Raw genomic sequence first — 72,089 nt, 5'->3', positions numbered from 1 at the left:
GATCCTGCTTTAAAGAAACTAATCCTCCATGAAGCCCATGATAGCCCTGCTCTGCAGGACACCCAGGTTATGCAAAAACATTAAATGCGGTAAGAAGGAGCTTTCATTGGGCAGGCTTGAAAAATGATGTGCTTCGGTACTTGAAACAATGTCTCTCATGCCAAAGGATCAAGGCTGAAAGGGTCAAGATGCCTGGAAAGCTTCAACCCTTAGATATTCCCCAAATGAAGTGGGAGTGCATTAGTATGGATTTTCTCACAAGTCTCCCCACTGTTCAAGGAGGATATGACTCCATTCTAGTAGTAGTGGACTTACTTACCAAAGTAGCTCACCTTATACCAGCAAAAAAGACCTTCAAAGCTTCTGATGTTGCTCGAATATTCATCAAGGAAGTCCTCAAACTTCATGGTCTCCCAAAAAGGATAGTAAGTGATCGGGATTCTGACTTCACCTCAAAATTCTGGCAGTCTCTATTTCAAGCTCTGGGGACTCAACTTTGCTTTAGCACAGCTTATCATCCAGAGACCGATGGCCAGACTGAAAGAGTCAATCAAGTAATTGAAGACATTCTCAGAGCATAATGTGGAAGGGAACCCAGAAGGTGGATTCAATACCTTCCTCTGGTAGAATTCGCCTACAATGCGTCTTATCATCAAAGCATAGGAATGTCACCATTCAAGGTACTCTATGGGCAAGAATGCCTGTCTCCTCTAAATTTCTCTAATCCCACCATAAGAGTTGAGGCATCCAGGAAAATGCTCGAAGAAATGGAGGAACAAACCAAAGCTATCCAAAGGGATATTAAAGCTGCCCAAGATCGACAAAAGCATTATGCTGACAACAAGAGGTCTGAAAGGATCTTCAAGGAAGGAGACAAAGTTCTTCTACGGGTGCAACCCAAACGAAGTTCTCTATCACTTGGGAAATATAAGAAGCTCAGCCCTAGGTATTGTGGTCCTTATACAGTTATCAAGTGTCTAGGTAAAAGTGCCTATAAACTCCAACTCCCAGCCCATATCAAAGTCCATAATGTATTTCATGTAAGTTTATTAAAACCATATGTCCCCAGTCTCGATCATATTCTTGATGATGAACAAGTTGTAATCCCTACTCAAGGAGTCCTTGAATTACAGCCCAGTAGCATCATAGATTCTAGGGAAAGACAACTCCAAAATAGAACTCTTGTAGAACATCTAGTTCAGTGGAAAGATTACCCTGAAGAGGATGCAACTTGGGAAGATGAAGCTACACTCTTAAAGGATTATCCCCAATTCATGACGAGATGAGGACATCTCGATTTCTTTAAGGGGGGAAGGATGTAACGCACCCATCTTCACTAATAAAGAAATGTCCATGTAATTATGAGTTTTTATGGTATAAATATCAATGATTTTATTATTTGAGTCATTTTTACTTAGAATCTTCAAATTCTGAGCCCAAATTTGGAATTTGCGCGCGATTTTACCCTAATATAGGATTTTACAGCATCCAAAACGGACACCGGATCAAGCCTATACGCTAATTTCAATCATTTTAGTTAAAAAACGGCGACCTTTAAACCTTAATAAATGCACGACCGCACGTCCGATTGACGAACGGTCTGAACCCCTGCGACTAGGAGAACCTCCCGGGCAAAAAAAAATTTCGCCCCTCGGGGCGGTCCGGCACGCAAATCGAGACGGGCGCCCCAAATTTGGGTACCTCGCCCCAAAATTTGGTCCGTACACACTTACTAGGGCGCTCGTACAATGGCCGCCCAAGAACCAAAGGATGGCCGCCCACTGTATGGTCCACGCGTACCCTTAGGTGGACCAGATAAGGTACATGCGTACCACTCCTTTCCCAGACAACCGACACCGTACCTTTCCCGTAGACCCATGCAGGCCATTGATCCATAGCCTTTGAAGGTACACCATCCTTTCGTCCTTGCTTTGCGCAGCGCCCGCACCCTCACCCCTCAGCTATATAAACCACCGGAGTGCTCCTCAGTCAACACGCACTTCTGTGTAGCGTATGCCCTGTTGTGCCGCCGTCCGTACCGCCGTAGCGTACTTGCTGCAAGTACAACCACCCCTCTCACACCCCCTCATTTGGCTCTTTTCAGATAAGCCAATTTTTCTCCATCCTCCTTTTCCCATGGGCCAGTGTCCTTAACTCTTCTCCCCCCCGTGTGAATAGACTTACAGAGAGGCTTGCAGCAACCCCTTCCAGCCCTCTCCACGTTTTTGCCTTTGCCCTTAAGGACATCTCACAATTCCCCCCCCCATTTGCGTAGACTTTAGTAAGGGTTTTTTGACTCAAGCGAGGATTCGTGCGCCATATTCTTTTGCTCATACGGTGAGCAAACGAGCTCGGAATTCAGATCCGACTGAAGCGTTTCGATCGCAGCAGCGAGCTCTACAAGGCGACGCCTAGGATGGCCTCATCCCAAAGACGGCAAAATATTGCCTCAAGAGGTGCACGTAACAACGAGATGGAGGGAGATGCGGCTCCAGTCCTCCCTTTTCAAGTCCCTCAAGGAAACGGTGGCCAGGTTAGCTTGGTTAATTTTCAAAAGAAAAGATTTTTCCTTAAATTAGTATTAATGAATGGTGTCTTTTTCTTTTAAAATGAGGACATAAAAATTATATGAAATTACGAATTATGTGATGTTGTTTTCGGTAAATTGCATTGAAATTGCTATCTTCATGAATTGTGAATGCTAATACTTAGAAAATTGCATTGAAGTTGTTATCTTTGGAATTCAAGATTTTTTTTGGCTTCAACGCTAACTCCGTTCCGTGCTTGTGTAGCCGGGCGGCGTCATTAGCAAAGCCCGGGAATGGCCCAAGGTATCCCTCATACCTTTGGGAGAATAAGGATCGCCGATTGAGGCGAGAGATTATGAGGCTGCCTAGTTCTGAGGACCCAGGCTAGTGCGGTGAATTAGCCCACCCTAGTGTGCAGACATCCCTCTGAGGGGCGGGAGGATCGAGCGATGGAGCCTGAGAGGGCGACAGGCCGCCAGCGGTCGACGATGAGGTGTATGGTCCCGTAGGGTTTGGCCCAGCATGTAGAGGCTGGAAGGCCGAATTCTAGATCATCGGAAGAATAAGAATAAGAGAGCCGGATTGGCTTGTATGGAAATGGACTCATGTATAAACTTTTTATATAATTGCATCTTGTCTTTGGTATGATTGTATTGTGTAAGAAGGCTGTTTTAACGAACCTTGTGAAGAAGGGCCCTAATTAAGGAATATGTTTATTTATGTCAAACAGTGTGGTAGTATTAATTAGAAAACAAATTGATGGGTGAGTAGGGTGGAAAGTGGGAGGATGGAATGCCCTGACGGCACCATCCTACGGATGGGTGGACCCGATTAGTCGGGTAGCTTTCCAACAGATTAAGTGAAAGCCCTACGTTAGATAGTTAGGTTCTTGGGCAACTCTATTCTAGAAGACTAGGTCAGCGGCTGTGCCTTGCATAAGATGAGGAAAAAAGCGTTGTCTCTAGAAATCAAGTCTAGTAGTTGCCCAATTTTTGATCAATTGCCCTATGGGTGATTTGATGTTTAGAAAATCACGCTCCCCCTGCGGGATAGAGCTAGGTCATACCTATGAATCGTATCCTTGAATCTCTACAGGGTCAAGGTGTCGATGAATAGGAAATTTTTCCCAAGATAAGACTTAGCAGACTATCTTAAGTGTTTCTCCCATTTTTAGAGGGAGGAACCTTACAACGGCTGTGCCTCTCAATGAGGAAAAAAGCGTTGGTCTCTATGATCCAAGTGCAAGTCTTTTCCTTGATCTAACCATGGGACTTCGGGTTCGGTCAGATTAGTTCAGTTAAGGCTCTTGACTACATTAGAGTAAAAATATCCGTGGAGGAATGGAAGTTTTTTCTGGGTTTGGTTTTGGAAGAACCAAGGGATTAGTCTCTTGTCCAGATATCCGTGGGCAAGGCCCCGAGTGAGGGACCCTGCCCCATGCAAGAAGTGCTACTCCCGCTGCTAGCACCCCCGAATTCGTTGCGCGGAGGGGGCAGGGATCTTTCAACTGGTTTCAAAGCAAATTCGCTAAAGTGGATCAAACGAGAAACCAGGAATGTCAAAAATTTATGTAGTGGTAAAAAGTTGTAATTGTGTGATGAAATTCATACAAATTGATATTCAGAATGAAGATTTATAAATAGGTAATTGGGTCTTCAAATGGAAGTACCGCAATTGTATGGAATCCTTGACTTGCTTGTGTTGGAAGTCAACAAGCTCTAGCTCCACCCTGCGTGTGTCGTCTTTATGTTGTGTGATCATGACCGACACCAGCTAGGTACAGCTGGACATGTGTGATCATGACCGACACCAGCTAGGTACAGCTGGACATGTGTGTTGTACTAAATAAGTCGGTAGACTTGACCTGACCACAGTTAGATATTGGTTAGTGTAAAGCCTAAGTGTAAGTCTCTTTTCTACTAGTTAGTGTGATGAATAATGAGAAGTAGAAGATGAGCCTGTAGTCTCTTGGTTCTGCTCCATTCTCTGTCTGTCTCTCCCTCAAGACAACTCTGAAGACTGAAGAACAAAAGCATCGTTGAAGTGCAGGCTGACTGTCATTGTGTCTTGGAAGGTATGTATTGAATCATAGAGCTTGCCATTGCTCAAGCCTTATTTGTGGCTTGTCTGGGAGGATACTAAGGCTTCATTGAGCACATTAGAGTGCTTGGTTGTCATCATTTGGAGCAACACGTGCTGCTGTGACACCCTGTTTACCTCCGTGGACTGCGCCTAGATTTTGCTGAAGCTCCATTGATGGAAAGGACAACACATTACTAGGTGACCAAATGCTTGGCTATACCTTGTGGAAAGTGTTTGATGTACGCATTGCCCATAATTGGAGCACCTAATAGGGTTTGTGTGGCCCCATCCATGCTTGTTACGACCACCATTGTGACGTTTGATTGTCATGGTTGCTTCAGCAAACTTGAGATCTATCTGCAAACCTGTGTGCAGGAGTTTTGACACTTGTACTTGCTATCCATGCACTGATTTGTGCCCGTATGGTTATGTTTGGACTGCTACATGTACTAGCAGATGTCTATGAAGGTTTGGGACATGTATGACATGTATACGACTCAGTTTTGGTACTGAATAAGCTGCTGATCATCACTGAGAGTTTATAGTTTACAGACTGCATGTATGTACTCTGACAGTAAGGTTGCACGAGATAAAGCTGAAGTAACTACATAGCATATGTATTGACCATTGTACCTACAGGTGGGACTACTTATTTATGGATTGTTTTGAGCTACTGAAGGGCTGAAATACCATGGTTTTGACAATGAACTTGTTGCAGAAAAACTATCATAAACAGTTAAGGACTGCACTTGGTCAGTCATACTTGTTGGCTTGCAAGAAGGCAAGCATTTGATAGACATAGTCTACTGAACCATGGCTAATGCCCAGGGCACCAACAATATTACCCAGATCGTTGGAGAGAAGTTGGATAACTAGAATTTTGCCTTGTGGAAATTTAGAATGAAAAACTTTTTGGTTGGCAGAGGATATTGGGACCTATGTACAGGTGATGAAGCTGAACCTGAATTGCCTGAACGACCGACACATGATCAGAAAAGATCTTATAAGCAGTGGACAGAGAGAGCATGCAAAGTGCTACACTGGTTTTCTTTATGTATATCTGATGCTATGGCAATACAGATCACTGGATGTGAGTCTTGGGACATACTCATGAAGAGCTATGGAAATGTAACACATGCAAGGAAGATTCAGCTAAAACAGCAGTTCAACAACATGTCTAGAAGTGGCGGAAGCATCCAGGTTTATACGACAGAGGTTAAGACCATAGCAGACCAGCTTGCCACCATTGGATCACAGATATCTAAAGATGATATGATTGCTATCACACTGAATGGAATTGGCAGGAATACAAAGCATTCGATACATCTATTTCTGTTAGAGCTGAACCCCTTGACTAGGATGAGCTAGTTGCTTTGCTATTGCATGAGGAGGTAAAGCTTGGATTGAATACAGGTTCTAGTGTGTCTCAGAGTAGAGACACTGTTTTGTACTCTAGCCAGCGTGGCAGAGGCGGCAGAGGCCGTGGTTCGTTTCGAGGTCATGGTGATACTCAAAACACCTATGGATAGCAACAACAGAGTAATTGGCATGGCACAGATACACAAGGCCAGCGTGGATTTGGTGGCTTTAGAGGCAAGGGGAGATCACCCCGTGGGCAGAGGTGGTGGATCATGGCAGTTGAATGATCAATCCAATAGGGATAAGGACTGTCATTAGTGTAGCAAATATGGGCACATTGAAAAGGATTGTTACAAGAAGTAGAGAGATATGAAGGCAAAGGGCAAACAGCATGGGCACTATGCATCTTCTAGCGGTGCTCATGATGAGTAGGTTGACAAATTGTTTGCCATGCAGCATGTGTCCAAGAATGCACCTAGACAGAATAGAGATGAGAGATGCTACATTGACTCTAGGGCTTCTAATCACATGACACCCCACGGAGAGTGGTTCGATGAGTTGGTTGCAGGTTCACATGGTTATGTGTGTACTGGGGATGACACCCAGCATGATATTCAGCACACAGGAGTTGTTTCGTTGATGATGCCTAATAGCAAGAAGAAAAGCCTGCATGATGTACTGCATGTACCGTCAATAACCAAGAATCTTTTGTCTGTGGGATAGATAGCAGAACAAAATTTGCAGGTGAGATTCAATAAAGATGGATGCTTTATTGAAGAATACAGTAATGGCTGCAAATTAATTGCTAGAGGCAGAAGGGATGGCAGGATGTTCACCTTGGATGCATCCATTCCTGAACTTAAGGCAGCCATGTTTGCACATAATGAGGGTGCTATTCGGGATGTTGAGATTTGGCACAAGAGGATTGGCCATAGAATTGGTGGCCACTCTTGTTGCAAACAAGAGTAGATCCCTCAAACCATCAAAAGCCAAAGGAAAGCTCCCAGAAATTCATGTAAGTTAGAAATCTTACTTTTTCTTATTCCTTTTAATGGTTTTTTTATTTTTGTTTTGTTTTAAAATATAAAATGATGCTATGCCTTGCTGCTGCTGGAAAGGCTTTCCCCCTCTCTTCTTCTTAAATTTAGCCTTTCTTTATCCTAGATAAGTAATCTAATTGTTGAAATTAAACTTTTCATATTATTTCTCCTTTGTTGAAAGTGGAATTTGATTAGTTTAGAATTCTTTAAACCATTTGGGGATAATTTTTAAGTAACTTAAGGGTAGAAAAAATTAAAAAGTGGTCAGCCATACAAAGGAGGTTATGGTAAAATTTTCTTAAATTTTGTGAAATAAGTTATATCTTTTATTATTCAAAAAGAGTAATCCCCACCGCTTGTGTATTCTAAAAGTGTTATTTTTATTCTATGCATAGAAAAATGCATATTAGAAATATTTTTATTATAAAAGTGTTATTTTCATTAGAATTAATTTCTATGCATAGAAAGATGCATATTGGGAATATTTTGATTATAAAAGTGTTACTTTCATCAAAATTGATTTTTATGCATAAGTAGATGCATAAAAGATTTTTTTAAATTATAAAAGTGTTACTTTCATTAAAATTGAATTTATGCACAAAAGAAAATTTTTAATTAATAAAAGCGTTACTTTCATCAAATTTTTATTTTATGCATAGAAAGATGCATAAAGAAATTTATTTTTATTTCAAAAGAGTTATTCTCATCAATTTTGATTTTATGCATAGAAAGATGCATAAAGAATTTTTTTTTCAAAAGAGTTATTCTCATCAATTTTGATTTCATGCATAGAAAGATGCATAAAGAAATTTATTTTTATTTCAAAAGAGTTATTCTCATCAATTTTGATTTTATGCATAGAAAAATGCATAAAGAAATTTATTTTTATTTCAAAAGTGTTATTCTCCTTAAAATTGAATTTATGCATAAATAGATGCATAAACGAATTTTTATAAAAGTGTTATTTCCCACTGAAGTTGTTCTTATGCATAAATAGATGTGTAAAGAATCTTTATATCAATAATGAGAATGAGAGGTAGATAGATGTGATGATATGTGATATGAATCAAATAGATGAGAATGAATAGAGAATGGATGTGATGAGAATAGAAGTAATGAGAATGAGAGGTAGATAGGTGTGATAAAATGTGATATGAATCAGATAGATGAGATTAAATAGAGAATGGATGTGATGGGAATAGAAGTGATGAGAATGAGAGGTAAATAGGTGTGATGAGATGGGAGGCGAATCAGATAAATGTGAATGAATGATAAGGGATGTGAATGAATGATAAGGGACGTGAATGAATGTGTTAGCATGTGAATCAAGATGTAAATGAATGAGATGTGATGTGAAATGAATGTGAATAGATGCAATGTAAACTGGATAGATGTTAATGTATGTGAAGTGATGAGATATATGGGTAGATGCAAGTGGATGACATCTGATAAGGATAAATGAGAAAATAAGTGATGAGTTAGAAAAATATGTTAATGTATGTGAAGTGATGAGATATATGGGTAGATGCAAGTGGATGACATCTGATGAGGATAAATGAGGAAATAAGTGATGAGTTAGAAAAAGATGTGGTTAGAAGAGAATGGGAATACTTATGAAATGAATGTGGATTGATGTGTGGATAATACATGGATTGATGTAGATGGATGTATGGATGATGTGGATTAATGTGGATTGCTGTGGATGATGTGGATTGATGTAGATGGATGTATGGATGATGTGGATTGATGTGGATTGATGTAGATGGATGTAGATGGATGTATGGATGGTGTGGAATAATGTGGATTGATGTGTGGATAATGTGGATTGATGTAGATGGATGTATGGATGATGTGCATTGATGTGGATTGATGTGTGGATAATGTGGATTGATGTAGATGGATGTATGGATGATGTGGATTGATGTGGATAATGTGGATTGATGTAGATGGATGTATGGATGATGTGGATTAATGTGTGGATAATGTGGATTGATGTAGATGGATGTATGGATGATGTGGATTGATGTGTGGATAATGTGGATTGATATAGATGGATGTATGGATGATGTGGATTGGTGTGTGGATAATGTGGATTAGTGTAGATGGATGTATGAATGATGTGGATTAATGTGTGGATAATGTGGATTGGTGTAGATGGATGTATGGATGATGTGAATTGATGTGGATTGATGTGGATGGATGCATGGATGATGTGGATGGATGTATGGATGATGTGGACTGATGCATGGATGATGCAGTTGAATGTGATTTGATGTGGGAATGATGTGATGTGATAGGGATCGATGAAGAAAATAAAATTGTGGGAAGATGAGAAAAGATGGGGACTAATGTGAAAGGATGTGGAGTAATGAGAAAAGATGAAAATATTGTTGGAACTGTATTTGTATGTGAAATCTGTTTTTAAATGACTGTTTTATGTCAAGAATGTTGGGGAGCATTTTGACCGTCTTGTGAATGAGGTCGTGGAGACCTATCTGTTAAAGTTGCAAAACTGCTGTGAGACGCAGAGTCATCGGAGGACGTCTCGCGTAGCAAGGTCGGCCCAGGTCTTGACCAGCCTCGGTTTGATTTAAATGGTGAGCTTCCGGTATAGTGGATGAGGGACCTATGAGTGAGCTTCCGGTATAGTGGATGAGGGACCAAGGAAGCGACCTATGAGTGAAGCGCTAGGTGACCTGCGAAGGATCCTAGAGGGTGTTGACCATACGGTGCTCGGGCTCTGGGTCACCGAAGATACCCACAAGTACGTCAGGGAAGATATTGGAACAAGGAGTAAGAGTTGTTTTTTGAATTCGGGCATGGATCTGGTTGATTGACCTTGCAGGTCCTCAACGGATGAGTCCATGGCTCTTTTATATGGATCTGTTGGTTGTTCTTGCTGATCTTCAACAACGGAGATTCTATCTGGATATTTTTATGTGATTATATTGCTGGGTACTATGAGCTAGGAACTATTGAAAAGGCCCTTGAGTGAACAAGTGGTGAGCGTTCTGGTTGTTGCCAAAATGATGCCCTAAGTACACCGATGAAGGAATGAATTGGACATTAGGATTCAACTGGAGGATTATGATCAGTAACACTATGGTTTCATTAAATGATTGTTTTAAAGATTGTTGAATCTGTGAAAAAGGCAAGTTCATATTGGGCGTGTAAGTGGTGTGACTAGTTTTATGTTTGCATGAATATCTGGCTAGGGGGCTTGGGAACTCTTTTCCCTATAGTGGTTGGGCGGTTGGCTAACCCATGGGACTGGATGGGGTCAGGCTGGACTGATGGATCCGTAAAACGAGACTCAATTTCTGTATAGTACGATAGACGAGATAAATCCTGGATAAAAATTGTTCTATGGAAAAGAATTAACGGTTGTGCCTCTCAATGAGGGAAAAAGCGTTGGTCTCTATGATCCAAGTACAGTCTTTTCCTTGATCTAACTATGGGACTTACGGGTTCGGTCAGATCACTTCAGTTAGTTCAAGCTTTTTGACTACGCTAGAGAAAAGTTATCCTGGAGGAATCGCCTGTGCTTTCTGGGCAAGGGAAGAAGAACCGATGGATTAGTATCTTGTCTGGATATCCGTGGGCGAGGCCCCGAGTGTGGGACCCTGCCTCGTGCAAGAAGTGCTACTTCCGCTGCTAGTACCCCCAAATTCGTTGCGCAGTGGGGTCACGGATGTTATCAATTTGTAGAGGATAATAGAAAATAAGCTTATGTTAGAGTAATACCGGCATAGTTTAGTTCAGAGATGAGAATACAAAAGAATGAGGGTCTATTTATAGGTGAGGGAGGCCACTAACTGAGTCCAACTGAGTTCTAGAATTTTCTAGCTTCAGTTTGGCTGAATTTGGATAAGTTTTGGACTAGTTTGGCTCCCTTTTTGATTTGGTTTGGTCTAGGAGAGAGGAGAGATAAAAATATCCTATTATTTTTTAGTTTAAAACTCATCCACACATGTGAAATAGGTGCCTCCTTGAAGGGCCCCCTTCTCCTTACCAGTGTCAAAAAATGAATGATTACTCTAAAATATCTCATTTTTTAATTAATACTTTATAGTTTTTAACTAATAAATCTAGTACTTAGTCAACTCTTCATCTTATTTGGGCATTTACTCATTTTTGGGTATTTTCTTTTATTCTTTGGATTTATCTTATCCCAACACTTGGATTAATCTTATTGGTCCATAGGAACCTTAATCCAAAATTTCAAAAAAATCTTAACCCTTAGGCTTAGGTCTTTTAAATCATTTTTAATTAATTCCAATTGCAATTACACCTTGGAAAATCTATTTTGATTTTCTATTTCAGGGAAACATTTTTTTGATATTTGTAGAATTTATTTTTCCAAAAATATCCCAATATGGATTTACCACTCTCTAGAAATTTTTATCTTACTAGGTCAAACAAGGAAAAATAATATTTTCTTGTATTCAAAAACATCGAATGATTACAAGGGATTGAAGTAGAGGCTTATTTGTTATTTAGGTTGAGGAATCTTACATCCTCTCCCACTTGAAAAATGCAAGATGTCCTTATCTCGCAAAGTGGGGGTAATCCTTCGCCAACTCTTCTTTCTCCCAGGTGGCGTCTTCTAGAGGGAAGAACTTCCACTTTACAAAGAATTCTATGAGGACTCTGCTCCTGAGAATCTTCTCCCGAACGTCAAGGATTTCCTCAGGTTGGAGTACCATCTGGCCTTGAGTCAAAGAGATCAATTGTTCATCATCATCAAGCATGTGACTCGGGATAGGTACATACTTCTTAAGCAAACTGACATGGAATACATCATGTACCTTGAGATGGGGAGGCAGAAGAAGTTTATAGGCTAGATCGCCCACTTTCTTTAAGACAGCATACGGCCCACACTATCTGGGAGAGAGCTTCTTGTACTTCCCTAAGGATAAGGAACTTCTTTTTGGTCGTACTCGAATGACCATATCTGACTCTTCAAACTTTCTCTCTGACCTCTTTTTATCTACATAATGCTTTTGTCTATCTTGGGCTGCCTTTATATCTTTACGGATTGATTGCATCTGCTAGTCCATGTCATCAAGCATTTGTCTGGACATTTTTGACTCTGATCAATGGGTCAGACCAAGTCAACGATGTAAGGCAATCTTGTCCATACACAGCTTTGAAAGGACTCATCCCAATGCTCTGATGATAAGAAGCATTGTAAGCAAATTCGACCAGATGCAGATGACTTAACCACTTCTTGGGTTCCCTGCCCCAGCATGACCGAAGGATATCTTTTATTACCTGATTCACCCTTTCCGTCTGGCCATCAGTTTCGGGGTGATAGGCTGTGTTGAGATCCAAGAAAGTTCCTACTGCTTCAAAAAATGCAGTCTAGAATTTCGATGTGAATTTGGGATCTCTGTCACTTACTATCCTCCTGGGTAAACCATGCAATCTGAAGATCTCCTTAAGGAAAACTCTGGCAACATCCATTGCAGAGTATGTTTCTTTCACTGGAATCAGATGGGCAACTTTGGTAAGCCTGTCAACTACCACAAAAACGGAGTTGTAACCTGATTGCACTGAAGGTAATCCAGTGTGACAAAGTCCATACTGATGCATTCCCACTTCATCTGTGGAATGTCTAGAGGTTGCAGTTTCCCTGGCATCTTGACTCTCTCTGCCTTGACTCTTTGTTGGCACATCAAGCATCACATCAAGCATTTTCGCACATGATCAAGTACATCCTTTTTGAGTCCTAGCCAGAAGGAGCTTTTCTTCACAAACAGATAGGTTTTTATAAACCCTGGATGTCCAGCTATCAAGCTATCATGGGCTTCTCTCAGAATTCTTTCCTTTATTTCCACATCATTGGGGATACAAAGCCGATACATGCATCCTTCATCCAGTTTGTATCCAAGAACTCGACTCATTTCTTGAGGAGTCTTGCTTTCCTACATCAGAAGGGTAGCAATAGGGGCAAAGAATTTGTCTTGCAAGATTTTCTCCTTTGCTTCATTGATCAATGGATTTGACACCACTGTTATTGCAAGCAAAGAGGCTTTTCTACTGAGCGCATCTGCAACCACATTTTCTTTCCCTGGCCGATACTTTAATTCAAATTCAAATTCTTGTAGGGTTTGCATCCATCTCTTTGACGCATATTGAGATCCCTTTGGTGGGTGAAGATCCACTTCAAACTTTGATGATCTGTCATCAAGGTGAACCTTTGTCCCAAAAGATAATGTCTCCACAACTTCAGAGCATACACTACTGAGAGTGACTCCAAGTCATGGACGGCATAATTCCTCTCATGTGTTCTCAATTTTCTAGATTCATAGGCCACTGCATGACCTTCCTGCATCAGAGCACCTCCTAAGGCACAAACCCACTGGCATTAGTAACTACCTTAAAGGGTTTGGTAAAATCTAGCAATTTAAGGACAGGGTTTGGTAAAATCTAGCAATTTAAGGACAGGGTTGGTTACTAAGGCTGTCTTTAGCTTGTCAAAGGCATTAGTAACTACCTTAAAGGGTTTGGTAAAATCTAGCAATTTAAGGACAGGGTTGGTTACTAAGGCTGTCTTTAGCTTGTCAAAGGCACTCTGACACATTGCAGTCCATTGAAAAAGTATACTCTTCTTGAGAAGGTTAGTTAAGGGGGATGCTATCTACGCATACCTAGGTATAAAGATCCTATACCATTCGGTTAACCCTAGGAATCCTCTGACTTCCTTTACTAACTTGGGTTGTGGCCATTCTACGACTGCTTGGATCTTTGCGGGGTCAGGAGAAATCCCATCCTTTGACACTATGAATCCCAAGTATTCCACCTGGTCAACAGAGAAAGAACATTTGCTCTTCTTTGCAAAGAGTTGGTGTTTCCTTAGGATTTCCAAGACCTTGCGCACATGATCTTCATGGTCTGTAGCATTCTTTGAGTATACCAAGATATCATCAAAGAAAACAAGAACAAAATCATCCAAGTATTCTCTAAGAATATCTTGCATAAGACGATTGAATGTCGCCGGGGCATTGGTCAATCCAAACGGCATGACTGTGAACTCATAATGAGTATTGAATGCTGTCTTTGGGATGTCCTGCTCCTTGATTCTGATCTGGTAGTACCCGGATTTGAGATCTATCTTTGTGAACATTTGGGTCTCACTTAACCGATCCAGAAGTTCATCAATCCTAGGAATAGGATACTTATTCTTAATTGTTAATTGATTCAATCCTCTGTAGTCAATACACAGTCTTAACGTTCCATCTTTCTTCTTTTGAAAGAGAACGGGCGCACCCCAAGGTGTGACAGTGGGTCTAACGAATCCCTGCTCTAACAGTTGTCTTAACTGTTCCTTAAGTTCTATGGCTTCAGGGACTGGAATTTTGTATGCACGGCTGAGCTATTGGTTGAGAATTCGATCTCATGATCTACTTCACGAGATGCCTCGAGGCATCTCAGTCAGCTCTTCAGGAAACACATCTGCATACTCACTTAGCCACTCTGGTTCTTTAGCCTTGCATTTTATAACACCATATTGGGGAATATAGGAATTTTCCACAAGTTTGGGACATGTGGTCAAAAGTTTGGATTAACCATAACTTGAACACCACTAATCCAAAATGAGCGCTTTATCGCTCTTTAGATTCCATTTTTCAAGCGCTTTCCAACGATAGGTCATATGATAGGGTTTTGAGAAACTTACAAACATGTTATCCATGTCCCCTTTTTTAAGTATTCAAAAATGGGAATTGGGAAATTCCCAAATTCACTAATATGGTGTTTTATGTCTACTGGATTCATTTTAACGACATACACAGCTTGCCTCTTTCTGAGCCCTTTTAATAATTTGGAAGCCTTGACTAATTGTAGCATTGGGGATCCGAAAATTCCAATTCCTTGAACTTTATTCCCGTGAAGGTCAAGGAAAGAGATGGTTCCTTTGTAACAATGAATGTCAGCCTGATTCTTTTGGAGCCAATCTATTCCAAGGATTCCATCATATATTCCCAGGGGTAGGACTCTGAACTGGCACTCTGTTACGTTTCCATCTAGGCTAAATTGAATAAAGTCAGTCTCAAGGTGAGTGAAAAGAATCTTCCCACTGGCTAATTCCACTTGCATAGGTTTCCCTGATTTTTTATTTAGGACTAATTTATGCAAATATCCTGGGGAAATAAAAGAATGAGTACTGCCTGAATCAATCAAAAGCTTGAATTGCTTACCTTGGTACTCTGCTGGAGTCTGGAGGACTGAGAATTGATGGTTATTCCCTTGATGCTCTATTGCTGCGCATAGATCTGTCCTTTCTCTTCCTCTACTTCCTCACCTATGGTGACTGCTCTGGCTGCTACAGTCTGAGGCAGAACTCTCTTTGGTTATTCCAGTTCTGGGAGGGAGTTTGGAGACTGCTTTGCATGGAGGTTGCAGGCTGTGAGCTCGCACTCTTCTTGGGTTACCCTAATTCTGAAGGAGTCGGTCTCTGAACTCTGGGACCCTGGCTTCCTTGGCCCACCGAAGGAGATGTGCAATCCTTGAGCTGGTGCCCAAATCCCTCGCATCCGAAGCATTTGTTCTCGCTTCGAAGATCTTCCCTTTGCATTCTGGAGAGAGCCGGAGTTCCTAAGAATGTACTTCGGGGGAAAGGTCTTCCTTCATTTCTGAAGCTTCCCGTCTCCACATTCTGGTTAGGACCTTGGTGTCTCTTTGGAGGCGCAAAGTTGGAAGAACTTCCCGGTGTCTGAAATCTTTTAAAGGATGAGGGAACTAGCTTTGGCGGGACTTTCACAATGAAGGCTTTGGCAAAGTCCTTCGCCATTCTCACAGCTTTTGCCATGGACACTGGCTTGGCATTCTTGACCAGTGTGTCCAAGGGTTCGTTCATTCCCCGAATGAACCTGGCCATGAGTTGCTCTTCATCTAGAGGTGGTGAATATTTGAGTAGAAGTGCGAAGGCCTAGTGATATTCCTAGATGGTTTTGCTCCCCTGCTTTAGCTCTCAGAATTCGTTCATTTTGGTTTCCAAAAACCCAGGGGGACAAAATATCTTCCTCAAATAGGTTTTAAGGTCATTCCAGGACTGAGTATTCCTGTCCAGACGGTTGGTGTCACAATGGTTCCTCCATGCCACCCTGGTTGTTTCCACTATTTTTAGCCTGGCAAGTGCCATTTTGCTTTGCTCATTGTAGCATGTTTCTCCACAGCCTCGCCCAGGTTCTCCCCTTCTTCTTTGAAGGGTCCTGGTTGAGTTCTATGAAGACCTTTGCGAACATCGGGGTCAATCTCATTTATCTTTAGAGAGGGGGTCTGACGGCCACAGTTTCCTTGTCTCATGATTCTGCCAAAAATGATATATTATTAAATTTTTATTTTGATATCAACCACGAGATCCTAAGACTTAAGGGATTCGAAAAACAATTTTTTTAAAACAAGATAAATGATCTTATTGGAGATCTATGACATATGTCCGGTATAACAGATTTTTTTATTAGTTCGTCCATAAACAATCACTTATACGACAGGAGATTTTTCTCTAGAAAACATTTCTTTATTTATAGAAAAGCTTCAATATGTACATAGAGCAGCTCGGCTCCAGAAATCAAAATCTCCTCGGGAGACGCATAAGACGGCGGTACTGGTGGGCCATAGACATGCCCTGATACAACTGTTCTCTTACTGCCAAGGGAGCTACTACCTTCTCCTTAGGAATAAAGCAACTAAAGAGTCTATAGATTTGGCATGAAAGTCTGAAATTCTGAGGCGTTGAATGATATAGAATGACATCATGTACCACTTTCAGCTTCATCAGAATCATGGTGGCTAATGTGAGAGGTTCTACCTCAGCATTGCACGCTGGTCGCGCAAGAGGCATGGAAATACTGCCCTGCAAACCACTTATGCTGTCGTCTCTCCGCTAGGTCAGGAAAATATAAATCCTTGAAATGGCGTGCGAGTCTAACTCGGCTTGTTCGAGTTGCAGAGCGGAAGAGATGAGATGCTCACATGCGAACGCAGTCATGTCTTGTGAGACTGGGTGAGGTCGGGAACACTAGATAAGTATGGAACTTCCATCTCAAAATAATAATTTCTTTGATTAAAAATTCTTTATTAATGAGACTTGCAGAATGAAAATACATTATGAAACATGCTTTTTCTGAGTTTTTTTTTTCCAATTTCTAATAAGAATTTTTTATCCTTATTAGCTTTCAACAAAGCTCTGATACCAGCTGTGAGGTCCCTGCCCCCTCTGCAGTGCACCTACCGGCGGGCGAAAGCAGCGTCAGCCTCTCGTGTGGGGCGGGGATCCACACTCGGGGCCTCGCCCCCGCAGATGTTCGGGATGAGAGGCGGTCTCTCCAAGACTCCCCTCGCCTGCGGATGTCCGGGAGAGACGGCCCGGAAGACTCCCCTCGCCCGGAAGGCGCACGGGCGATTCCGCCATGGGAAAAATCTTCTAACGACGGGGAATTACTCTAAAAGTCCTAACTAAGTAAACTGATTTGACCAAACCTAAAGTCACATAGTTAGATCAAGAAGAGACTTGCACTTGGTCCATGGAATCACCACTTTTTTCCTCATTGATGAGGCACATCCACTGATCCCCTCCCACAGAACAAGGTCTTCTTAGGATTTAAACTAATTAACATAACTAATCGTATCTAGTTGTTTCTTAGGAATCCTTCGATCCACCAGCCTACCCCATCCGGCCCATGGGCTACGGCCCATGGGCTAGCCAACCACCCGACCACTATATTGGTGGGGTTCCTTTATAAATATTTGGTTGTGTTTTTGCCTGGGTACCGAGGAAAAGAGTTCTCAGGCCCCCTAGCCGGCGATTCATGCAAAAATTAAGGTAGGCATACCACATACACACCCAATATGAAATTACCATTTATAACATATTCGATTGGCTTTAAAACAATCCTTCAATAGAAATCAGAATATTTTTTATCATCATTTTCCAAAATTCCAAGTCCATTGTATTACAATAATATCCTCTAGACTCTTCGTTTGTTGAAGACCAGCTGGCCAACCAACGAGATCCAGTATCAAAATTTGGTCTGAAAAATCTTTCCTTTTTATCCATCCGATATCTTCCTCCATGTACGCATGGGTGTCCTAGTAACTACGAGCCCGTGCATCGCCTGGTCAGAACTCTCTAGGATCCTCCTTTTTCTTATTTTTTCCTATATGCTCAAGCAGTCAAACATGCACATGATGAGTGAATGATACTTTGCTTACCTCTTACCCCTTTGTGCAATCATTGGATACCTTTTGTTTTATTGCCATGAGAACCAAGGGGTCACCTTGCACTTTTGGGCATTTGTTGGTAGTGCAGCCGTTTTAGTTCCATGTGGGAGTTTTTTATTGTGCCTCCCATCCAATTGAACAATGTTGTAGAGGGGTAGGATGTAAGATTCCTCCCTCTAGCTTTTGAGGTGTAAAGGAGTAAGAACCTCCCCTTCTGTTCTTGAAATTATTCCCCTCTCTAGAATAAAAGAAAGATCTTGTTTTACCCTGTTTTGACCTGGAGAGAGAAAATGTCTAGAGAGAGGTAATCCAAAATTGAGATATTTTTGGATATAAAAATCCTCCTAGTGTCTAAAATGGTTTCCCTTGAAACAAAATTTCAAAAAGAATTTTCCAATGTGCATTTGGAATTAATTGAAAATGTGTATAAAGGACCTTAGCTTAAGGGTCAAGATTTTCAAAAAAAATTGGATTATGGTCCAATAATTAAGGTTCCAATGGACCAATTGGATTACTCCAAGTGTGGGGATGAGATAAATCCAAAGAATAAAAAGAAATATCCAAAAATGAGTAAATTCTCACATAAGATGAAGAGTTGACTGAGTACAAGGTTTATCAGTTAAAAACTATGAGATATTACTAAAAAAATAAGATATTTTGGTATAATGATACATTTTTGACACCTTGGTAAGGAGGGGGGATACTTCAAGGAGGAGCCTGTTTCACAAATGTGGATGAGTTTTAAATTCATAAAAATTGTGATATTTTTATCTCTCCTCTCTCCTGGATCAAAACAAATAAAAAAGGGAGCCAAACTGATCCAAATCTTGTTCAAACTGAAGCTGAAAAATTCTAGAACTTAGTTGGACTCAGTTAGTGGCCTCCCTCACCTATAAATAGACCCTCAATCTTTTGTATTCTCATCTGTGAACTATACCATACCAGTATTATATTAAAATAATATTATTTTCTATTATCCTTTAAAAATCCTCTATATTTTGGAGATATTGGAGCTTCTCTCTCTCTCTCTCTCTCTCTCTCTCTCTCTCTCACTCTCTCTCTCTCTCTCTCTCTCTTCAACCTTCCTTGGAGCTTTCCTCTCAACACACTAACCAATTGATTGGTTGGGGGCTTCTTCTAAGATAGAGAAGCAAGCAAAAATAAGATGTAAAGTGTATTTTTATGGTTTTTCTCTACTATTCTCAATGTTTTCACTTAACCCCTCTCAAGCTTAAGAAGTTTCTAAATTAAATGTCTATAATGCAAATCAAGCTTTTCTTAAGAGTTGTAATGAATAATTAAGAAAAGTTTATATTTATGCTTAATTAGGATGCTTTTTATGTTTATCTCTCTCTCCCCAAAAGAATGGTCATTCCTATGACCAATTCTCTATTCAAATGATGCTTCTCATTGATAAATTCTCAATTCACAAATCAAACTCTAGGCTTGTGAAGCTAGAGGTTGTTTTTTATACTTTTATACTTCTAAAATTATGATAATCTTATGATTTAAATCCATAAATTGGATTTAAGTTTAAAAGATAGTTATACTATCATAATTGTATTACTAAGTTTATTCTTTTCAAAAATATTTAACATTATCAGTAATAGCAGAGCGGATCTATGGCAAAATTTTTAAGAAATTGATACATAATTCATTCTTATGGATAACATGAAAAGAGGACTTCCTACCATATTCTACGATTAGTCATCCTATGTTAAAAGATGAATTTCATCACATTCAATGGAAAACTAAATTTTAAGATTTATGCATAATTACATAATTAAGAAAAGAGAAAATTATGGTAATTTTATTTAAATGATAAAAGAGGAATTCCCATGGCATTTGGAATTCAATCATTTAAATGGAAAAAGTGAAATTCTTAGCATATTGAAATTAATGGATATTTTATTTTAGATAAATTTATTTTATGCATGAGACATATTTAAATGATAAAAGAGGAATTCCCATGACATTTGGAATTCAATCATTTAAATAGTAAAAGTGAAATTCTTGGCATATTGAATTAATGGATATTTTTATTAAAGAAAAGAAATGATAAAAGAGAAATTCTCATGACATTTGAATGTAATCATTTAAACACAAAAAGAGGAATTCCCATGATAATTGAGATCCAAGAAATTAAATGGAAAAAAGAGGAATTTTTAGCATAATTTAAATTATGAGTATTTATCAAAAGTAGAATTTTGAGCATTATTGGGAAATATAGGTAGAATTGATTTTTGTAAATCCCATGAATTCTTTTATTCAAAGGAAGAATATTGAATATAATTCATTTGAGAAATTGAGAAAGAATATGGAAATAGATGTCGAGAAAAAGAACCTCTATCTACGCCAAGCAATTGGCAGAAATTTAGAAAAAGTCCCAATATCGGTATCGAAGTAGGAAAAAGCTACTAAATGGGAATAAGATGTGAATGGGATGCGATAGGATGTGAATGGATGTAAATGGGATGCGACCGATAGGATGTGATAAGATGTGAATGGGATGTGATAGGATGTGGTGTGATGTAAATGAATGTGGATGAGATGTGAAGTAAATGGATGTGGATATGTATGTGAAAGATTGTGATGTAAATGAATGTGGATGTGAATGATGAGATGAGAATAAGATGTGAGGTTATGTGAAAGGATGAGATGTAAAGTAAATGGATGTGGATGTGTATGTGAAAGAATGTGATGTAAAGTAAATGGATGTGTATGTGAAAGAATGTGATGTAAATGAATGTGGATGTGAATGATGAGATGAGAATGAGATGTGAGGTTATGTGAAAGGATGAGATGTAAAGTAAATAGATATGGATGTGTATGTGAAAGAATGTGATGTAAATGAATGTGGATGTGAATGATGAGATGAGAATGAGATGTGAGGTTATGTGAAAGGATGTGATGTGATGTAAATGGATGTGGATGTGGATGTGATAGGATGTGATATGATGTAAATGGATGTGAATGGATGTGGATGTGAATGTGATAGGATGTGATGTGATATAAATAGATGTGGATGTGAATGTGATAGGATGTGATGTGATGTAAATGGATGTGAATGTGGATGTGATGTGATGTAAATGGATGTGGATGTGGATTTGATGTGATGTGATGTAAATGGATGTGGATGTGGATGTGGATGCGATAAGATATGATGTAATGTAAATGGATGTGAATGCGGATGTGGAATGAGATGTGACGTGATGTAAAGGGGATGTGGATCTGAATGGATGTGATGTGGATGTGATGTGATGTAAAGGGATGTAGGTGTGATGTGATGTAAAGGGATGCGGATGTGAATGTGACGAGATGTGAAGTGATAGGTGTGAATGTGAATGAATGGATGGATGTGAATAGTCGTGCATGATGTGGATGAATGAAATGGGATGTGTATGAATGAGATATGATGTGGATAGATGTGGATGTGATGTAATGTGGATAGAATGTATGTGATGGGATGGTGATGAGAATGAATGTGATGAATGTGAATGGTGATGGATGTGAATGGATATGACATGATGTGAATCAGGATAGATGTGAATGGATGAGATGTGATGTGAATCCGAATGGATGTGAATGAATGAGATGTGAATCAGGATAGATGTGAATGGATGAGATGTGATGTGAATCCGAATGGATGTGAATGAATGAGATGTGATGTGAAATGGATGTGATGTGAATCGGGATAGATGTGAATGAATGAGATGTGATGTGAAATGGATGTGATGTGAATCGGGATAGATGTGAATGGATGAGATGTGAATCGGGATAGATGTGATATGAATCGGGATAGATGTGAATGGATGTGATGTGAATCGGGATAGATGTGATGTGATGAGATGTGATGTGAAATGGATGTGATGTGAATCGGGATAGATGTGAATGGATGAGATGTGATGTGAAATGGATGTGATGTGATGTGGATCAAGGTAGATATGAATGGATGAGATGTGAATGAATGTAATGTGATGAGATGTGGACATGGGTAGATGCGAATGGATGAGATGTGATAAGGATAAATGTGGATAGATGTGATGAGATGGAATATGATGTGATGACATGGAATATGATGTGATTGGATGAGAATGGATGAAGGACGATGGGATAGATGATGTGATGAGATGGAATATGATGTGATTGGATGAGATGGAATATGATGTGATTGGAATGAGAATGGATGAAGGACGATGGGATAGATGTGATGAGATGGAATATGATGTGATTGGATGAAGGACGATGGGAATACATATGATTGGACGTGGATTAAGAAATGTAGATTGATGTGAAACAATGTGGAAAGACGAGAGTTAGTTATAGAAACTGTATTTATGACCTATTTTTAAATGACTGTTTTATGTCAAGAATGCTGGGGAAGCATTTTGACCGTTTTGTGAATGAGGTCGTGGAGACCTAAGTGATAAAGTTGCAACAGCTGACGGAGAGTCAATGGAGGACGTCTCGCGTAGCAAGGTCAACCGAGGTCTGACTAGCCTAGGTTTTCGATTTAAATGGTGAGCTTCCGGTACGGTGGATGAGGGACAAAGAAAGCGGCCTATGAGTGAAGCGCTAGGTGACTTGCAAAGGATCCTAGAGAGTGCTGACCATATGGTGCTCGGCGGGCTCTGGGTCACCGAAGATACCCACGTGTACGTCGAGGATGAAAATGGAACAAGGTGTTAGAGTTGTTTTGTGAACTCGGGCATGGACCTAGTTGATTGACCTTGCTGGCCATGGCTCTTTTATATGGATCTGCTGGTTGATCTTGTTGATCTTCAACGAAGAGTCCATCTGGATTTTTTTCGGGTACTATGGGCTAGGAACTATTGAAAAGGCCTCTGAGTGGACAAGTGGTGAGCGTTCTGGTTGCCAATGATGCCATAGGTACACCGATGAAAGAATGATTGGAAATTGAATTCAACCAGATATTTTGGAGGATTATGATCAGGATACTATGGTTTCATTAAAAGATTGTTTTAAAGACAGGTGAATCTGTGAAACAGGCAATTTCATATTGGGTGTGTAAGTGGTGTGACTATCTTGAAGTTTGCATATGAAGCGCTGGCTAGGGACCCTGGGAACTCTTTTCCCTGGTATCCGGGAAAAAACATAACCTAATTCCTAAATGGATCCTATCACTATAGTGGTTGGGCGGTTGGCTAACCCATGGGACTGGATAGGGTTAGGCTGGACTGATGGATCCCTAAAATGAGACTCAATTCTATTATTGTACAATAGATGAAGTAAATCCTGGACAGTTCTTGTTCTATGGAAAAGAATCAACGGCTGTGCCTCTCGATGAGGAAAACAGCATTGGTCTCTATGATCCAAGTGCAAGTCGTTTCCTTGATCTGACCATGTGACTTACGGGTTCGGTCGGATCAGTTTAGTTAGTGATGACCTTGACTACGTTAGAATAAAAATATCCTAGAGGAATCGCCCTTGCTTTCTGGGCGAGGGAAGTTTTTCTGGGTTTTGGAAGAACCGAGGGATTAGTCTCTTGTTTGGATATCCGTGGGGGCGAGGCCCCAAGTGAGAGGCTCTGCCCTGCACAAGAAGTGCTACTTCCGCTGCTAGCAACCCCGAATTTGTTGCGCGGAGGGAGTAGGGATCTTTCAAAAGCGAATGCACAAAGTTTGTCTTGCAATGAAGTACCTATCATAAAAAACAAACAACCAACATAAAAACATAAAAACAACAATCAACAATCAATAACAAACATAAAAACAACAACAACAATCAACGATCGGTGTCTTGCAAATGAAGTACTTATGAATAAAAACTATAAATAATCAACATCACTGTATTCTTACCTAAAGGTAACATCTAAGACCACACAGTGAGTCTGCACTCAATGATATCATCATGGTGAGTTCTCTTGAGATGCCATGACTCACCTAGTAACTGAGTCATCCAATCCTCAGATGGGCACTTGCATTTATACGTAATCTTAGTTTTCTTTACTACTTCACAGGATCTAAACAAATGTGCAAACAAACTAACTAGAACAAACCAACTTAGATGCACATCTCTAGAGCCTGTGGAGGGTTTCATGGTAGCATGAACATCAGTTTTTATCTTTACCCTACATGCTTCTGACATGTTTAAGCTAGGATCATACCATTCCTGGCTAGACAATGGTGGCCCGTGAAATGTACTCCAAACTATGTCTCTCTACAACATATGTGGAATCATAAAAGTAAACATGTTAAGATGCCAATTCACTTGCACTCTTGTTGTCATAGATCAAGGCACCTATCTCTGCATGTAAAACATTTAGCTTTCCACTTAAGCACTCTACATTTTGCCATTCATGCAGAGCTGATGGATATAAAGCTACAAGCAACAAACATGCTTGGACTCAAAGCACAAGAACACAAAGCACAGAGATATAAACTTAGATTTCCTCAACATACTAACCAATTGATTGGTTGGGGGCCTCTCCTAAGACTAGAGAATCAATCAAAACAAGAGGTAAAGTGTGACTTTATGGTCTTTTTTCTTAATCTTCTAAATGTTTTTCACTTCTCAACCCCTCTCAAGCTTGAGAAGTATTCAATTGAATGGTTTTTCAATGCAAATGAAGCTCTCTAATTAATTCTAATGATTAATCATAAAAATTTTACATTTATGCTTAATTAGAATGTTTTTTAAGCATATCTCTCTCTCCCCCAAAGAATGTTCATTCCTTTGACCAATTCTATATTCAAATGATGCTTGAGAAGTATTCAATTGAATGGTTTTTCAATGCAAATTAATTAGAATGTTTTTTAAGCATATCTCTCTCTCCCCCAAAGAATGGTCATTCCTTTGACCAATTCTATATTCAAATGATGCTTCTCATGAAGCAATTCTCAAATCTAAAAATGCAAACTCTATGCTAGTCAAAGCTAGAGGAGGCTAGAGGCCAAAGAAGTGGCTTTTTAATGCTTTTATGTTACTTAAATTATGATAAACTTAGGAATCAAGTCCATAAATTGGATATTGGTCCAAATGATAGTTATTCTATCATATTGTATTATTAAACCTTATGCTTTTCAAAATTATTGAAAATTATCAGTAAAATAGCAGTGGAGCTATGGTAAAATTTTTAAAAATTAACACATAAATCATTTTTATGCATAATGTTAAAAGAGGACTTCCTACCATATTCTAGGATTGGTCATCCTATATTAAATGAATAATTCTCATCATATCCATGGAAAATTATTTTTTAATATTTATGCATAAATAGTTAATTAGAGAAAAAGAGGAATTTCTAGTAATTTAATTTTTATGATAAAAGAGATTCCCATGATAATGGAGATCCATGTATTCCATTGGAGAAAGAGAAAAATTAGAATATAAAAGTAATGGATATTTTATTTAAAATTAAAGAAGAATTTTAGTTAAATTTATTTTTTATGCATAAATAAATTTAAATGATGAAAGAGGAATTCCCACCATATTTGGAATTCCATCATTTAAATGAGAAAAATAGACTTTCTAGTATAATGGAATTAATGGATATTTTTATTTAATTTTTAAGAGAAAATTTAGTTAAATTTATTTTTATGCATGAATGAATTTAAAGGATGAAAGAGGAATTCCCACCATATTTGGAATTCAATCATTTAATTTTTGTGAATCAAATTTTGATACTGGATCTCGTTTTAGTTGGCCCAGCTGGTCTTCAACGGAGCAACGGAGAGTCCAAAGGACACATTTTGTAATACAATGGACTTAGAATTTTGGAACATGATGATCAATAATATTATGATTTCTATTGAAGGATTGTTTTAAAGCCAGTCAAATCTGTTATAAATGGCAATTTCATATTGGGTGTGTACATGGTATGCCTACCTTAATTTTTGCATGAATCGTCGACTAGGGGGCCTAGGAATTCTTTTCCTCGGTACCCGGGCAAAAACACAACTAAATCTTTATAAAGGAATCCCACCAATACAGTGGTCCAGCCTAACCCATCGGCTGGTTGGGGTTAGGTTGGATCGGAGGATTCTTGCGAAACAATTAAGATGCGATTAGTTACGTTAGTTAGATTAAGTCTTGAGAAGACCTTATTCTGTGGGAATGGATCAGCGGGGCGGGCTGTGCCTCGTTAAAGGAGGAAAAAAGCGGTGATTCCATGGACCAAGTGCAAGTCTCTTCTTGATCTGACCATGTGACTTTAGGTTCAGTCAGATCAGTTTAACTAGTAATGACTTTGACTCGTTAGGATAATTCCCCGTTAGAAGATTTTTCCCATGGCAAAATCACCCGTGCCTTCCGGGCAAGGGGAGTTTTTCCGGGGTCAGTTTTGGAGGAACCGACGGGCTAGTCTCTCGTCTGTGGGCGAGTCCCCGAGTGTGGATCCTCGCCCCGTGCGACGGGAGGCCGATGCTACTTCTGCCGTCGGTGCCATCCCTCAGAGGGGGATCTCACAAGTCTCTTGTCCGGATATCCGTGGGCGAGGCCCTGAGTGTGGATCCCTACCCCGTGCGAGTTACCGACGCCACTTCCGTCTCGCCAGCGCCCTCGGAGGGGGCATCGCGAAAGGGGCGGGGGTCTCACAAGGCTGGTATCAGAGCTTTGTTGAAAGCTAATAAGAAAAAATGAATTCTTATCAGAAATTTATAATAAAAACTCAGAAAGAGCATTTACGGATTGTATTTTCATTCATTAAACTTCATTAATGAAGATTTTTAATCAAAGAATTTGGTTTTATAGATGGAAGTTCCACACATCCGGTGTTCTCAATCTCACCCAGTCGATCTCACAAGATATGACTGCTTTCGCCTTCGAGCATCTCATCTCTTCCACTACAACTCGAACGAGCCGAGCCAAACTTGCAAGCCATTTCAAGGATTTATATTTCCCAGATCCAGTGGAGAGATGGTAGCACAAGTGGTTTGCAGGGTAGTATGTCCACGCCGCTGAGGGAAAATATCTCGTTGGCCATGATTCTAATGAGGCTAAAAGTGATTCATGGTGTTATTTTATATCACCCTACGCCTCGAGATTTCAAACTTTCCTGCCATATCTATAGACTTCTTAGCTACTTTATTCCAAAGAATAAGATAGTAGCTCCCTTGGTAGTGAGGGAACATTTGTATCCGTAGCCCAGTATCGCCGTCTTATGCATTTCTCGAGGAGGTTTTGACTTTCTGGAGCCGAGATGCTCTATGAACATATTGCAATCTTTATATAAATAAAGAAATGTTTTGTAAAAAGATTCCCTGTTATATAAGTGATTTTTTATTATATGACGAATTGATGAAGAAAAATCTGTTACTCAGACATATGTCATAGATCTCCAATAAGATCGTTTATCTTGTTTAAGCAATTATTGTTAAAGTCCCGCCAAAGCCAGCTCCCTCATCCTTCAAGAGATTCCAGACACCGGGAAGTTCTTCCAACCTTCCGCCTCCAAAGAGGCACCAAGGTCCCAATCAGAATTCGGAGACAGGAAGTTTCAGGAATGAAGGAAGACCTTTCCCTCAAAGCTCTTTCTCAGGAACTCCGGCTCTTTCAAGAATGGAGAGGGAAGAGCTTCAAAGTGAGAACATGTGCTTCGGCGGATGTGAGGGGTTTGGGCAGCACCAGCTCAAGGATTGCCCATCTCCTTATGTGGGCCAAGGAAACTAGGGTCCCAGAATTCAGAGACAGACTCCTTCGTATCAGTCCAATCAGGGTCCCTTGCGCCAAAATCAAGGCAACCCCAGAAGAGTGCCAGCTCAGCCTGCAGCCTCCATGCAAAGCAGTCTCCAAACTCCCTCCCAGAGTTGGGGAAACCAAAGAGAGAGAGTTCCAACTCAAGCTGCAGAAGCTAGAGCCGTCACTATAGCTGAGGAAGTGGAGGAAGAAAAAGGACAGATCTATGTCGCAATTGAGCATCAAGGGAAGCAAAGTATGAGGCTAAGCAATTCAAGCTTTTGATTGATTCAGGCAGTACTCATTCTTTTTTTTCCCCAGGATGTCTGCATAAGTTAGTCCTAAATAAAAAATCAGGGAAACCTATGCAAGTGGAATTGGCCAGTGGAAAGATTCTTTTCACACACCTTGCGACAGACCTTATTCAGTTTAGTCTAGATGGGAATGTAACAGAGTGCCAATTCAGAGTCCTACCCTTGGAAATCTATGATGGAATCCTTGGAATGGATTGGCTCCATAAGAATCAGGCTGACATTCATTGTCACAATGGAACCATCTCTTTCCTTGACCTTCACGGGAATCAAGTTCAAGGAACTGGAACTCCCGGATCCCCAGTGCTCTAATTAGTCAAGGCTTCTAAATTATTAAAAGGGCTCAGAAAGAGGGAAGTTGTTTATGTCGTTTTAAGATGAATTCGGTAGACATAAAATGCAAGACTAAAGAACCAGAGTGGTTAAGTGAGTATGCAGATGTGTTCCCTGAAGAACTGACTGAGATGCCTCCGTCTCACGAAGTAGATCATGAGATCGAGTTAACCCCCGCTCAACCAGTAGCCCAGCGCGCATACAAAATGCTAGTTCTTGAAGCCATAGAACTTAGGGAGAGCAGTTAAGACAACTGTTAGAGCAGGGATTCGTCAAACCTAGTGTCTCACCTTGGGGTACGCCCGTTCTCTTTCAAAAGAAGAAAGATGGAACGTTAAGACTCTGTATTGACTATAGAGGATTGAATCAATTTAACAATTAAAAATAAGTATCCTATCCCTAGGATTGATCCTTCTACATCGGTTAAGTGGGACCCAAATGTTCACAAAGATAGATCTCAAATCCGGGTAGTACCAGATCAGAATCAAGGAACAAGACATCTCGACGAAGACATCATTCAATACTCGCTGTGGGCATTATGAGTTCACAGTCATGCCGTTTGGATTGACTAATGCCCCGGCGATGTTTAATCATCTTATGTAGGATATTCTCAGACAATACTTGGATGATTTTGTTCTTGTCTTCTTTGGTGACATCTTGGTATACTCAAAGAATACTGCAGATCATGAAGATCATGTATGTAAGGTCCTAGAAATCCTAAGGAAGCACCAACTCTTTGCAAAAAAGAGCAAGTGTTCTTTTTCTGTCGATCAAGTGGAATACTTGGGATTCATAGTGTCTAAAGATGGGATTTCTCCTGACCCTGCAAAGATCCACGCAGTCGTAGATTGGCCGAAACCCAAGACGGTAAAGGAAGTTAGAGGATTCCTAGGATTAACTGGATGCTATAGGATCTTTATACCCCCTAAGTATGCTCAGATAGCCCTTTAACTAACCTTCTCAAGAAGAGTACCCTATTTCAATGGTCTGCTATGTGTTAAAGTGCCTTTGACAAGCTGAAGACAGTCCTAGTAACCAACCTTGTCCTTAAATTGCCAGATTTTACCAAACCTTTTGAGGTAGTTTACTAATGCCAGTGGGTTTGCCTTAGGAGGTGCTCTTATGCAAGAAGGTCATGCAGTGGCCTATGAATCCAAAAAGCTCAGAACACATGAGAGAAATTATGCCGTCCATGACTTGGAGTTACTCTCAGTAGTTTATGCTCTGAAGTTGTGGAGACATTATCTTTTGTGAAAGAGGTTCACCTTGATGAGACAGATCATCAAAGTCTGAAGTAAATCTTCACCCAAAGGGATCTCAACGTGCGTCAAAGGAGATGGATGCAGACCCTACAGGAATTCGATTTTAAAATTAAGTATCGGCCAGGGAAAGAAAATGTGGTGGCAGATTTGCTCAGCATAAAAGCCTCCTTGCTTGAAATTATAGTGGTGCCAAATCCATTAATCAGTGAAGCAAGGGAGAGAATCATGTAGGACAAATTCTTTGCCTCTATTGCTACCCTTCTGATGCAGGAAAGCAAGACTCCTCAGGAAATGAGTCAAGTTCTTGGGTACAAATTGGATGAAGGATGCATGTATTATAATAATTGGCAATGATGAGGGAATAAAGGGAAGAATTCTGAGAGAAGCCCATGATAGCCTGATAGCGGACATCTAGGATTTATAAAAACCTATATGTCTGTGAAGAAAAGCTTCTTCTGGCCAGGACTCAAAAGGATGTACATGATCATGTGTGGCAATGCTTAATGTGTCAGAGAGTCAAGGCAGAGAGAGTCAAGATGCCAGGGAAACTGCAGCCTCTAGACATTCCACAGATGAAGTGGGAATGTATGAGTATGGACTTTGTCACTGGATTACCTTCAGTGCAATCAGGTTACAACTCCATTTTTGTGGTAGTTGACAGACTAACAAAAGTTTCCCTTTTGATTCCAGCAGTAAAAGAAACATACACCGTAGTGGATGTTGCCAGAGTTGCTGAAAGAGATCTTCAGATTGCATAGCTTACCCAGGAGGATAGTAAGTGATAGAGATCCCAAGTTCACATCAAAATTATGGACTGCATTCTTTGAAGCGGTAGGAACTTTCTTGGATCTTAGTACAGCCTATCACCCCAAAACAGATGGCCAAACTGAAAGAGTGAATCAGGTAATAAAAGATATCCTTCGATCATGCTGCGGCGGTAGGAAACCCAAGAAGTGGTTAAGCCATTTGCATCTGGTTGAATTTGCTTACAATGCTTCTTATCATCGAAGCATTGGGATGAGCCCTTTCAAAGCTTTGTATGGACAAGATTGTCTTACATCATTGACTTGGTCCGACCCATTGATCAGAGTCGAGATGTCTAGACAAATGCTTGATGACATGGACCAACAAATGCAATCAATCCGTAAAGATATTAAGGCAGTCCAAGATAGGCAAAAGCAGTATGCAGATAAAAAGAGATCAGAGAGAGAGAGTTTAAAGAATCAGATATGGTCTTCATTCGAGTACGACCAAAAAGAAGTTCCTTATCTTTAGGGAAGTACAAGAAGCTCTCTCCCAGATACTATGGACCATCAAGAAAGTAGGTGATCTAGCTTATAAACTTCTTCTGCCTCCCCATCTCAAAGTACATAATATATTCCACATCAGTTTGCTTAAGAAATATGTACCCACAGCCCGAGTAACGTGCTTGATGGATGAACAATTGATTTCTCCGACTCAAGGCGAGATGGTACTCCAACCTGAAGAAATCCTTGATGTTTAGGAGAAGTTTCTCAAGAGCAGAGCCCTCAAAGAGTTTTTAGTCAAGTGGAAGTTCTTCCCTCTAGAAGACGCCACCTAGGAGAAAGAAGAAGAGTTGGCAAAAGATTACCCCCACTTTGCGAGATGAGGACATCTCGCGTTTTTCAAGTGGGAGAGAATGTAAGATTCCTCCTCAGCCTGAATAATGAATAAGCTTTTACTTCAATCCTCTATAATCATTCCCTATTTTTGAATATAAGAAAATATTATTTTTCCTTGTTTTTGCCTAGAGAGAAGAAAAATTCTAGAGAGAGGTAATTCAATATTGAGATATTTTTAGATATAAAATTCTCCTACTATCAAAAATATATTTCCCTAAAACAAAAGTTCAAAATAAATTAATGTGCATTAGGAATCAATTAAAAATGATATAAGGGACCTTAGCCTAAGGGTCTAAATTTTCAGAAATTTTTGGATTATGGTCCAATTAAGGTTCCAATGGGCCAATAGGATTAATCCAAGTGTTGGGATGAGATAAATCCAAAGACTAAAAGAAAATACAAAAAAATAAGTAAATGCTCACATAAGATGAAGAGTTGACTATTAGTTAAAAATTAAGAGATATTACTAAAAAAAATGAGATATTTTGGAGAAATGATGAATTTTTGACACCTTGGTAAGGAGAGGGGGACCTTTGAGGTAGGCGCCTCTTTTACATGTGTGGGAGGGTTTTTAATTTAAAAAAATTATGATATTTTTATCTCTCCTCCCTCCTTGATCAAACTGGATCACAACAATGATGGGAACTAAACGGGTCTAAATCTTGTCCAAATTCAATCAAACTAAAGCTGGAAAATTCTAGAACCTAGTTGGACTCAGTTAGTGGCCTCTCTCACCTATAAATAGACCCTCATTCTTTTGTATTCTCATTTGTGAGCTATACCATGTCAGTATTACATTAAAATAATCATATTTTCTATAATCTCTTAAAAATCCTCTACTTTTAGGGAGCTTGGAGCTTCTCTCTCTCTTCATCAACAACTCTTGGAGTTCTCTTCTCCACTTGCTAAACCAATTGATTGGTTGGGGGCTTCACTTCTAGAAAAAGAAGCAAGCTAAACCTTGAGGTAAGAAGGAATTTTATGGTTTTTGTTAATATTCTCAAATGACTTCTCTTCTCAACCCCTCTCAAGCTTGAGAAGTTTCTAATTGGTTGTTTTAAATTCAAATCAAGCTTCCCTAAGAATTTTAATGTGTAATCAAGAAAAAGTTAATCTTTATGCTTATTTAAAATGCTTATTTATGTATATCTCTCTCTCCAAAAAGAATAGTCATTCCTATGGCTAATTCTTAAGCAAAAGAATGCTTCTCATTGATAAATTCTTATTTCAAAACCAAACTCTAAGCTTGTTAAGCTAGAGGATAAGCAAATGGTATTTTTATGATTTTATGTTAACAAAATAATGGTAAATTCTTCTAGATTATTTATAAGTAGTTAAAAAACTACTTTAATTGATTCAATGAGAAAGAGATAATCCTATCAATTTGGGAAAAGAGGAATAATGAAAATATCTTAATCTAATAGAATAATCATTATTAAGTTTATAATTATGGTTAAAATTATGATTTAAATTCATAGTTTGGATTTAAGCTTAAGAAAAGATCTTCTATCATATTTGCATTACAATGTTTTATTCTTTTTAGAAAAATAAAAAATTATCAGTAATAGCAGCAACAACGAAGCTATGGTAAAATTTTTAGAAAATAATGCATATCTTATTTTTATGCATTATGCTAAAAGACGACTTCCTACCATATTCTAGGAGTGGACATCCTATGCAAAAATAATGATTTTCATCATATTCATGGAAAATAAAATTTTAGTATTTATGCATAAATAATTAATTAAAGAAAAGAGAAATTTTGGTAAATTTATTTTTATCCATGTAATTAAATGGTAAAAGAGAAATTTTTGGTATATTAAAATAATGGATATTTTTATTTAATTTAAAGAGAAGTTTTTGGTATATTAAAATAATGGATTTTTTTATTTAATTTAAAGAGAAATTTTAGATAAATTTATTTTATGTATAAGAAATTTTTAAATGATAAAAGAGAAATTTCCATGACATTTGGAATTCAATCATTTAAATACAAAAAGATGAATTTTTGGCATATTTAAAATAATGGATATTTTTATTTAATTTAAAAAAAAGAAATTTTAGATAAATTTATTTTATGATGATAAAAGAGGAATTTCCATGACATTTGGAATTCAATCATTTAAATGCAAAAAGAGAAATTTTAAGCATATTAAAAAAATGGATATTTATATTTAATTAAAAGAAGAAATTTTATGGTATTTTAAGTAGAGAAAGGTTTAAATTAAATTTTGGTGACAAAAGAGGAATTTTCACCATAATTACACCTAGAGAATTAGGGTTGATAATTAAATTGGTAGAAACAATATTCTTAGACATTTTATGTGGATAAATCACTAAATTGATAATTATCCAAAATTAGATTAATGAAAGAAGAGTATTTTTATAACAACCTGATATTCTCATATAGAACCATTTCTTAATCTATTATGGTTAGGAAGGAATGAAATTCATAAAGTTGGAATTTACGGTTAGAAGTTCAGTAGATGTTTATGTGAAGAAAATCCTTGGAATGAAAGTTAGAAGTAAACCGAATAATTTTGGTTAGACTACGACTGTGAGAGGGGCGGCCAATAAACTACTTGCCCATCTCTCGAATCTGAATCAAGCAAAAACCTCGTGACCAATTCCAATTCTTGACACAAAGAATAGACTACCGTTGAATTAGCATAGTTTTTCCTTAATCGAAATCACCAAGAATCTAGTTGGAAATTCAGTCAAATGATGGGTAGATTACCCTGATGAGAGATCAATGATTCTCATTAAGAAATATGGATTAAGGAAAAAGAGTTTTGTGGAACCAATCTCGAACCGGGAATTCTACTTGCATAGAATCTCTGTTTTCTTAAAGGACTGTTTTACGCAAGAATGCTGGAGGAAGCATTTGGTATATGTTTAACTAAGGAGAAACTCGTTGTGCAACAGCTGGCAGGGAGTCGTCGAGGGATGTCGGCAAAGCCTACCGAGGCCTTGACCAGTCTCACTATGGTTAAAATGGTGCACTTTCGGTACGATGGGCGAGGACCGACGAAGCGGTCCCTGAGTGAAGTGCTAGGACACCTAAGTAGGATCCTAGAGGGTTCTAACCAGGTGATGCACAGGCTCGCGGTTGCTAAGACACCTATGCATATGTCGAGGAAGATACGAATGAACTAAAAAGAATGACTTTTGTGAACTGAACTTTGATATTGGATCTTGTTGGTTGACCAGTTGGTCTTCAACGGAGAGTCTGGAGGATGATATATTTTATAAAACAATGAACTTAATATTTTGGAGGATTATGATTACTAATACTATGATTTCATTGAAAGGTAGCCGAATCTGTTATAATGGCAATTTCATATTGGGTGTGTAAGTGGTATGCCTACTTTAAATTTTGCTTGAAACGCCAGCTAGGGGGCCAGGGAACTCTTTTCCTCGGTACGGGCAAAACATAACCAAATTTTTATAAAGGAATCCCACCAATACAATGGTTTAACCGGTTGGGGTTGGGGTTAGGTTGGATCGGGGTATTCCTGCGATACAAATAGTTATGATTAAGTTACGTTAGTTAGATTAAGTCCTAAGGAGACCTTTGTTCTGTGGGAGGGAATCAGCAGCGGCTGTGCCTCGTTAAAGGAGAAAAAAAGCGGTGATTCTATGGACCAAGTGCAAGTCTCTTCTTTGATCTGACCATATGACTTTCGGGTTCAATTGGATCAGTTTGGATAGTTAAGACTTTGACTCGTTAGATCAATTCTCTCGATAGGTGATTTTCTTGGTGGAATCGTCGTGCCTTCCGGGCAAGGAAAGTTTTTTCGGGCTTGGTTTCAGAGGAACCATCGGGCTAGTCTCTTATCTAAATATCCATGGGCAAGGCCCCGAGTGTGGATCCTTGCCCCGCGTGAGAGGCTGATGCCGCTTCCGCCGCCAGTGCCCTCAGAGGGGGCATCACAGAGGGGGCGGGGGTCTCACAATTATACAAACTTTTGATTATCTTTGAATAGACTGCGAGGAATGTCAGGCTTACATTATACAAGCTTTTGATTATTTTTGATATAGCTAGGCCATTATACAAACTTTTGTTTATCTTTGAATAGGCTGTGAGAGGAATGTGAGGAATTGAAGAGGGAACTAGGCCAGTGCACCTATCTTGAGATTGCCAAATTGGGACCTCATGTTCCACGTGCACATTGATGCCTCAAACTTTGCAATTGTATGTGTTTTAGTATAGCTAGGGGATAAGGGCCTTGGGACATTTAAAAGTTAATATTTACACCAGAAATAACCCTTGTCCATGTAAGGTTTTTGTAATGCCTACAGGTGCCTTGGAAGACTAGATGTTGCTAGAACGGAGTTGGATCTAGCAATAGGCTGTGAAGTGAATTCGAAGCAAAGAACAACATGCTTGTCATCTGGAGGATCTAAATATACATTACCAAACTTAAAAAACATTATGAAGACTAAAGAGACAAAGCCACCAAGGGATTATTATGTCCTCCCCACTCAAGCAACACCACAAAAGTTCCCTAAAGAAAGGAACCTAGTGTGTCAAATAAAGGAAAGACTCTCACTCCACAATAAATATTTAAAAGCCAAAAGCCTCAGGTTCATAAATGTTGGGTCCCCAAACGAATGTGTTGAAGGCACACAGATACTATGAAGGGAACAAGAAGATTTGGGTACCTAATCAACAAGGCCATGAAGGAACGCCATCTATGCAAGAACCTTGCATTGATCACCACAACACATGACTACTACACCAAAGCCAACTAGCAAAACTAGGACAAAACTGTTAAACAATCCTAAAATGGGATTGATCATGGTGATAGACATAGATTAAGCAACATAATTAAGGTGGATCATACCACACTAAGAACTCCATAAGAGAGAGAGAGAGATAAATTACACACTCAAGACTCAATTCTATTGCATATCACCAACAATCAATCATACATTGATATAGGCTTTCTAGCCTTATCCCATTTTACACATCATCATCCATGTGGCAATGTGGCAACTCCTTTTCCACTCTTTTGGTCAACACTCACAAACCATACAATATTACATGTGGCATTCTTATCTTGCCACAATATCTTGCACCTATAGGGTGCTTTCCCACATACACACATCACCGCGATTACATCTCTCAACACCCCCTCTTAATCGAGGTGTTCCACAACTCACCCATCACCTATCAATGTAGCATTGCACAACCGCAAATTGCTACCTCTCAACACTCCCCCTCAATGATATATTGGAGTTTCATCAAACGAATATGTGTGCGTGTGTCTACCATCTTAGACACCTAGTCCATTTTGAGCCGACTCACTCACAACGGAACCCACTGAGTTCGATTTGAACATAGAAGTTCAAGTAGGAACTTCTATGCTCACAACGGAACCCATTGAGTTCGATTTGAACATAGAAGTTCAAGTAGGAACCAACCCATGTGCATGTACCTCACACGTGCATCGCTCATGCACACATCTCACGATAACCATTTTGAGCTTCTTGGTGAGCTCGGGTAGGGAAACCCTCATACCACTGAGTGATAACAAAAAATGCATATCTCGTTTTGAGCTTTTATCTACTCGAGTACGGTTACCGATCATCAACTATGGGTGAGAATAAAAAATTACAAAGCTCTTTTAACCATAATCGGTCAGGGAACCCTCATATGAACACATCTTCAAACTATCATCCCAATTTCAATAGCATGTGAACAATCTCTTAACATCATGTGTGTGTGAATGAACCCTTGTTTGATAATGGTTCTCTTTCAATTAAAAAAAAAGAGATAAATTTTCCCATCTTGCTCTTCAGTTTTTTTGTGCTGGAATTACGATGGTGGCATTAACTTTATGGTGGGGGCTGCGGACCCATCTGTTGCACCATCGCCACACCTGTGATTTTGTCAGGACCTAGTAATGACGGCTACAGTTGTTGTGCAACTCTAGCTCTCATCATCTCTCCTTTTCACCAAGCTTTACAGTGAAAGCTATGCTTGCACTCCTGAACAAAACTCTTTGCATGGTAATAGATGACCTTCATGGCTTTGGCATAGACGATGACCTTCATGTTTTTATAGTGGCTAGCCAAACTCCCGTGTGTGCTGCTACAGTGCTATCCACTTTCACCCGTTTGTGAGAGCGTTGTTTGTGCATCTCCTCCTCTCAGAGCGGCTGTAATTCCTTGTGCTATTTGTTTGCTGCCCCGTCGAAGTTATCCAGCTCTGTTGACCCTAATGTCCGCACTCATGCTGGACTATGCTCGTGCTTCTTTGCATGGAATCTATCTACTCAGTGACTTGCTGACGCCTTGCTTAGCTGAACCATGTTGCGCTCTACGCGTGGTGGCATTCTCTACCTCCATGGATGATGTTGGTCATGTTGTTAACATTGCTCAAAGCATAGCTTCTCTCAGACAATGTTGCCCTTCTACCTTCGCAGCACTTTTCTTGCATTAGATCTGATCAACGTAGCACTGGCTCTTTACTTTTACAGCAGCTTGGTGTTGATGGCTTCCTCTCTTTCTATTTTACAACTGCTAACCTCTGACTTGGAACGTCTGCTATGCTGGTGATTGTTATGGTAACTTGTGTCGTTGCCTCTCTTTGTTCATAGACCTCTCTTAAAATGATATCCTGTGAGACCATGGGGGTGGAGATCCCATAGTAAAAGATGGTTATTTGCACCATTTGTTTTACCAACTTACAGCCCTTTCTCTTGTAATATTACTCTTGTTTTTCAAGGTTCCAATAGCCATGACTATGGCCATATCAAGCTCCCACTTGAGCTCTAGACAGCATGATTTTGATCTTTGCCTCCTTGAACCTCCAAGTAAAGGTAACTCCATAGCCATCAACATGGCCACATGAGCTCACCATTGAGCTCCAATATGCATGCCCTTCTTTGCAAGAGTGCTTCAACATAGATTTCTTGCAAGAAACCACGGGTGATATACCTTGTGAAAGCTTCCTCTTGCTTCCACCAAACATTGCTCATCTTTCATGAGCAAATCAGCACATCCCTCCATTTGATGTGCACATTCAAGGGCTCCTTTCCTTGCCCACAATACTTGCCCCTTGCTTGGACAAGCCTTTCACTCCACACGTGCTTTTTGCTAACTTGCAAGAGCCATGGGATTCTCTCATCCCATAAATTAGCAACCCTTTTTTACATTGAGCATTCTTCCATGCTCAAACCAAAAAATTAATGAGGCAAAATAATACACAAACCAGCCTTCAATGTTGCAATTGCAATTTGCACCTTCCTTGATGATGAGACAGCTTCCAAGACTTCATCTTTGCTGAAATCTCCATTTTCAACGCTTCCATGATGATGAGTAGGCTTTCCATGTTGCAAAACTGTCATTTGCAACTCTCTTGGGCAGCTTCTATGCAACCTCCTTGTTGCAAATCTCGTCTCAGACTTGAGAATGGAAGCTCCAAATCACTCTCAAATCCTCAAAAATGCAAATCCAAATGATAATATGAGTGTGCTTAATTTTCTTCCATAATAAATTGAAAATAATGCTTAATCAAAGAACTCATAACCAAGAAAAACTATATATAGATATTCACCATGACCAAGAGCCCACCCAAGCTCTAATACCATGTTAAACAATCCTAAAATGGGATTGATCATGGTGATAGATATAGATTAAGTAACATAATTAAGGTGGATCATACCACACTAAGAACTCCATAAGAGAGAGAGAGAGATTGCACACTCAAGACTCAATTCTATTGCATATCACCAATGAACCATACAATGATATAGGCTTTCTAGCCTTATCCCACTTTACACATCATCATCCATGTGGCAACTCCTTTTCCACTCTTTTGGTCAACACTCATAGACCATACAATATTACATGTGGCATTCTTATATTGCCAAAATATCTTGCACCTCTAGGGTGCTTTCCCACATACACACATCACCACGATTACATCTCTCAACAAAAACAAGGAAGGAAATAATGGGTCCCTATTAAGAAATTAGCTACTCAAAGCCAAGTAACAAAAAAGGTTTGGGTTCCCAAAAGAAACCGTGTTAAATATCAGACCTACTAATCCTGGCTAGGAGGTCAAGGCCAAGTGAGAATGGTGATGCAAACAGGTGCCCATTAAAGGATGTGACTAGGAAAAAGTCATAAGGACTTGAACAAAGCCACGAGAACCTTCCCAACCTAATGTCTCACTAGGATGACAATCAAACTAGGTTAAAACAAGAGAATTACACAATTCCCTGCCCTAAGGGAAGATTTATCATAGCAGACACACAAGAACACATCTCCAAACATGAAATCTACACATGAACGTGTTATAGATTCAATGGACTGGCTGATTCAATGGATGGAGCAAGACTTGTTGTATTCCAAGGATGAACTACAAGTGTTGTATCATGGTGAGAATCACTCAGATGGAATGCATCAAACGAGTGAAATTCAAGCATAGGTAATCATAACACATCATATGGGCTCAAGAATTTACAAATTTGGCTCATATTTCTTGGTGTAATCCTACATGGTTAAGAATCACAACCATGATTCCTATAAAATTATGGCAATAGGAGTTGATGTATGGGCTTGTGGAATCTTATAGGGGCTGATTATGCATTGTAGGGCTCATTTACGGGGGCTATCAAGATGGATTTTGTCAAATTTGGTGTGATGTGATTCTAGAGGGCTAAGAATCACGAGCATGATTCTCTAGAATCATGGTGATAAATTTGTCCCAATCAGGGAGATGAGTTTGTCCCAATTTTGAGTGAAGAGGCCTTCAGAGGGTTGTTTGTAGTGTTAGGACTCAATTATCATGTTAGTCCTATGGATTTGGTATTATAGGTTCTTCATGGCTTCCTTTATTGAATTGACCTTAATTGGTTAAACCTACGCATATCTGGATGAGGCTCTTGATATGTAGGAGTCTTTTGATACAACACTCTACACGTAAGTTTCAATTCTCTGTATAATTCTATTTTTGGAACTGCAAGAAGGGCAATTGATTGTGGAGATAATGTGTTCTGCTACAAAGAGGTCTTACAAGTGCTATCGGGTGTATGTATGTAAATTGAGGTCACTAGTTGTCCCAAGCCTCACTCTCTCTTGTGAGCCCTCTGGCTAAGGACAACCTCTCCAAAAATAACCCCCCATGTAAATAGACTTAAATGTGAGCTTAAGCCTTCTCTCTTTAGGATTTCAGACAGGATTTTGGAAGCCCAAATGATGTCCGTTTCCAAAGTCGTTTGATCTGTTAGAATCATCTCCCTCTCCTAGTGATCTTTAGATTTCATATCCACCCCGCTCTCTTTTTGTTTTCTGCTAATAAGGGCCTTACAATGGCACCAAAATGCCGTCGAATTGAAGAACCACACATCATTCGAGGCGGAAACGACAAAGAACGCATCCATGCAAGGGACTTCACCCCTTCCATAACGAATCCTAATGCAAGGGACTTCACCCCTTCCATAACGAATCCTAATGCAGACGACAACCAGGTTGGCCTTATTTTTAATTCTCTTAAATATAAGCAACTTCTTCCTTTTGGCTCTTAAGATCAAGATTCTAGACTTAGCAAGGTTACATTCCTATTAGATAAATTTATAATGATTACGTCTAGCATTGTAGAAACATCGCACCCTCTTTTAAGTTAAGTGGCCTAAAAGATTGACACTCCAATATGGAGAATTGCCACTTTCGTTCTCATATATGCCCTTAAGTATCCTTAAATAAGGCTAGTAACCTAAATTTTGAGTGAGTAATCTTACTCCGGAATACTTTATGGTTCTTTCTTCTTGTTATTTTGACAAGGATTGTGGCTAAAAGATCATCCTTGTGTCCGATATTGCTTTCTTATTAATCAATGAATTATTGAAAAGAAAAGAATGTTTTGTTGGTTTCAATGGATAGGTTTGTTGGTTTCATTGCTAATCTATAGGTACATCTTATCCCCTACTTAGCTAACTCTGCTCTTACTTATGTAGTCGTGCAGACGGAGGTAGTATAACGAGCCCGGGAGTCAACCCAAGGTAATCCCCTCCTATGCCACTAAGAATTGGATTTCTACCCCACGAGGCTGGACATGTGATTATAAATGCTGCCTAGTTCAATGAGAAGCATTCTTTTGCTAAAGAATTAGCCATAGGAATGACTATTCTTTTTGGAGAGAGAGATATATACACAAGAAAGCATTCTAAATAAGCATAAAGATTAACTTTTTCTTGATTACACATTAAAATTCTTATGGAAGCTTGATTTGAGTTTAAAACAACCAATTAGAAACTTCTCAAGCTTGAGAGGGATTGAGAAGAGAAGTCATTTGAGAATATTAACAAAAACCATAAAATTCCTTCTTACCTCAAGGTTTAGCTTGCTTCTTTTTCTAGAAGTGAAGCCCCCAACCAATCAATTGGTTTAGCAAGTGGAGAAGAGAGCTCCAAGAGTTGTTGAAGAGAGAGAGAAGCTCCAAGCTCCCCAAAAGTAGAGGATTTTTAAGGGATAATAGAAAATACGATTATTTTAATGTAATACTGGCATGGTATAACTCACAGATGAGAATACAAAAGAATGAGGGTCTATTTATAGGTGAGGGAGGCCACTAACTGAGTCCAACTAGGTTCTAGAATTTTCCAGCTTCAGCTTGACTGAATTTGGACAAGATTTGGACCCGTTTAGTTCCCATTATGATCCAGTTTGATCCAGGAGAGAGGAGAGATAAAAGTATCACAATTTTTTTGAATAAAAAACCCTCCCACACATGTGAAGGAGGAGCCTACCTCAAAGGTCCCCCTCTCCTTACCAAGGTGTCAAAAATTCATCATTTCTTCATAATATCTCATTTTTTTAGTAATATCTCTTAATTTTTAACTAATAAACCTTGTACTCAGTCAACTCTTCATCTTATGTGAGCATTTACTCATTTTTTGGTATTTTCTTTTATTCTTTAGATTTATCTCATCCCAACACTTGGATTAATCCTATTGGCCAATTGGAACCTTAATTGGACCATAGTCCTTTTTTTTGGAAAATCTAGACCCTTAGGCTAAGGTCCCTTATATCATTTTTAATTGATTCCTAATGTACATTGGAGAGTTTATTTTGAGCTTTTGTTTTAGGAAAATATATTTTTGATATTAGAAGAATTTTTATATCTAAAAATATCTCAATAATGAATTATCTCTCTCTAGAATTTTTCTTCTCTCTAGGCAAAATCAATATTTTCTTGTATTCAGAAATAGGAAATGATTACAGGGGATTGATGTAAAAGCTTATTCATTATTCAAGCTGAGGAGGAATCTTACATTCTCTCCCACTTGAAAAACGTGAGATGTCCTCATCTCGCAAAATGGGGGTAATCTTTTGCCAACTCTTCTTCTTTTTCCCAGGTGGCATCTTCTAGAGGGAAGAACTTCCACTTGACTAAAAAGTCTCTGAGGACTCTGCTCCTGAGAACCTTCTCCCGAACATCAAGGATTGGGATGGGGATCCTATCCAACATCATGTAGAGATTTTTGAATCCACATGTGAAACTTACGGGGGGGCTAGTCAGTGATGTGACAATGATACATGCCTTCTCATTGACCTTGGAAGGAAAATCTCATCAGTGGTTCCAAACCCTTAAGCCTGAGGATAAGGTTAACTTCACAAGGCTAAAGAATGTTTTTGTGCCCAGTTTTGTCCGAAGTGTTGACAGATGGAGCCGTATGGCACAGCTACATAATATCAAACAAAAGGAAGATGAGTCAATGAGAGAGACTATGTGTCTCGTCTTAAGCACTTAAATTTGAGATGCAAACTTCGGGAAAGGTTAACTGATTGCCTTGCTTTTTTTGGAGAGGGGTTAGAGACCACAAAATGCATGATTACCTAGTACTACTCTTGATGCATGTTGCAAACTGGCAATCGAATATGAAGATAATATGTTGGAGTTGCCGCCCGCAACCGGAAGATGTTAAAACATCTTCAGCAAATGACCGCGTGTCTCGAGCCACCACAAGAAATTGGAACTCAAAGTCACAGCAAATGACCGCGTGTCTCGAGCCACCACAAGAAATTGGAACTCAAAGTCACAGCAAGTCAGAAACATGACGGTGGATGAGCTCAGTAATGCCATATTAGAGAAATTGAAAGTCAAATAGGGAAGAGAAATATCTGGGCATGGGCATAATCACCTTTACCCCCCGTAGGGAATTGGTGTGGTTCTCTATGTGCAAATTAAATCACACTACCACCGAGTGTCCATATTTAAGAGCAAGGCCATTACTCTATTGTGCTCACTGTGTAAAATTAGAAAATGATGACACTTCAATGTGTAGATATCCAAGATTTCAAAATGTTGCACAACTACCAGCACTTAGAGACCCATTGTCTTTACCGGTGCCACCTATACATATCACCGCTACTGCTGGACAACCCAACTCTTCCTACTTACCTAGGGGGATGTTCTGGGTACAAGATGCTTCAACTTTTCCACCACTAGTTCTACCACCATAACCATCTCACAGGCTAAGATCAATCAAGTATTGATCGAAGAACCGTCAGAAGATGCTAACATGGTGCAAGACGTAGAACTTAGCGGGGAGTGCTACGAGGAAACAGCTGAGGTTACGCTGGAATATTACATCCTACAAAATAGCACGTGAGTACCTATGTTTCAAAACACGATACAATGTAAGGTCAAGGACATGAACTTGAATCTAAGAATAGGACCGCTACAATGCTTTGGCTAGAGGGCCGCATGAGCCGCCGAGTGCCCAAACAAGAATATGGTCCATACACATCAACCACAACAAGTGGCAGCTTCGCCCAATGACATGCCAATACTCACCTATACTAAATGTGGAATTGATCATTTGATTAAGGATTGTCCATACCGTGCAAGTGTCTCAACTTCTACTGCCACAATCAGGCCACATTCGGACCATTAGTGTATAGCCTAGGAATATCACACCACTCAATGTCCTAACAAGAGCTCAAACTCAATTAGGAGACAAGGGAAGGAATCGAGGAGTGGATGCGGCTATTTCCAGAACTGGTCGCCACAGGAGAAGAGTGAAAAAAGTGGGTAAGGGTGACACAAGGGTCACAATCCAAGACAGATCCGAAGAAGATACGATCGACCGGATCCACCCAATCGAAGGAAGAGGGGTGTCAATGGATCAATCATAGAGGATGAGACCAAGAAGAGCAAAGAGAGCAACCAACAACTCCTAAGGGGGTTGGTGAATACCCCAATGCCGACGAGAAAATAAGAAAGCTCGAAGATGCGAGGGCCTTAGTTGAAGAATGCCAATGACTTCATGAAGCCAACCGGGTAAAAGATACAATTTATCCACAGAACAAGCCAACCCGGGATAGGGAATTAGACGTGCCAACCACAATTCCAGAAGAAACAAAAGAGGAGTCCCAAGTAAACACAATTTCTAGAATGTTTGAGGAAAAGGGGTTGGGGGAGTCCATCTATTCCTTCCTCGTGGAGGAATACGAGACACACACATGGGAAGAACCCTCTATCTCCAAAGAACCCAGAGACATAGGAAGTCCCATGGGTTGTGCTGTCCACGCCTGTACAAATGCCATTAGGGCAACTGTTACACAATTGACCAACCCTATGGACAAACGTAAAAGAATGGGTAGAACTAAAGCCAGCTGATACTATAGATGAGACTTTGCCACCTCTGGGGGCAGAAAGGACCTTGAGGCATACAAGGAAAACCCGAGTCGTTAGGATACCAGTTAATCAACTAGGATGCTACTACGAAAGCGATGACAAATGCTACAATTCCGATTCATCATAATGGGTACCAAGAACTAGCTATCTTGGATGGTGGGGCACGGGTTAGCATCATAACAAAACGTTGCTAGGAAAACTCGGGGAAACCCGATCTAAAAAAAGCAGATCTAATCTCGTTAAAATGGTTGATGGAACATCTTTGAGGCCCATTGGGCTTCTGGAGAATGTTAAATTCAAACTCTTTACATTTCGCTACCATCATACATTTGTGGTCATGGACTTTCCTACAGCCAACTTGATTCATATGACATAATATTGGGGAGACCCTTCATAAGGGAATCCAAATTAGTGCATGATTGGGCCTTGGATCACGTGTATGTATGTAGGGATTTGCAAATCTTAAAGATTGATCTGAGAACATGGAAAGCACACCCCATGGAGGGACAGTTGTTTGGTAACAATTCGGTCACCACGGAATGGATGACCTCTATACAGATATGCCAGCCCTCGGAGGGAGATCCCAAGGATGAAGAGGAAATGAAAATGTATGCGTCACTTCCTCCTCCGGATTTTAGTGAAAACTGGATGCATGTGTTGGACACCATTGATGTGATGTAGCCCAAGGGAACCCATTATTTGGAATCTAGAACCGTCCCCACGACCTCTATCTACATGGTTAATTGGCAGATCATTGATGAGGAATCAGAAGAGGAGACATCAAGTATAGAAGGTACCATAGCACGAACCCATACTAGTGCTCAACACCTCAGACGATGATGAAAACAGAAATGGTATATAGCCTGACGAAATGGCGTATTACGAGGAAAACCCACAAATGCCCGATGGTGGCTAAGGTACCTTGAGGCCACTAAGGTACACGATGAGTTCTCAAATGGAGCAAGGGTGAGGAGTTGAGTAAGATATCATTGAAGGGAAGGCACAAAGAGAAAATCATCCTTCAAGAGCCAGAAACACCCAAGCTTACAAAAGATGGGCACCAAAAACATAATAAAGCCCTGGCAGAGGCAAAACGTGAGGCTAGAAGGATCATGGCTAAAACCAAAAGTGAAAATGAGGATAAACCAGACTTGCGCTCAGTACCCGACCACTTCAAAACCTATATTGTTGGCGAACAAAAACTGGTTTGACTGATGGCTACAAGGGTGAAAGAGGATGGGCTTTCCACATCATATGATGGCCCTGCAGAAGTCAAGGAAGTGGATATTGCGGGACCAAGGGAAGAAGCTTGACCCGTATACATTGCTAAGGACTTGACTTTGGCTGAAGAAGATGAGCTCATTACTCTCCTTAAGAAATTTAAGGATTGTTTTGCCTGGAATTACAAACAGATGAAGGGGATACCGCCTGAGGTAGTACAACATACGATTCCAATCATGGAAGGCTCGAGACCAACCAGCAGGCAGAAACCATACTAGAAGAATCCTAAGTATATGGCAATTGTAAAGGAGGAAATTGACAAGATCATTGTTGCGGATTTCATCTATGAAATTGAACATACGGATTTCATCTATGAAATTGAACATACGGATTTGTTGTCTCACTAATCATGATAGTGCCAAAAAAGAATGGAAAACTTAGGGTATGTGTTGATCTTAAAAAGGTCAACGTAACCACCAAGAAAGACCATTATCCACTACCTTTTACATAACATGTTTTGGAAAGAGTGGCTGGGAGAGAATCTTACAGCTTCTTAGATGGATTCTCCGATTACAATCAGGTGTCCACCATAGCACCAAAGGACCAGCACAAGACAGCTTTCAATATAATGTGGGGGACATTTGCATACAAGGTTATGTCGTTCGGCCTCACAAATGCCCCAGAAACCTTTCAACGGTTGATGTGCATAGCCTTCAAGGACTACTTACAAAAGTGGTTGGAGAGGTATTTATTGACGATTTGTATGCACACTCTCGATGGTTAGACCATCTAGCCTGCTTAAGGAAAGTGTTCAAGCGATGTCGATGATATCGTATATCCTTGAACCCCTTGAAGTGTCTATTGGGACACATTGTCTCAAAAGAATGGTGTGATAGTAAGGTCAAGCTGATATTGGAGCTGCCACTGTAAGATTCCTCCCTCCTCCAGCTTTTGAGATGTAAAGGTGTAAAAACCTCCCCTTCTATTCTTGTAATTATTCCCCTCTCTGAAATAGAAGAAAGGTTTTGGCCTAGAGAGAGAAAAGGTCTAGAGAGAGATAATCCTAAATTAAGATATCCTTGGATATAAAAAAATCCTCCTAATGTCTAAAATATATTCCCGTGAAACAAAAATTCAAAAAGAACTTTCCAATGTGCATTTGGAATTAATTGAAAATATGTATAAAGGCTAAGGGTCTACATTTTCAAAAAATTTTGAATTATGGTCCAATTAAGGTTCCAAAGTGTTGGGATGAGATAAATCCAAAGAATAAAAGAAAATACCCAAAAATGAGTAAATTCTCACATAAGATGAAGATTTGACTAAGTACAAGGTTTATTAGTTAAAAACTATGAGATATTACTAAAAAATGAGATATTTTGGAATAATGATGCATTTTTGACACCTTGGTAAGGAGAGGGGGACTCTTGAGGTAGGTGCCTTGAGATTTTAATTCAAAAAAAATTGTGATATTTTTATCTCTCCTCTCTCTTGGATCAAACTAGATCAAAAAAATTGTGATATTTTTATCTCTCCTCTCTCCTGGATCAAACCAAATAAAAAAGGGAGCCAAACTGGTCCAAATCTTGTCCAAATTGAGTCAAACTGAACCTAGAAAATTCTAGAACCTAGTTGGACTTGGTTAGTGGCCTCCCTCACCTATAAATAGATCCTTAGTATTTTATAAAAAAATTTGTGAACTATACCATGCCAGTATTACATTAAAATAATGATATTTTCTATTATTCCTTAAAAATCCTTTACTTTTGGAGAGATTGGAGCTTCTCTATCTCTTCAACAATCCTTGGAGCTTTCTTCTCAACAAAAGATGTATATCTCTCTCTCCCAAAAGAATAATCATTCCTATGACTAATTCTTTAGCAAATGAATGCTTCTCATTGATAAATTCTTAATTCAAAATCAATCTCTAAGCTTGTTAAGCTAGAGGTTAAGAAAATTGATTTTTATGCTTTTATGTTAATAAAATTATGGTAAATTTATGATTTAATTCCATAATTTAGATTTAAGATTAAGGATAGTTATTCTATCATAATTGTATTACAAAGTCTTATTCTTTTTAGAAATATTAAAAATTATCAGTAATAGCAGAGCGAAGCTATGGTAAAATTTTTAGAAATAAATGTATAGCTCATTTTTATGCATAATGTGAAAAGAGGACTTCCTACCATATTCTAGAATTGGACATCCTATGCTAAAAGAATGATTTTCATCATATTCATGGGAAACTAATTTTTAGTATTTATGCATAAATAATTAATTAAAGAAAAGATAAATTTTTAGTATTTTTATTTTTATGTAAAAAGAGGAATTCCCATGATAATGGAGATCCTTGTAATTAAATGGAAAAAGATAAATTTTGGTATATTAAAATAATGAATATTTTTATTTAAAGAAAAATTTTAGATAAATTTATTTTATGCATGAGAAAATTTAAATGATAAAAGAGGAATTCCCATGACAATTGGAATTCAATCATTTAAATGGTAAAAGCGAAATTCTTGACATAATTGAAATAAAGAATATTTTTATTTAATTTAAAGAGAAATTTTAGATAAATTTATTTTATGCATGAGAAAATTTAAATGATAAAAGAGGAATTCCCATGACATTTGGAATTCAATCATTGCTAAGATACAAGAGTTCAGTCAAGTCTTAAAATTTAAATGATAAAAGAGGAATTCCCATGACAGTTGGAATTCAATCATTGCTAAGATACAAGAGTTCAGTCATTGTAAGACTTGACTGAACTGTTGTATCTTAGCAATGATTGAATTTCAATTGTCATGGGAATTCCTCTTTTATCATTTAAATTTTCTCATGCATAAAATAAATTTATCTAAAATTCTTCTTTAAATTAAATAAAAATATTCTTTATTTCAATTATGCCAAGAATTCCACTTTTACCATTTAAATGATTCAACTCCAATTGTCATGGGAATTCCTCTTTTATCATTTATGATTTTGAAGCCTTGGCCTCCTTTGACTCAACCTTTGGCACCTTGGCCTCCTCCTTTGTCTCCTTTGTCTCCTTTGTCTCCTTTGTTAGCACCTCGCCTGCCTTGTGCTTACCCTTGCCTGCAAATGGAAGCTTTCTCTTTGCCTTGCCCTTGCTTCCCTTCTCAGTGACTCCTTGTTTAAAGCTGAAATGCTTAATAGGGGATTGAAATGGCATCTTTTTTCTCTTCTTTGATGCACTAGTGCCAGCAACTAGTGGAAGTGAGACGAGTCAATGTCATCAGGCGTAATTACATTATTGAGGATAATGTTTATTGCCTTTGCATGCACACTCCACAGCTAGAACTCTCGCCTGAGAGAACACACTACAAAATGACATAAAAGTCAATTAGAATAATGAGGGATCTCTCATGAAATGAACATAGAGAAATTATATTACAGTGACACAAGAAAATTACACAACTGTTAAAATTAGTGTACTTAGAAAAAGGAGGAACTTCCAGAAATTTACGACTACATGCCAGGCACAAGAGTGCAAATCCTTTTGCATAGGAACAGGTTGGTTGAGAAATTTCCACTCTATATCCTTTTTCAATTCAGGACATAGAGGTTCAATCAATGCAATCGCCCTCTTACATGCCCTATAGTCAACGATACAAAGAATGACTTACAATCAGCAAATTAGGAAGCAATAAGGAAACAATATAATATCATGACTTACAATTTAGACTGTCCGTGCATTCCGAGAAGGCTATTCATAAAAATTGTCCGGCATTTCACCACATTTATTAAACAAGAAGACCAGTGCCCTCTAAAATTGAGAAAGTAAACAAAAAATATAAGAAACCTAACACATGTAACTAATAACTTAAATTCCATCAACAGCTTGAGATCCAAAGAAAATACATACTTCTCTATATATGACAACACAACAAAGCAGGTACGTGGGACTAACTCCCTTGAAATAAAAAGCAAAATCCTTGTCGGACCTCGACAGGTCAATCAGGATAGTTGCTTTGCCTGGTCTGGCAAAAGCTCTTTTAATAGTACCCTGCAAATTGAATTAAAAACATTAGGAAAGGAAAAAAGAAATCAAAATAAGAAAGAATTCAAAAAAGGCAAAGAGTACAAAGTAAGCACAATACTGTCATCTCTCTATTCTTTTCAACGAGCATATAAACATCTGTTGGAGCGATATGGAGGTACTCCTCCATATAAACATCCGTTGGAGCGATATGGAGGTACTCCTCCTGCTCGGCGCTGTACTCCTCCATATAAACATCCGTTGGAGCAGGAGGTACACCTCCTGCTCGGCGCTGTACGAGACATTGCATATAATCTAACCAGGCACTGCCTTAAGTCTATCATTATTCTCTCCCTCCAACTTTAGAAGGTTTTCTACCAAATCATCCCTATCGACATTCTCTTCTAATAATGTCTCCTTTCCCTTCAGATCCGCCCCCTTTACAAGCCTCTTAAGCCCTTGTGGACCTGGTGTTGTCACCTCTTCAATAACCACCTTGTCGTCAGAAGCCCTATTTCTCTTCAAACAAGGAGGAATGGAGAGGATTTGTGCTACCTTTCTATCCCTGAATGGTAGAGGTTGCATGAACTTATCATACCTATACCCAACTCTGCTTACTAATGTTATGTCCTTGTCCATTATTGTGACCCTCCTGGCATGAGCAGCACAAATGTTACTATCATTTAATAAGTCTATAAGGAAGTCTTGGCATGACTCTTGAAGACATGCAATAGTGCTACTCTGCCAATTAAAGTAACCTTTCCACTTTATTCTGTCGCTTCTTATGGATCTGACAATCCTCAAGAAAGGGACCTTTGGGGATGAGGAGATTGACAGCCGCCTGCACCTTCCTTATCTCTGCAAACATTTTTCTTTGCCTCTGCAAAGTGACCCTAGCCTTTGAAATGTTCCTGCGGGTGCTGGGTTTGACATCAGGAAGCATAGGTTCACTTAAGACGTCCTTTGGAATTTTCTCTAGAATATCTCGAACAATCGGAACTGGATTCGGCGTGCTGGATCTGGCTCTGGCACTGAAACTCTCCTGACGGTCTATTTTGTGCGCGCCATTATAGCACTAGAAAAGAGAAGGCAGAGTAATTAGCCAAGTCACACGACCACCATCCACCATGCGATAAGGGGAATCCAAATCTGGACCACGCAGTGAACGAAACAAGAACTTATCAATAAAATTTTCAGACCTGTCCACAAAGCGATATTTCAATTCAAAAACATGGAGAATAGATATATCACAGGGTGAACAAAACAAGAACTTATCAAATCAAAATTTTAGACCCATCCACTGAGCGATATTTCAATTCAAAAACATGGAGAATAGATATATCGCACCATGAACAAAATCTCTTATCAATAAAATTCACCCAACCATCCACAGAGCGATATGTCGATTCGATTTCACATGGAGAATAGCCATATTGCACCATGAACGAAATCAGCGAAAGAAAAGGGGAAGAGAGAACTTATCAATAAAATTCACCCAACCGTCCCACGGAGTGATATGTCGATTTGAAAACATGGAGAACTGCCATATCACATCGTGAACAAAATCAGCGCGAAAGAAAAGGGGAAGAGAGATAAAAACTTACAGGCGCTTGAAACAAGGGCTGGGATGGATGGATTCAGCGAGCTGCACGAGCAAAGTGTGGAGAAACATAAAAAATCGTGGAAGAAAAAAGTGTGGAGAAGAAAATATTCCTCCTTTTTATAGAGCAAATTGCAATCAAGCGTTGACTGCATCAGCCCTACACGTGGCAATGCATGAATCGATGATGATGTAAGCCCTTCGACATGTGGCATTCGATCCTCAATCATGTGATGTCAGCCCTATTATTTGACCTATATAACGATGGTGTGAGTTTTTTTTCTGCTTTTCTCTGCGCTCGAAATTTTCTCGCTTTCCATACCGTCCACGGTGCGAGTCAGCTTTTTCCACGGCCATACCGTCCATGGTGCGATAGGTACATTCTTGCGTTGTTGCTTTCCCCTTATCACATGATGGTGAACGAATTTCACCTGGGGGATCAGAGAAGCGATGGAGGTTAAGGGTTCTCACTTGCACAATGCTGCATATGATGTGGATGATTTATTACTGGAGGAGATTAAGGATGAGCCTAGCGCCACAGAGCATATCTTTGATTTGCTGAGGAGGCTGGGCAGGAGAAATCCCTTTGCCATGTAGAGCCTCTGTTCAACGTTCCTTTCAGTCTGGAGGAGATTATCAAGGACATGGCAAGGACATCCCTGGAGGGAGAGTGGACAGACTATTGCAAGTTGGTCAGCGGAGGGACCGTCTCTTATGGGTCCATTACGTATGTCCACATGTCCAGCCTCACAGTCACCTCATCTCATAATTCAAGCATGTCGAAGAGGTGGGACACTTACTCAGATGATCAACATATCAAGATTTGTGTTGACATGTGCCCAGTGCATGGAAGGAAATGCAGGTTGCTAGAATACCATTTTGGGTTTGTTGCCTATCTCTTTCTTCATGCTGATAAGGAGGATTACACAAAAGAGGAGCTCAAAGGAAGGACTAATAAATCAGAACAATCCTTTATTTTAAGTGCTCACTCTACAGAAGAAGAGGTCCTGGACCTTGTGTTCGAGAAGGAGGAGGAACTTTCAGCACAAATTTTGATGTGGCAGAGTTTAAGGCCTCCACCATCATTGATGAAGGAACGTCATCCGTCCATGGGGAGTGATTGACATCCAATTTCGTCATGCCTAGGCTACCGTGCTTCGTAATTAATGGGAAGTATTAACTCCCCCTCTCCCACGTTCAAAAACTCTCCCTCTCCCACGTTCAAAAACTCTACAATTTTAGGGAGGATTACTGTCTTGCTATAATAGCAGAGACGGTTGTGAAGCTGCCTCCCGGTGTTCTTGATGTAGAGAATGAGCATAAGGATGAATTTCTCGCATTGGACACAGAAGTGACAGAAAACTTCTTAGAGGCCCCAGAAGCAATGTCCTTGTGCTTTAAAAAAGCCAAGGAGAATGACGCTTCTCTTCCTTTAGAGGAAGAATTTCAAGCCCTTCAGCAAGATAGGGGCATTTCTGAGTTTGGTAAGGAACATGTTCCCAAACTTGACCAAGAAAATGAAGAGGGCTCCATCAACCTTTGGGATGCAGCAAAGCTGGAGGAGGATGAGAACCAGAAGGTAAATTATTGCTTCTATTACTTGAATTAATTATTGCTTTAGTTTGTCTGGTTTAATTCTTATTGCTTCAGTCTATTTCAATTATTTCTTACTTTAGTTTGTTCCCTCCCGGTTCTTTGTCAATGTAGATAGAGCTTGACGACGCCGATGGATTTCTTGGACGAGGTGGTGCTGGTCGTGCGCAAGAGTTGGGCAAGATGCCGCTCTTGCACACTACGTCTCTTCCATCGACAAAAATATATTTATTATATATCATAGCAAGTACTCCAGGGATGTAGAGATTCCACTCCTCAAACTGAAAGTCCTATCTAGGTATACAGGGTATGCATTTATACCTTATAATATACATAAAGTCATGCTCATGGAGAAGTGTGCTGCCATCCGTATCTTTGGATATGGCCCTAGTTTTTGGCCTTCTCGAGTAGGTTATTTTCAAGCTATTATTGTTAACCAAAACATACTACCTTGCACAAGAGAGGGAGAGAAGAAAATAACGATGTCATGCAAGGGTTGATTCAGAGACCTAGTCTAACACCATCCACTCCATGCATACACCACAATCAAGCAAGCTGTAAGATTCCTCCCCCAGCCCCTCAAGATGTCTAGTTTCTCTCCCTGTAATCAATCCCTTTTTAAGAATAATAACAAATCTTGTTTCTATCTGTTTTGGCCTAGAGAGAGAGAGAGAGAAAATGTTCTAGAGAGAGGTAATTCAGTTTCTAGATATCTTTGGATGGAAAAATATCCCTTCTTATTAAAATGATTTTCCCTGAAACAGAAACTCAAAAAGAACTTTCCAGTGTGCAATTAGAATAAATTGAAAATAGGTAAAAAGGACCTTAGCCTGAGGGTCTAGATTTTTTGAAAATTTTGGATTAAGGTTCCTATGGACCAATAAGATTAATCCAAATTTAGGGAGGAGATAAATTGAAGAATAAAAGAAAAATCTCCCAAAAATGAGTAAATACTCACATAAGATGAAGAGTTGACTAAGGACAAGGTTTATTAGTTACAAAAGAAGAGATATTTAGAGGAAATGATGCATTTTTGACACCTCAAGGTGGGGAATTCCCCTCATGAAGGAGGCGCCTATTTCACATGTGTGGATGAGTTTTAAACTCACAAATAATGAGATATTTTCATCTCTCCTCCCTCATGAAGTAGGTGCCTTTTTCTCATCATTACCTCCAATTTTTAATCAATAAAATGAGATATTTTTATCTCTCCTATGTTAAAACTAGATCCAAAAAGTAAGCTAAATTGACCAAAAAATGGTCAAAAAAGATGGCCAAATTGATCTTGAAAATTCTAGAATCAGTTTGCTTGGTTAGAGGCTCACTTTTTCCTATAAAAATAGAAGCCTCCCCCCTTGTAAAAGGTTAATAGTGTTTATGCACTGTTACTCTACTCCTCCCCAGAGTCAAATACATTGAATTCACTTGATAATTCAATTGTTTTTGACTAAATCCTCTCCAAAAGAACTGGTGGCCACTCTTGCTGCAAACAAGAGTAGAACCCTCAATCCCTCAAGCCAAAGGAAAGCTTACAAACTCCATGTAAGCTTAATTCTTACTTATTGTGAAATTCAAATCTATGGTTTTCTTAAATTTTATGCTTTGAAAATGTTTGAATTAAAATCTGATGCTATGCCTTGATGAAAAGGCCACCCCCTTCTCTTATTTACAATTCAGCCCTTCTTAATCCTAGAAAGTTTAATTAAATGATTGATTAAACTCTTTTCATTATTTACTCTCTTAATTTTTAGAAAATGGAGTAGATTAGAGATATTAGAATTCAAATTGGATTAATTCAAGTCATTAATTGAATGTTAAAATTGAGAAATGGTCAGCCATACAAAGGAGGTTATGGCAAAATTTTCTTAAATTTTGTGGAACTAAAGTTTATCATCATTAAGTTATTCTAAAAGAGTAATCCCTTCCGTTTGTGCATTCTAAAAGAAAAATTTCAAAAGTGTTATTCCCATTAAAATTGAATTTATGCATAGAAAGATGCATAAAGGAATTTCTTTTTATTTCAAAAGAGTTATTCTCATTAATTTTGATTTTATGCATAGAAAGATGCATAAAGGAATTTATTTTTATTTCAAAAGAGTTATTCTCATTAATTTTGATTTTATCCATAGAAAGATGCATAAAGGAATTTATTTTCATATCAAAAGTTTTATTCTCATTAAAATTGAATTTATGCATAGAAAGATGCATAAAAGGTTTATTTTTATTCCAAAAGTGTTATTCTCATCAAATTTGATTTTATGCATAGAAAGATGCATAAAAGATTTATTTTTATTCCAAAAGTGTTAATCTCATCAAATTTGATTCACCCAACTTAAACCCATGTTGCTGTAAATAGCTGCTAATTCGAGCATTCCATGCTCTGGGTGCCTGTTTCAGCCCATATAATGCCTTTTTCAGCCTGCATACATGTGCTAGAAAATCCGGATGCACATAGCCTTCAAGTTGCTCCATATAAACCTCTTCCTGCAACTCACCATTCAGAAAGGCATTTTTCACATCCATCTGCCATAACTTCCAGCCTTTAGCTGCTGCCAATGCAATGACAGATCTAATCGTAGCCATTTTAGCTACATGGCTGAAAGTCTCCTCATAGTCAAGACCATACTGCTACGCATACCCTTTTGCAACTAGCCTGGTCTTGTAGCGCTCTAATGACCCATCTGATTTGCACTTAACCTTGTACACCCATTTGCAGCCAATGGGGACTTTGCACCATCAGGCAACTACACTAAATCCCATGTTCCATTTTCAGCCAAAGCTGAATACTCCTCATCCATGGTAGCACACTACTTCTCATCTGCAACAACTGCCTCATCAAACTTAGTGGGTTCTTTAAAACCTGTCACTTTCATCATGTAAGCATAATGACAGGCTGAATATCCAGTATAAGTGTACCTGTCAACGGGTCTCCTGACCCTCTCAGATCTCCTCAACTGTGGCCCACTCTGAGCTTTCCTCTCATGAGGCGGCACATAACGATTCTGCCTAGCACTTGGCATCATGACAGACAACTCATTGTCCAAGCTATCATTGCTGGACGACTTATAACCTGCAGCAGTAAGTAGTCCTGTTACATCTTCAAACATTTTTTCTTTTCCCTTATCCAATCTCCCCCTCACTGACATGTCCGTGTCAGTGGACGTAGGAGTCCAATTTCGCAATCTGCCAGACCAAGGACTCACTGTAGATGATACATCACCTGTCTGACCACTCATGGTTGTACTAACTGCAGGGGTATTTTTAGCATTACTTGTGCTGGCTGATCCATCAGTAGGCACAGCAACTGGATTCCCATACGAGGAAGCTAATTCGTCAAAGACAACATCTCTGCTTATATCAGTGTCTCATGTGTAGACGGCACATAGCATTTATAGGCTTTTCTTTCCTGTGCATAACCCAAAAACACGCTCTTTACTGCCTTAGGATCCAATTTCTTTCTCTTTTCATCTGGTATATGCACATACGTAATGCACCCAAAAACTTTTAAGTGCCTAATGTCAGGTTTATGACCATACAACCTCTATAAGGTGTAACATCATGAATCCCTGCTCTGTAGGGGCTCGATTCAGCACGTCATCTCACTACTTCAGCCCAGTAAGCATTAGGTAGATATTTTTCATTCAGCATAGCTCTAGCTGACTCCATCATTACCCTGTTTTTCCTCTGTGCAACACCGTTCTGCTGCAGTGTATAGCTGCAGCAGTGTATAGTTGCAAGTGAGCTGTCTTCTTATCCCATACTTTGCAAGATATCTGTCAAACTCCTTAGAGACATATTCTCCGCCTCCATCTTACCTAAGACAAGATACATAGTAGCCCAACTCATTTTCAGCATGCTGTTTAAAGTCTCTGAAGGCATCAAACACGTCATCTTTATGCTTGAGTATGTACAGCCAAGTGTACGTGCTGAAATCATCAATGAAAGATACATAATAACGAGCTCCTCCAAACGAAGCATTATGCGACGGACCCCAAACATCAGAGTGCACCAACTGTAAGGGTCTCGAGCTATTCTTTAATGCTTCATGAAGGGAAATCTCGCTTGATTCCAAACTGATTTTAAATTTTGATTGAGAACTGATGAGTTGATTTGGATTCTGATTGAAAAATGAAGATTCTTAAATTTTGGTTGAAATGTAATAAACTAAGCAAAACCACAATGAGGATGAATGGGACGAGTCCCTGTGATAATGTTCGTAGCTCGAATGACGTTAATGACTTCAGCAAATCACTATGAGATTAGTGGATTGTGGCAGATTGCTGCTGTTAACACTTGACCCAGTGGATCAAGTTAGGGGGTGTCAAATTAAAAATCTATATAATTAAAAATTTCCATGACGGACTGTTCAGATAGAAATTTCGGTCTAATGGACCATTAATGATAAGGATTGAATGTTATGATATGAGTGAATTATTATCTGATGATGAGTTTTATATAAGGGATTTTTATCCCAGGATTCTGTTGGGTTCACCAGACTATAAGGAACCCCAGAATCAGTTGGATCCAAGGAAAAGACTTCTCCTCTAATTTTACGAGATGAGGACATCTTGCGTTTTTTAAGTGGGGTAGGATATGTAAGATTCCTCCCTCCAGCTTTTGAGGTGTGCAGGTGTAAGAACCTCCCCTTCTGATCTTATAATTATTCCCCTCTCTGAAATAAAAGAAAGATCCTGTTTTACCCTGTTTTGGCCTAGAGAGAGAAAATATTCTAGACAAAGATTATTCAATTTTTAGATATTTTTGGATGGAAAAATATCTCTTCTTATTAAAATAAATTCCCTCGAAACAGAAGTTCAAAAAGATTTTCAGAAGGTGCATTAGAAATCAATTATAATCTGTTCATAAGGCCTTATCCTAAGGGTCCAGATTTTTGAAAAATTTTAAATTAAGGTTCTGAGGGGCCAATCAGATTCATCCAAATGTAGGGAGGAGATAAATTGAAGAAATAAAGAAAATCCCCCCAAAAATGAGTAAATACTCACATAAGATGAAGTGTTGAGTAAGGACAAGGATATTAGTTAAAAAAAGAAGAGATATTTAGAGAAATGATGCATTTTTGAAACCTCAGTGTGTGGGGGAATTCCCCTCATGAAGGAGGCACCTATTTCACATGTGTGGGTGAGTTTTAAACTCACAAATAATGAGATATTTTCATCTCTCCTCTCTCCTGCTTCAACTAGATCCAAAAAGTAAGCTAAACTGACCTAAGATATTTTCATCTCTCCTGCTTCAACTAGATCCAAAAAGTAAGCTAAACTGACCTAAAAATGGTCAAAAATTGACCAAACTAATCTGGAAAATTCTAGAATCAGTTTGCTTGGTTAGAGGCTCACTTTTTCCTATAAATGAAGCCTCCCTCCTTTGTAAATGGTTAATAGTGTTTTATGCACTGTTACTCTACTCCTCCCTAGAGCCAAAAACTATGAATTTATTAATAATTCATTAGTTTTTGACCATTCTCTCTTCTAATTAATGCTTATGATTTCAAGTCTTAGATTTACTCGTATATACTGCCAGTAAAGAGCTGCAGTTATACCCTCGGTATAATACGGGTAGTCATCTCACGATCCTTGGAACTATAAGGTAAATACCATCATGTCTAGGCCTCAAGCAAGTCAGGGATTCCATACAATTGCGGTACTTCCATCTGAAGACCCAATTACCAATTTACGAATTTCAGTTTTTTGAATATCAATTTGTATGAATTTTATCACACAAGTACAACCTTTTATTGCTTCTTCATAAGTTTTTGACATTTTTGGCTTCTTGGTTAGTCCACTATAGCCAATTTGCTCTGATACCAGCTGTAAGATCCCTGACCCCATTGCGCAACGAATTTGGGGGGGCTAGCAGCGGAAGTAGCACTTCTTGCGTGGGGCAAGGTCCCACACTCGGGGCCTCACTGCCCATAGATATCCAAAGAGACTAATCCATCGGCTCTTCCAAAACCAAACTCAGAAAAACTTTCCTTGCCCGAAAAGCACGGGCGATTCCTCCAGGATAACTTTTCTCTAACATAGTCAAAAGCTTGAACTAATTGAAGTGATTTGACCGAACCCGTAAGTCCCATGTGAGATCAGGGAAAAGATTATACTTGGATCATAGAGACCAACGCTTTTTTCCTCATTTAGAGGCACAACCGTTGATTATTTTCCATAGAACAATTTTTATCCAGGATTTACCTCGTCTATCATACTATACAAAAATTGAGTCTCGTTTTACGGATCCATCAGTCCAGCCTAGTCCCATGGGGGTTAGCCAACCGCCCAACCACTGTAGTGATGGGATCCAATTAGGAATTTGGTTAGGTTTTTCCTGGATACTAGGGAAAAGAGTTCCCAGGCCCCCTAGTTGAATATTCATGCAAACATAAAACTAGTCACACCACTTACACACCCACCAATATGAACTTGCCTTTTTCACAGATTCAACAATCTTTAAAACAATCATTTAATGAAACCATAGTGTTATTGATCATAATCCTCTAATTATCCAGTTGAGTCCAAATTTCCAATTCATTCCTTCATCGGTGTACTTAGGCATCATTGGCAACAACCAGAACGCTCACCACCTGTTCACTCAGGGGCCTTTTCAATAGTTCTCCTAGCTCATAGTACCCAGCAATATATTCACATAAAAATATCCAGATAGAATCTCCATTGAAGATCAGCAAGATCAACCAACAGATCCATATAAAAGAGCCATGGACTCATCCGTTGAGGACCAGCAAGGTCAATCAACCAGATCCATGCCCGAATTCAGAAAACAACTCTTACTCCTTGTTCCAATATCTTCCCCGACGTACTTGTGGGTATCTTCGGTGACCCAGAGCCCGAGCACCGTATGGTAAGCACCTTCTAGGATCCTTCGCGCAGGTCACCTAGTGCTTCACTCATAGGCAGCTTCCTTGGTCCCTCATCCACTGTACCGGAAGCTCACCATTTAAATCAAACCGAGGCTAGTCAAGACCTCGGCTAACCTTGCTACGCGAGACATCCTCCGATGACTCTCCGTCTCAGCAGTTGCAACTTTAACAGATAGGTCTCCACGACCTCATTCACAAGACGGTCAAAATTCCTCCCTAGCATTCTTGACATAAAACAGTCATTTAAAAACAAATTTCACATACAAATACAGTTCCAACAATATTTCCATCTTTTCTCATTAGTCCACATCTTTTCTCATCTTCCCACAATTTTATTTTCTTCATCGATCCCTATCACATCACATCATTCCCACATCAAATCACATCCAACCGCATCATCCACGCATCGGTCCACATCATCCATACATCCATCCACATCACATCATTTCCATATCAAATCACGTCCAACCGCATCATCCACGCATCGGTCCACATCATCCTGATTCATATGCTATCACATTCATTTCACATCCCTTACCATTCATTCACATTTATCTGATTCGCCTCCCATCTCATCACACCTATTTACCTCTCACCCAGTACGATGGGCTAGGACCGACAAAGCGGTCCTTGAGTGAAGTGCTAGGACACCTAAGGAGGATCCTAGAGGGTTTTGACCAGGCGATGCATGGGTTCGTAGTTGTTGCTAGACACCCATGCGTACTACGAGGAAGATTTCGAATGGATAGAAAGGAAAGATTTTTGGGAACCAAATTTTGATACCGGATCTCATTGGTTGGCCAGCTGGTCTTCAAACGGAGAGTCCAGAGGATATTATTGTAATACAATGGACTTGGAATTTTAGAAAATGATGATTCAGAAATATTATGATTTCTATTGAAGGATTGTTTTAAAGCCAGTTGAATCTATTATAAATGGTAATGATAATCAGAAATATTATGATTTCTATTGAAGGATTGTTTTAAAGCCAGTCGAATGTGTTATAAATGGTAATTACATATTGGGTGTGTAAATGGTAATGATAATCTATTATAAATGGTAATGATAATCAGAAATATTATGATTTCTATTGAAGGATTGTTTTAAAGCCAGTCGAATGTGTTATAAATGGTAATTACATATTGGGTGTGTACGTGGTATGCCTACCTTAATTTTTGCATGAATCCCTGGGGCCTGGGAACTCTTTTCCTTAGTACCCGGGCAAAAACACAACCAAATATTTATAAAAGAATCCCACCAATACAGTGGTCGGGTGGTTTGCTAGCCCATGGGCTAGATCAGAGGATTCTTGAGAAACAACTAGATACGATTAGTTACGTTAATTAGTTTAAATCCTGAGAAGACCTCGTTCTATGGGAGGGGATCAGCGGCTATGCCTCATAAATAAGGAAAAAAGCGGTGATTCCATGGACCAAGTGCAAGTCTCTTCTTGATCTGACTATGTGACTTCAGCTTTGGTCAGATCAATTTACCTAGTTAAGACTTTGACTCGTTAGAGTAATTCCCCGTTAGAAGATTTCTCCCATGGCGGAATCGCCCGTGCCTTCTAGGCGAGGGGAGTCTTCCGGGCCCGCGGTCTCGGAGGGACCGCCCGAGCTAGCCTCTCATCCCGGACATCCGCGGGCGAGGCCCCGACGAGTGTGGATCCCCACCCCGCGCAGGGACCGACACCGCTTCCGCCGGCAGGTGCACCGCGGAGGGGGCAGGGACCTCAACCTTGTGTCAAACCCAATTGCATGCACATCCAAAATATCCTCAATGATCAAGTATTTATGATCTTGTAGCATCAAATCATAAGCTAAAAATGTATCCATCAAAGCACTTATGGAAGTAAATCACGCATTCCCATTTTCAACTTGTGTATTCCTATTGTCCACGAACACATCTCACCATTTCCCTATCTTCCCTTATCTCCCATCGCCACCATTTCCCTATCTTCCCTTATCTCTTGAAGTTCCATCGTTTGCTTGAATTGAAGTTCCATCACTTGCTTGAATGGACGCCCACTATTGGCATAATGGTTGGTTTAATGAAAAATGGCTTGTAGAAGGCTCAAATGGTGTCAGAATTTGATGATCTAGGGCTCTATTGAAAGACTTGTGACGTAGAATGCAAACATGCAAGAACAAAAGATTTTTGAATAGCCATAATATTCTCTGTTTTAGGATTTTTATCGCACTATATAGAGAATAGAAAAATGGTCGTAAAACACAAAATATGGGTCCAAATCAAGTATTTCTTAACTTGTTGGATAGCACTAGGGATATACCAAGACTGAATTGACTTTCTGTGAAAAAGTCAACTTCCTAGTTTTGACCTATCAAACAATGTCGGAATAGAAAGGTTCTTGGTTCATTAGATAGCTCTAAGGGAGTATTATGAAGAACTCTAAACACATTTTTAATAACCCTAAGGGTCTATGATTGAATTAGGGTTTTTAGCCTGACAGAAATGTCCACTTTGTACCCTGAGATGGTGTCCAAGTCAACCACTTGATAGCTATTTAGGATCGCCTTAAGACAGCCTTTTAAGACTTCCAAAGGCCCTTGAGAGATCTTGAGTGAGTTGGGACTGAATTGCACTTCTTTGCCCACTGAGTGTGCAGAAAATCACAAAAATTTTGCCATAGTTTCTTCGCAATTTGGCCCAAATGTCAAATAAAATGCAAAAGCAATTGCCTAATATCCACTCATGATGTAATGCCCCAAATTATCATCATCAAAATAATAGGCTTGCTGAAGTAACCCTTATGCTTTGACCACTAGCAAACATCCATGGCATATCCAATCAAGTGACCAATGGCCTCCATAGCCTCAGCATGCTTGCAATATAGTTGATTGTATGTCAGAGAAGAGCTTTATGCTTGCCAATCTCCCAGTCGCCTTTCTACCCTTGTACCTAGTCCGATTCTAGGCACAAGTTGGGGCCAAGTTTTCACATCCAAGTACCTAATCCCTCTCCTTGCCTCTTTACCAAAAGCACTCATGAGAAGGAGAGTTCATGCCATGCTCCCCCTTGGCCTCTCCACCCCAATGCCAAGGGTACCCTCACACACATACTAGATTCTATGAATCAAAGTGAATACAATGTGTGTGAGAGTGGTGTACAATCCAAAATGTAGGGATGGAATCACTTACAATAGTTTTAGCATGAACTCATGCTCACTCAAACATATTTTTAGCATGTACTCATGCCTCTTTATCCTCCATGTGACTCCAATCACATCAAGTCATCACAAAACAACATCCACATAACATCCAAAATCATGTGATTCACAAGCACAATTCACTGATTTGCATCACTTTAGCCCCTTTTGCCTTTACTCCATGGCCCTCATCAATGTACCAATCAAATAATCATATGGCAAGTAGATTCCAATTGGTTCAATGAACACCAAAGGAAAGATTCTTGCTTAATGCTTAAGCAAAGCAAGAGCTCATATGAGGCATTCCAAAATCCCTTCAATGGTGGATATAATAGCCATGAAAAAGCTTCCACATGTGCATTCCACTGCATGCTAATGGCCTTCCAACACTTCCAATGTAGTCATAATCTTCCCCCAAATCACTTGTAATGGTGGCATTCCAAACATTTCAATTGCACCCCTACTCCATGATTTTATTTGATGTTGGAAATTTGGGATTTGAAATGGTTTGAGGCATAAAAGAATGATGAAAATCAACCTCTAATGCTGCTAGAAGTGGCCGATTGTTACTGCAAAGCTAGCATGGCAAAGCTTACCTAGCTCCCACAAGATCTCTTTAAAGCAAACGGGACTGGAGCAAAATGAACAGGTCTGAAGCGCACGATCTACTGCAACCGCGGCCTTGGACGCCGCCAAGACTACCACAATCTACAACAGCAAAACGGCGTTCCCATCTCCCTCCAAATGTACTCAAAGCAGCGTGCGATTAGGCCTGATTTCTCCATGGAAAGAAACATCAAATCAACCAATTGATCTGATCAATAGGAGGCTCTTGAAATGCTCTTTCAAACACTGTTGCTCAATGGCAAGAAGCCGAAACCCTATTTCTCAGAGGATCAACATGAGGAGAGAAGAGAGAGAAAAGCATAAACGTTTTGAATAGCATTCCCTAATCAAGATTAGCAACAAATTTCTCCCAATTTTGGTCCTATCTTTCAAATTTTGGAGCAGCCGCCTCAGAATTTGGTCCTCAGCCAACCCATGACCCTAAAACTTTACTCAAATAAAAAATTCAAGAGAATTCCAACATTCCACACCCCCCATGCCCCATTCATTGATCAAGAAACCAATCAAAATCAAGAAAATAAAGAAAATTTCCAAAAAAAAACTCCAAGAAAATCAAGAAAACACAAATTTTTTGAAATTTTCAAAAATCTTGGATCAAAGACAAAGCTGTGATACCATTGCAAGAAACTAGGGTTGGCCACACAAGGCATGGAGTGACAACATGGGTGTGGGTCACCATCCTCACATCTCATATGGGAGAAGTTTACCATGAAAGCTCCAAGAAAGATAATAGTCGAATGATCAATAATGTGTGTGTACAGTTCCCATGAGCCCAATATATCATATAGTCCAAGCCCCCAAAGGCACATATGCAAATGACTCTAAACCTAGGTGCCTAGGCCCCATCCCCCATGTGTAGTGACACCAAATCTACTTCGTTACATAGTCCCCCGATCGGAGTTGTACAACTCAAGTTATGATCTCGGCAAGTTGGGGCTATTTCTGGAGCACTCAGGTGTCTAGGACCAAACACATGTCTACACCTGGTTCAAAAAAAGGCCTAACAATGTCAAATGTAGTCAAGGAGTTACATGTGGCAAGAACAATGTCTAATCTTGATGCATACCAAACCTTGGCTCATTTTGGGTATGTTTGCTATATTTTCGAAGCCCTCAAAGACCCTCGTGGACAAATGTTGCATATTGGGCCCTCTAAGCACAAATTCTTGGATAAATTTCCCTGAACACCAATAAATTTTACAAAAGCACCCAATTTTATAAACTGATTACATCAATGGAAAGCTTGGAATTAGTAGATAGATTTAGACTACAAGAACACCCAGATCAAAGCTGTGCAGCTCAAGTTATGATCTTGGCAAGTTGGGGCTGTTTCTGGAGCCCTCAGGTGTAGAGGATCAAACAAATGTCCATGCGTGGTTCAAAAAGGGGTCTGGCAATGTCAGATGCAATCAAGGGGTTACATGTGGCAAGAACAATGTCTAATCTTGATGCACACCAAACCTTGGCTCATTTCGGGTATGTTTGCTATATTTTCGAAGCCCTCAAAAATCCCTCCTAACAAATGTTACATATTGGGTCCTCTAAGCACAAATTCTTGGATAAATTTCCCTGAACAACAATAAATTTTCAAAAGTGCCCACTTTTATAAAATAATTACATTTATGGACTATGTGGGCTGAAGATGCTCTAGCTACCTTCCCCTTTCAAAGAAGAGCGAGGACTTTGTGTTGAAAATGGCAACATAAACCGCCCAGAATAATAAGCATCGTGTGAGATGGCTCTAGAGAAGCGATGGGTGTCGCAAGAAGGCGCCCTCGACAGAAGACATTATGATGAGCTAAAACATAAGCAAGGTGGATAGCAATAGGCACAGTGTGTGGAACAAGCGGACTTCATGCAGCAAAGGCGGCCAACTCAATCACAAGTAACAACCATTGGGCAGCCCACAAAGAGCATGGCTGAGTAGCAAAACAATGAAGAAATAGGAGCCCACGAGCGACAGCTCCTTGAGGGAGGCAACCGTGACTATAGACTTATAGAAAATACTAAGTTTTTTTTAGAACACAAAAAAACTAAGAAGGACCACACCACCATTGCAGCCGATAGAGAGATATTAACCAAGAGGCCGTCCATGGAGAACTGCACGTAATGAGGCGGGTTACTGTGCAGGATCCTCATAAAAAGGAAGGAACATTCGTGCTAGTTATTCAGATGGGCCTGCATCATGATTGAAGGTAGGTGGACTACAGGCAATGCAACTAAACATAGAGAGAGGCAGCAAGGCCTCAAGCACACACAGCGACAAGCTCGTGGTGGTGAGATGAGCTCAGTGTAATCCATCGTGTGTGTGGTGTGAGAAAAATAAAAAAAACCTAAAAGATAAGGTTTTTTTTTAAGTCCTTAAGATTTATAAGGTCTTGTGTAAAACTACCCATATTAAGGGGTTGTTCACATGCCCTTTTGGTAGTCACATTGGTATGATAAAAATGAGAACCATATAAAGGCATCTCAAGAAGGATGTATCACCATCATCAACATTTGGTTTTGACACACTCAAGTGTAGCCCGAGATTTAGTGCCCCCATCGTGATGCGTCACATATAGGCCGAGATAGCCATAGTTTTGTAATTTATTTTCACCCACAGCTTATGAGGGTAATCGTACCCAAGTATGCGTGCTCAAAATGAGAATATTTTGTAATCACCCACATCGGTATGAGGGTTACCCTACCCGAGCTCACCAAGAAGCTTAAAATGGTTGTCATGATGTGTGCATGAGTGATGCAGGTGTGAGGTGCATGTGCATGGGTTGGTTCTCACCCGAACTTCTATGTTCAAATCGGACTCACTGGTTCCACTGTGAGCGAGTCGGCTCAAAATGGACTAGGTGTCTAAGATGGTAGACACGTGCGTACATGTTTGGTTGATGGACACTCCAATGTATCATTGAGGGGGAGTGTTGAGAGATAGCGATTGCGGTTGTACAATGCTACATTGATATGTGTGATGGGTGAGTTGTGGAACACCTCGATTAAGAGAGGGTGTTGAGAGATATAATCGCGGTGTTATGTGCATGTGGGAAAGTACCCTAGAGGTACAAGATATTGTGGAAAGATAAGAATGCCATATGTAATATTGAATGGTGTATGAGTGTTGATCAAAAGAGTGAAAAAGGAGTTGCCACTTGGATGATGACATGTAAAGTTGGATAAGGCTAGAAAGCCTATATCATTGTATGGTTCATTGGTGATAAGCAATAGAATTGAGTGTTGAGTGTGCAATCTCTCTCTCTCTCTCTCTCTCTCTCTCTCTCTCTCTCTCTCTCTCTCTCTCTCTTCAATGAGTGTGGATGCAATTGATTACAATGATAACTTTATGGGACCACCCAAATAAATTCATGGCTCTAAAGCATCATTCAAAATGGGATCAAGAAGTGATAAATCAAGTGGACGCAGGAATGATGAAAGAAAAGAGGACCTTGATTTGATTGGAAAACTGATAAAGTAGTTTTCCAATCATGGCTCTAAAGCATCATTCAAAACGGGATTAAGAAGTGATGAGAAATCAAGTAGACACAGGAATGATGAAAGAAAAGAGGACCTTGATTTGATTGGAAAATTGCTAAAGCAAGACAAATTTAAGATAATTCCAAAAGAGGTGGGCAACCCACACCTCTATCCTAAGAAGGACATGGTTTGGTGTGCATATTATAAATCCAATCATATGACAATGTAATGACCTCACTTAAAACCAAGGCTGAATCTATGGTGTGGCTACTGTGCTCATATGGGTAATCATGATACTAGCCAATGCTATATATTTAATTCTGCACTCGAAGCCAACCCAACAACGGGAACTCTGGCATTGGTAACTCCTCATAGGCCACTTGCTTTACTGGCACCACCAGTTGGTAACCTTAACACAAATGTCATGGGGAGTAACATTAGATTTGTAGAAATGCCTCCACCTATATTGCCTCCTCAACTAGCTCCACCAAGGGTAACTCATATTCACCAAGATGAATTAACCTTTAAGACTTTAGTACCTGAAGTTGCTTATGAGTTACATGGGGAAAATGTTGAGACTCCGGAGTATTTTGTAACCCCCTAGGCTTCACTTTGGTAGCGTTTGATGAATATACATCTTTGATGAATATAGCAGTGTGAGCAGGAGGAAGAGACATAAATATTGTGACTAGACGAGCCCCTTTCTCTTGTTATGCATGTGGTGGTCCTCACATAAAAGCTGAGTATCCGAATAAAGTCTACAATGATAGCTCAGCTGCAACAAATCCTATTCCCTTGGATAGATGGTGTAGTGGTTGTGGGATAGAGCATATCCTCAAAGACTGCCCTTACTGTACCACCAACCTTCTAGTAGTGGTCCTCCTAAACCGACAATGGCCTTAAACATGCTGGGAGTTCTTTGGGGAAGGAAGGAAAACCCAATCTTGACTCTGATCAATGTAGTACTAAACAAGAGCTCAATTATGAAAAATTAGTTCGAGAGGAACTCGACAAGCTCATCAAGGTGCAGTTCATTTATGAAATTGAACACATTGAATGGGCTTCACCAATAGTGGTTGTGCCAAAGAATGATGGAAAACTCAGAGTGTTTGTTGACTTGAATAAAGTCAATGCTACCACAGTTAAGGACCATTATCCTTTGCCAGTCATTGAACATGTATTAGAAAGGGTAGCTAGAAAGGAGGCTTATAGCTTTCTGGATAGTTTCTCATGCTACAATCAAGTTTAAATTGATTCTGTTGATCAACATAGGATAGCTTTCATTACTGAATAGGACACCTTTTCTTACAAGGTTATGCCTTTTGGTTTACCACAATGCTCCAGCAAGGCTAATGTGTATAGCTTTTTGGGACTATCTAAGAGAATTTCTTGAAATCTTTATGGATGATTTGGCTGTAGCATCACTTTGGAATGAACATTTAAGCTGCTAAGGAAGTTGTTTCTCAGATGTAGACTTTATAGAATCTCTTTGAATCGAGAGAAATGCCATTTCATGGTAAAGCATGGAGTAATCTTAAGACACATAGTCTATAAAAATGGTATTTCCATGGATGATGGTAAAATCAGAGTGATCCTCAAATTACCTCCACTAACAAATCCTAAGGGAATGCTCGTAGTACAACAAAGTTTATCTATGAGTATATTATTACCCGCTATGGCTGCCTTGGAGATACTGAGTGATAAAGGAACACATTTCATAAATGAAGTTTTAAATTTTCTTTTGGGGAAATTCATGATTGTGCATCGAAAATCTTCTCCATATTATCCTCAAGCTAATGAACAGGCTGAGAGCACAAACAAAATTCTTTGTACCATTATGACTAAAATAGTCAATGAAGAGTAGAACAATTGGGAACAAAAACTTTCGGCTTATCGAACAGCTTACAAAAAATAGCTATTGGCATGACACCATTTCACTTGGTGTATGCTTTGGAAGAAGTCATACCTATGGAGTTCATAATTCCATCTTTAAAGGTAGCACTTGTTGAAAAGCTTGAAGGGCATGAATTACAACATAGGCAGTGCCAATTAGAGAAGCTAGAAGGGCATGAATTACAACATAGGCAGTGCCAATTAGAGAAGCTAGATGAAACCAGGCTGAGTAGCATATGGCCTCTATGTCGAGAAACTACGTCGTAAGACTTGGTTTGACAAATAGCTAGTTAAACGTGAAGGTAATCTTGTACTTATATATGTAGTAAAAAAGAACAAATAAAAATTGAAGCTGATGGGTTTGAGACCTTTCCAAATTTTTGAATTTACAACCTCTGGCTTAGCAAGGTTGGAAACCTTAGATGGAATCCCATTTTATTCCTTCGTAAATGGAAGTAAAGTACGTAAATTCTATGGACCTCTAACTGAATCCATGTTGAATGAAATGAATAAAGCCCAACAAAGGAAATAATTGGAAAAAGAAAATAGAAGATTGGCCGAGCTCGAAGGCAAGGTCCAAGCTGAAAAAGCTAAACAATTAAGAAACAGAACATATATAAATAAAGTTGAGTGCTTGACGCACAATCTCGATGATGATGTGAGGAGTATCTTGCTCCTGGCCACCTTTTCCAACACAAAGTAAGTTTTTCTAGCCCTAGTTCTTCTAGATTTAGGAGGCAATAAAAATCTTTTGTCCTATGAAACATGGGAAAGAATGGGAAAACCAAAACTTAAAGAAACAAATCTTGTTCTAAGTTCATTTAATGGTTATGATTCCAAAGGCCTCAGCGTATTAACTTCTTACCATGTTGTAAATGATCTTTTGGAAGGTACTTTTTATGTGATGAGAACACAGGTGAGATGTCGAAAAAAATCATACTGAGCTGGAACTGGATGGCCAAGTTCAGATATCATAGCTGGAAGGATCATACCATGAGAATGATGCTCCCCTTTGGAGTAAACACTATATATCTGATTAATGATATATCAATAGTATGGTCAAGCTCGGTAAGGGAACCTAAGAACTACATGTCAGATACACAAGGGAAAATTATATTAACAATAGTAGAACTAGACCCAAATTTGATGAGATTGTTATCGCCTCAAGCTGAAACCTTTTTAGAATCTGACCAAGTTTTTGCTAATGAATCTCTTGCAGTCTTAGTTCTTCTAAATGCAGATATGCCCAATGCAGTGGTAAATGGATACCAATGGGTGGCACAAAAACATTTAGTGAATCTAACATTAAATAAGCATAAAACTTATTTTTGGGTTCCCAAAAAGAAGGTACATCACTTGTTAGCAAAGGATAAATGGATCCCTCTAGCAGTGAAACCTCAAAGAAATCAAAAGAGACAGCAAAGTAACTCTGCTCTTCGCTATACTTAAAATACACATATCACTAATAATAGCAAGAGCTATTGGAAGACAGTGTTAAAGTGGATGCCTAATGGGAAGTTAGCTATAGTTATATGGAAACCCACAAATGCAAACTTATATGGAGTTAACAAAAGTGGAATCACACCAGAAGTGAGAAAGGAAGTGGTTGCAGAAAAGGCTACAAGTCGGTCGTGTAAGATTCCTCCCTCCAAATTTTAAGGTGCACAGGTGTAAGAACCTTCCCTTCTGATCTTGTAATTATTCCCCTCTAAAATAAAAGAAAGATCATGTTTTACCCTGTTTTGGCATGGAGAGAGAAAATGTCTAGAGAGAGGTAATCCTAATTTGAGATATTTTTGGATATAAAAATCCTCCTAGTGTCTAAAATGGTTTCCCCTGAAACAAAAAATCAAAAAGAACTTTCCAATGTGCAATTGGAATTAATTGAAAATGAATATAAAGGACCTTAGCCTAAGGCCTAGATTTTCAGAAATTTTTGAATTATGGTCCAATTAAGGTTCCTATGGGCCAATAGGATCAATCCAAGTGTGGGGAGGAGATAAATCCAATGAATAAAAGAAAATACCCAAAAATGAGTGAATGCCCACATAAGATGAAGAGTTGACTGAGTACAAGGTTTATTAGTTAAAAACTAGGAGATATTACTAAAAAAATGAGATATTTTGGTATAATGATACATTTTTGACACCTTGGTAATAAGGAAAGGGGGGACTTCAAGGAGGCGCCTATTTCACACATGTGATTTCACACATGTGGTGGACTTTTTAACTCAAAAAAATTGTGATATTTTTATCTCTCCTCTCTCCTAGATCAAACCAAATCAAAAGGGAGCCAAACTAGGTCCAAATCTTGTCAAAATTCAGCCAAACTAAACCTGGAAAATTCTAGAACCCAGTTGGACTTGGTTAGAGGTCTCCCTCACCTCATAAATAGATCCTTAGTCCTTTGTAAAAAATTCTGTGAACTATACCATGCCAGTATTATACTAAAATAATGATATTTTTTATTATCCCTTAAAAATCCTCTACTTTTGGAGAGAGTGGAGCCTCTCTCTCTCTCTCTCTTCAACCATCCTTGGAGCTTTCCTTTCAACACACAAACCAA

This window comes from Cibotium barometz, chromosome 52 (assembly GCF_041138505.1).
Source record: "Cibotium barometz isolate CiBa-2024 chromosome 52, ASM4113850v1, whole genome shotgun sequence".
Classification (NCBI taxonomy): domain Eukaryota; kingdom Viridiplantae; phylum Streptophyta; class Polypodiopsida; order Cyatheales; family Cibotiaceae; genus Cibotium; species Cibotium barometz.
The sequence above is the reverse complement of the archived record's forward strand: the minus strand, read 5'-3'. Positions refer to the sequence as shown.